Source organism: Engystomops pustulosus, chromosome 8, assembly GCF_040894005.1.
Source record: "Engystomops pustulosus chromosome 8, aEngPut4.maternal, whole genome shotgun sequence".
NCBI lineage: Eukaryota > Metazoa > Chordata > Amphibia > Anura > Leptodactylidae > Engystomops > Engystomops pustulosus.
In genome coordinates, this window is record NC_092418.1 from 11,217,943 (window position 1) to 11,290,031 (window position 72,089).

At 45.7% G+C, this 72,089-nt stretch overlaps 4 protein-coding genes across 4 annotated transcripts; all 4 read right to left on the reverse strand.

Annotated features, from left to right (window-relative positions):
- Window positions 1–1,197: 1,197 nt before the first annotated feature.
- Window positions 1,198–9,384, reverse strand: LOC140076104 (olfactory receptor 2K2-like). Its single transcript, XM_072122609.1, has 3 exons — window positions 9,306–9,384; window positions 7,328–7,383; window positions 1,198–2,190 (listed from the first exon to the last, which is right to left on the reverse strand). The coding sequence occupies exons 1-3, from the start codon at window positions 9,382–9,384 to the stop codon at window positions 1,198–1,200; spliced, it is 1,128 nt and encodes a 375-aa protein (XP_071978710.1).
- An 11,837-nt stretch (window positions 9,385–21,221) lies between these two features.
- LOC140074646 (uncharacterized) lies at window positions 21,222–29,930 on the reverse strand. Its single transcript, XM_072119708.1, has 2 exons — window positions 25,959–29,930; window positions 21,222–25,783 (listed from the first exon to the last, which is right to left on the reverse strand). The coding sequence occupies exon 2, from the start codon at window positions 25,381–25,383 to the stop codon at window positions 24,358–24,360; it is 1,026 nt and encodes a 341-aa protein (XP_071975809.1). The 5' UTR covers window positions 25,384–25,783; window positions 25,959–29,930; the 3' UTR covers window positions 21,222–24,357.
- Window positions 29,931–38,439: 8,509 nt separating this feature from the next.
- LOC140076105 (olfactory receptor 2K2-like) lies at window positions 38,440–39,444 on the reverse strand. The gene has a single exon (XM_072122610.1). The coding sequence runs from the start codon at window positions 39,442–39,444 to the stop codon at window positions 38,440–38,442; it is 1,005 nt and encodes a 334-aa protein (XP_071978711.1).
- Window positions 39,445–50,274: 10,830 nt separating this feature from the next.
- On the reverse strand, window positions 50,275–51,207 carry LOC140076106 (olfactory receptor 2K2-like). The gene has a single exon (XM_072122611.1). The coding sequence runs from the start codon at window positions 51,205–51,207 to the stop codon at window positions 50,275–50,277; it is 933 nt and encodes a 310-aa protein (XP_071978712.1).
- Between the last annotated feature and the right edge of the window lie 20,882 nt (window positions 51,208–72,089).

The window sequence follows — 72,089 nt, forward strand, 5'->3', positions numbered from 1 at the left end:
AGCTGCACAGACAAAGAAGCTAACTCATGGCTACCAATGAGGTCTATTGAGCATGGTCATTGTCCGGTGAACACACAATGGGGCACATTTATTTACCCGTCCCATTGATGCGTCCGATCCGGAATGCCCGACGAGGATTCGGAGCTGCCGTGATTCACTAAGATCCAATGGAAACAGGAGGGGTGATGGGTTGAGCATGGAACCTTTTTAGGATCCATAATCTGAGGGTAGAAAGCCTAACTTGCATTTTGGGTACTGAAAGTTACTCTGACTATATGCTAGTTATGCACTTTATTGTCAGTTTGTGGTCCTGGTTGGGAGCAGACATCGTGGCACTGCACGTTGACACTAAGTTCTTGGAAATGGAAAGGACTGGAGAGGAATCTCTAACTATCCCTGAATCAGTTAAACCAAACCTTTTAGAGGATGTTGGTGAATGTCCTCTTTACTTAGAAGTTTCCGAATGATTTCAGAGTATTCTATGATAGCTCCTCACCATAAACCATGTCCCATTTGTAATGGTGGTTCTTTCACACTTGACTAAAGAGTCTTTAAAGGGTGCGACTGCTACTTCTTCATGCCATGTGGCCACTGCCAAGTAAGAGCCCTGTTATTCATGAAAGCCACTTGAGAAATGTGATAACACAACCTGTTTACTGGAATGGTAATAACTATATATTTCACCAATTGCATTCTGCAAGTGAAGTGAGAAAAATGCGGGGTGGATTGAATGACGAGCTACCTCCACAGTTTAGTTTTTTGTAAAAAGAAATTTTTGTTGGTAATGATTGTGACAACGCGTTTCAACAGGTTATTGTGTCTTCATATGGTTAAAGGCTGTGGTCATAATAAAAAATGGAACATATAAACAAATTAATTGGTTAGTTGATTAGTATTAGTCAGTTTGGACAGCCTTTGACCTGATGAAGACACCAATGCGGTGTTGAAATGGGTAGTCACAACCATTACCAACAAAAATGTATTTTTCAAAAAACCTAAACCATGGAGGTAGCGCATCATTCAATCCACCCCGCATTTTTCTCACTTCCCTTGCATACTACTCTGGACCACCATCCAGCTATGGGGGCAGATGCTGCAACACCACTTTGACCCGACGAGATCCCCTTCTCCTTCTCCCACTTGTGCACAAATTCTTAGGCGCCTGGCTCGACAAAAATGATTCATGGAATCTGATCATCAGTCATCAGAAGACTCTGAGCATGAGGCATTGGGTTTAAATTTACTAGAGAATCCAAAATTCTGACCTTGTTCTTGTTTGACCAGTTTCATTATCGCCCTCTTTACATCTTTATTCCGTACAGTGTATATCAGAGGGTTTAACATGGGTGTGATGGTTGCATACAAAATGGAAAGAGTCTGTTCAAATACTCGAGGATCTTTTAATGGTGGAATTATGTAGACAATCATCCAGGTTCCGTAGAACATGGTGAGGACTATGAGGTGGGACGAGCAGGTGGAGAAGGCCTTTGTTCTTCGATCACTAGATTTAATATGTAAGATAACAATAATCACCTTAATATAAGATAATATACTGCAGACAAAAGGGCCAAAGCCAAATATAACCGCTTCCATGTAGGAAAATAGCTGAAAGCCAGCATTGGGGCAAGAAATTTTGGCAAAAGCTTTGAATTCACAGAAGAATTGAGGGACTATATTGGAATACAGAGGTATAGCAGATGAAGTTAAGGTAGCAAAAGCGGAATTTATGCATCCAGTAACCCAGACGGCCACCATGAACATGACACAGTTCTTCTTACTAAGGATACAATGGTAATGTAGAGGATTACAAATGGCTACATATCGATCATAAGCCATGATTAAGAGCAGGAGGTCCTCCGTTGTGGCCACGTGTAGGAAGAAGTACATCTGGGTGAAGCATTGAGTGAAGGATATTGTGTAGTCACCACTCAGGAACATATGAACCAGTTTAGGGACACTGGTGGTCGTGTAGCAAAGGTCGACAAGAGATAAATTGCAGAGGAATAGATACATGGGGGTGTGTAGGTGCTGATATCTGTATATTACAGTAATGGTGGTCAAGTTAGCAAGAACTCCGGTCAGGTAAATAAGAATAAAGAAAAGAGACAATAATGGCTTATTCTTCATCTGAGTAGTGAAGGTCAAGATGAAGAAATTGTAAGTAGAATTCTCCATGAGGATGACATAACACTGCAAAACACATCAAGCACTTGTCTTACTAGGGTAAACTAAAAGTCATCAACAAAACTAAAATTACAGCTGTTTCTGTTTGTCCTCAAAGGGAAGAAGGAAAATTTCCCAACAGCCACACCATGCAACACAAAAAAAGAACATACATGAAAGAACACAGTGGGGCAGATTTACTTACCCGGTCCATTCGCGATCCAGCGGCGCCTTCTCTGAGGTGGATTCGGGTCCGGCCGGGATTCACTAAGGTAGTTCCTCCGCCGTCCACCAGGTGGCGCTGCTGCGCTGAAAAGCATCGGAACGCACTGGAATTCACCGAGCCGGGCTGAGTGAAGGTAAGCGCGTCCCAAGCGACACTTTTTTTGTTTTAAATGCGGCGGTTTTTCCGTATCCGTCGGGTTTTTGCTCGGCCATGCCCCCCGATTTCTGTCGCGGCGCGGATGCACCAAAATCCGATCGCGTGCGCCAAAATCCCAGGGCAATACAGGGAAAATCGGCGCAAATCGGAAATATTCGGGTAACACGTCGGGAAAACGCGAATCGGCCCCTTAGTAAATGACCCCCATTGTTATACATACATGTCCACCACAAACAGTCTAAAATAAAATACAAATAGGATATAAAATTGCTCATTATGTAGTCCCAGGCAGCCAATAGCACGTCATGGTCTTACTCAGATTGCTGGAGGAGACCTTGAGTCCTGTCTGGGGAACTCTGTACTGGGTGACAACCTGAATGCTTACAGAGAGGACTCTGAGTTCCACCTCTGGAGCCACTGTCATGGGTCCTCCACCACTGACCTATAATACATCCGCATCACATTTCCTAAATACAATTCTGGGCAACAAAATAAGAAATAACAAAAGCAAAAGAGAAATTAACAAAGAAAAACCAACAACTTTATCTGAACTAAATAAGCTAGACTCAAATTGGCTACCCTACCTGACCCTCTCACACTCCAAAATCCTACAAATCCAAATTATCTCAGCAGTTCAGGCCATATAGCCCAATTTACCCTCTATTATCTTCTTACCACTGCTTAAGGGTGATCTTCACTTTGTCAAATTTTATTGGAAAGTGACTGACTATAGGTCCCCTCTGCTTGCTCCACATCACCGGTACACGCCAACTGTCACCATCAACTATATACCTGCGTAATGAGATTTTGAGGAATATAACTTTGATTATGAAAGAAAAGCCCTTTGTCAGATTCTCTGCATCACCAACCAATCTATCACACCACGTTCCAAATTATTATGCAAATGATATTTAATTCTGATTTTTCTAAATGGTCGATGCAAAGACTTGCTGTGGTGCGTTAACATACTATTCGGCCGCCCCTAACCAGTGCCCTGGATGGTCCAGATGGATGCCGTAGTGGATGGTTGGTGGATGGCCACCATGTCCCAACAAGACTTAAACATCATGCAAGGTGTTGGCAGAGTCATATTTTTGGCCGCAATCATGGAGAGCTGGTCAGCTGCTTTAGGGTTCCTGAAGGTGTGTAAATGACTTTGGCAAAGAGTTTCAGAGTGACCAATTTCTTTCGTGGTAAAAAAAAGAAGTATTCAGAGCAAAATCATCTTCATGCAGGACAATGCACAATCTCCTGCAGGATAACATATCGGGGGTCATTTACTAAGGGCCCGATTCGCGTTTTCCTGAGGTGTTACCCGAATATTTCCGATTTGCGCCGATTTTCCCTAAATTGCCCTGGGTTTTTGGCGCACGCGAACGGATTGTGGCGCATCGGCACTGGCATGCACACGGCGGAAATCGGGGGGCGTGGCCGAACGAAAACCTGACGGATTCGGAAAAACCGCTGCATTTAAAAACAAAAAAGTGTTGACGGGACTCGCGCTTACCTTCACTCGGTCCGGCTTGGTGAAGATCAGTGCGTTCCGATGCTCTTCAGCGCAGCAGCGCCACCTGGTGGATGTCGGAGGAACTGCCTTAGGGAATCCTGGCCGGACCCGAATCCACCGCAGAGAACGCGCCGCTGGATCGCGAATGGACCGGGTAAGTAAATCTGCCCCATCATCTCATGCAGGGCAATGTACCATCTCATGCAGGACAATGGACCACCTCATGCTGCACAGATACCTCTGTGCCATAGGCTGCTATGGGCTTGGTCATGGAATCTCATGGTTTGGCCACCATCTTCCCCAGACCTCAACCATATAGAGAACCTTTGTAGTATCATAAAGCAAAAGATCTATGAGGGTGGGAGGCCGTTCTCATCAAAACAACAGCTCTGGGAGGTGATTCTCACATCATGCAAAGAAATTCAAGCAGAAATTCTCCAAAAACTCCAATTCTCCAAAAACCCATAAGTTCAATGGATGTAAGAATTGTGCAGGTGATATCACAGAAGGTTCCTATGTTATATGCCACCTGGTCTGTTGGGATGTTTTGGATTGAAATCACTTCTGATTTCAGTGAATGTGACCTCCTACTGCTGCAAATTCAATAAATGACCATTTTCAGTTCTTTACAACCTACAAAATATTTGGAAACTCTGCTGTGCAGAAAAATTTGGATCTGTGCAGTTTGAGATTTGTTTTCATTTTGAATAAAATTCGATTTATAATGTAACAGGTGATGACTATAGATGAGCGAGCACTAAAATGCTCGGGTGCTCGTTATTCGAGACGAACTTTTCCAGATGCTCGAGTGCTCGTCTCGAATAACGAGCCCCATTGAAGTCAATGGGAGACCCGAGCATTTTTCAAAGGGACCATGGTTCAGGAATAAAATGTGTTATTTAATTGAAAAAGAATGTCTTCTGATAAGTTAGCAGATGTATGCAAACATCTGCAATCTATTCTTCACTGTTCCGCGCGTATATTATCTCCCGACAAGTTATCAGATGTGAAGAACAGTGAAGAATAGAATAAAAACAGTGAACACAGGATCATTTAAGTGAAAAACGCAGTGAAAAACACAGTGAAGAATAGATTACAGATGTTCGGCACATCTGCTTACTTGTCGGGGTGATACGCTGTCCCGGGATCCACTCCTCTTCTTCCGTGCTGCCCGATGTCTCCCCGTGCTGCCCGATGTCTCCCCGTGCTGCCCGATGTCTCCCCCGTGCTGCCCGATGTCTCCCCCGTGCTGCCCGATGTCTCCCCCGTGCTGCCCGATGTCTCCCCCGCGCTGCCCGATGCCTCCCCGCGCTGCCCGATGTCTCCCCGTGCTGCCCGATGTCTCCCCGTGCTGCCCGATGTCTCCCCCGTGCTGCCCGATGTCTCCCCGCGCTGCCCGATGTCTCCCCCGTGCTGCCCGATGTCTCCCCCGTGCTGCCCGATGTCTCCCCCGTGCTGCCCGATGTCTCCCCGTGCTGCTTGATGTCTCCCTGCTGCTTGATGTCTCCCTGCTGCCGTTCCGCGCGTATCTTCCGACAAGTAAGCAGATGTGCCGAACATCTGTAATCTATTCTTCACTGTGTTCTTCACTGTCTTTTTCACTTAAATGATCCTGTGTTCACTGTGTTCACTGTTTTTATTCTATTCTTCATTGTTCTTCACTGTGTTTTTTTAATTAAATGCTCGATCTCGAGCAGGGGAAATACTCGTCCGAGCAACGAGCCGTTTCGAGTACCTTAATACTCGAACGAGCATCAAGCTCGGACGAGTATACTCGCTCATCTCTAGTGATGACATTTATTATAGTGACTGTCATTTGCATTGACCATTTAGGAAAATCAGAGATAAATATCATTTGCATAATAATTTGGAATGTGGTATAATAGGACCATTGTTACTATTGTTCTTTAATCTTCAAGGTTCTCCTTAAATTCTCTCAAAAGGATGAAGCAAAATTTGTGCTGGACGAAACCAATCCTTATCTATAATGTATGTAGGGTGTAAATTACTATAGTCTTATTTTTTCTTTTCTCTCTCTTTGCATCATTTTAAGCAATTTGCACATTTTTTGTTTCTATTTGCGTGGTTGGAAAAGTTAGGAAAACAAGGTTTGCCCCATTTATCTTAGCAGGACAGATGTACTGTATTTGTGCCATTTTTGTGTCTGAAAATAGGCACAAAACGATGGGAACAAAATCTTGAAGTTAGCCGAAGTTCTTTCATGGAAGGATTCAAAAAAAGGCTAAAAAATGTGCAAATTTCAACTTATACTTTCGAAGATCAGAGATCAAACAGATTGAAAATATTTAACACAGCAAAAACCTTAATAATAACACAATTTGAATTCCGTGCTCACATTCTATAGAGATCACAGTGAGGTCTCTTTGTTTTTGTTTCTTTTTCTTGTCCAGCATTTTTTTAATGTTTATTTAGCATTATATTTTTTTTGCTCTATTTAATGGGGCTCATTTACTAATGGGCCGAATCGCCGGGTTTCCAGAATATTACCGATTTGTGCCATTTTTCCCAGAATTGCCCCGCGTCTTTGGCGCACGCGATCGGATTGTGTCACATCGGCGCCGGCTTACAAGCAACGGAAATCGGGGGGCGGTGGACGTCGGAAAACCTGACGGATTCAAAAAAAATGCAGTATTTAAAAAATAATTTGTGTCGCTTGACACGCACTTACATGCACCGGGACGAAGAAGGGGAACTCCGGTGGACCTCAGCGCAGCGGCGACACCTGGTGGACATCGGCGCACGGACTTAAGTGAATCCCGGCAGAACCCGAATCCTCGTCGGAGAACTCGCCGCTGGATCGCGACTGGACCGGGTAAGTAAATAAGCCCCAATGTGTACAATTCCTGGTTTAGTTTTTAATTTTTGATCAGACTCAAGTTTCACCTTTTTTTTATATAAAAGTACATTAAAAAATTTACAGTTTGTGCCTATTTGTGCATCTTTTTCCTCTTTCTATGAAAAAAGCTTATGCTGGCCTAATTTGAAGCCATTTTTGGGCAATTTAGCTGATTTGCACTAAAAAAATTTCAATCAAAAAAGCACATCTGCCCAGTTAAGTTAAACTGCGTAAACCCAAGACAGAAAACTACTTCTCCAATTTTGTACAACAGTTGCAATCAGTGCCAAAAAGGCAAAAATCACTTAAAAACCCCAGAAAGAGAGAATCTAAAGAATAACAACTATAGGTGACTTCTTTAGTAAGAACAATTCCTGGTGGAAATGGTGGAAACATCCATGGTCCTGGCACATCTTACCTCTGACTGAGATTGGCTGCGGCTTGGTGGTCGGTGTAATACACAGGCTTTATAATCTGTCGATGAAGAATTGAATGGTCTAACACCTGGTGCTACCTTTTCTCTCTGGAATAAGAATCTAATGGTCTCTACTCCCATTGCAAAAATATCATAAAAATAACCCAAGCCCTAGGGAGCTCTTCTTGTAAATGGTAAATTTTATATATTTTTGTTTTCATAAAGCTGAAACCCATTCAACACATTTCATATCTTTATATTTTATGAGTGACCTCCAATATTTAAATTAGGTTTGTGGAGCACGGAAACCCGTTGAAGGGCATTTACCAAGAGCGTGTGTTTGCCATGTCTCTTCATGAATCAAGATTATGTGATTCGTTGTTGCTGTTCATCGTAATCATCATGAATGACAGAAAAAATGAATGGCCAAACACATATTTATAGATTTGTCTTGGTAAAGTGGTATTCACTTTTAAGATTGCATACCCCAAGTCCTTTACTCCCCAGTAAAAATGAGCAGGTTGCTTGAAATTCGGGTTTGATGGTTTTGTCTGAATATTGCAAAACAATTCAGTTCGGGACCCGGAGTTCAGGTCGAACTTTGACCCGAACACAAGCCCCAATAAAATCAATAAGTACCTGGACTTTAACACCCAAAAATGATAGAAAAATTATGGTAGCAAGGACTAGAAGTCTGAGATATAGTAGGAAGTTGCCATGCCCACAAGGCCCAGGTTAAGTAGTAAAAATAATGACATCACATAAAAAATAAATAAACACAGAGAAAATAATTAAAAAAAATAAACAAAAAATCACTAGGTTTTTTTCACTTGGCATAAATTTGCTTTGGGTATTCAGACCCAGTTATTTACATTTAGGATTAAGAAGTGGAAATAGAAAAAAAAGACACCATTCCTCTCATTCTGTTTAAAATTCTCACTGTATCAAAATTTAAAGTTTAAGTTCCGGGAATACGGAAAGTCACAATTTCAAGTTCAAGTTCCGGGAATATAAATTGTCAAAAAACTTCAAGTAAGTGTAAAGTAAAAATTTCAAGTTCAATTTCCAGGGACAACTGCTGTCATTAGATCTTTAAATTTGTCCATCTTAACCAGCCTGAATGTGAGTATTTCAGATGCCAACTATTTAGAAATGCTTGTATCCAGTACAAGGGCTTTCTCTCCATTCGTTGTAGGATGGAGAGCTAAACACATAGGGGCAGATTTACTTACCCGGCCCATTCGCGATCCAGCGGCGCATTCTCTGCGCTGGATTCGGGTCCGGCCGGGATTCACTAAGGCAGTTCCTCCGCCGTCCACCAGGTGGCGCTGCTGCGCTGAAAAGCATCAGAACGCGCTGGAGTTCACCGGCTTGGGCTGAGTGAAAGTAAGTGCAAGCTCCGCGACAGATTTTCCGTTCTTAAATGCGGCGGTTTTTCCGAATACGTCGGGTTTTCGTTCGGCCACGCCCCCCGATTTCCGTTGCGCGCATGCCGGCGCCGATGCGCCACAATCCGATCGTGTGTGCCAAAATCCCGGGGCAATACAGGGAAAATCGGCGCAAATCGGAAATATTCGGGTAACACGTCGGGAAAACGCGAATCGGGCCCTTAGTAAATGACCCCCATAGTGTACACAGTTTTGGGGATGGTGGTGCTGCTGTTGGTTCATGGGCCACATCCTACCTTTGTGGTGGAAGCAGCAGGGCCAGCCTCAGGTGTTTCTGGGCTTTTTTGTTGTCTCACCCATTGCAGCTCATGTTTACTCTGCAGGCCCCTGGTCATACATGAGGTAGTCAAAGGATTTGGCCATGCTTTATAGACTGGTAGAACAGCTTTCAAATGATACATGGCCATTCCCCCTGCATTCTGTGAGAAAACAATGCGACATTACAGACAGTATGGCCAGTATTTGCTCTGAATCTCAGGGTGTAGACAGTAGCAAGAGATGGCATGGCTATGGGATGACCACTGCACCTTTACCCTCGTTCTGCCGGACCACAACCTTTGTCACTTCTTTGCATTTCACCATCATCATAGGTCGCTTCTGATGGTCCACCATCCACACTCCTTTTCCAATAAAAGTTATTGGGAATCTTTGAACTCTAATGCTGCTACTGGTGGATGGGCCACGGAATCCCAGCTAGGTGCCACATGAGTGACTGCTCCATGACTTGTGGCTTTGCTACTTTTAAGGGGGGTGAGGTGGAGAGCACTTCCAACAGGGAGGATGAGAGTGGTGCAGAAAATCCCTCGGTAGTTGAGACACTGGGGCAGATTTACTTACCCGGTCCGACGAGGATTTGGGTCTGGCGCTATTCATGAAGATCGTGCGCCCGTGTTCCTGCATGTGTTGCTTCTGTGCCACGGTCCACTGGAGTGCACCTGCTTCTTCCCGGTGCATGTGAGAGCTAGATCTTGCGACACAATCACGTTTTTAAATTCTGCGGTTTGTCCGAATCTGTCGGGTTGTCCGACAGCCACGTCACATGCAAGCCGGCGCCGATGCGCCACAATCCCATCGCGTGTGCCAAAATCCCGGGGCAGTTCGGCGTAAAGCGGAAATTGTCGGGAAACCCGACGAAAATGCAACTGATGAACCCTTAGTAAATGAGCCCCACTGTCTGCCATGTCATTGAGCAATGCCTAAACTTCATGTCACTTATTGGGGGCCTACCAGTAGATGATGCACAACCTGTTGCCTATTTGCACCAGTGGAGACATAGACAGAACATGTATTCTCCCTGTAGCATGGTACTGTTGTAAAGTACAACATGCCCCGCAAAAAACAAGTTCTCATTCAGGCCAAAAATTCAGACCAAAAATGAAGAGTTATACTACTTGGAAAATGGTGATGCAAAAATTATAGATTCTTTCCCCACATGAGGTTTTATAGTACAAATTTAGTAAAACATAAGCAAAAATATCGAAATTTGGTATCACTGTAATTCCACTGACCAGTAGAATAAATTTAACATATTAGTGTATATGGTGAACACACAAAAAAGGCAAAAAGCAATTACAGTGTTAATGTTTTTTCTACAACCTCCTGACAAAAAAGTTAAATTTTCAGCAATAGGGCATAGCCACCCCAAAATAGTACAACTGGAACCTCATTCCGCAAATAATAAGCCCTCACATGGCAACATTAACGGAAAAACAAATATTTTTTTTTTTTCGTTTTGCGCCGAATTGCCCCAGGATTTTGGCGCACACGATCGTATTGTGGTGCATCGGTGCCAGCTTGCATGCGACAGAAATCGGGGGGCATGGCCGTCGACAAACCAACAAATTCGGACAAATTGCAGAATTTAAAAACGGAATTGTGTCGCAAGACACGCACTCACATGCACCGGGAAGTAGAAGGTGAACTCCAGCGGACCTCGGAGCAGAAGCGACGGATGCAGGAACATGGGCGCACGATCTCAGTGAATCGCGGCAGCTCCGAATCCTCTTTTGACAACACACCTCGGTATTGCGTCAGGACTGGGTAAGTAAATCTGCCCCAATATGATTATTATTATTATTTATAGACCACATTAATTCCATGGTGCTATACAGTCAGTTAGGGGTTCACAAACATTTACATTAAGACAAGAACAAATGCAAGTACAAAATACAAAACTACAGTGATCAGGAGACAAGTGGAAAGAGGACCCTGCCCCTAAAGGCTCACAATCTATATAGTCGGGGGGTGGGAGGAATGGAGACATGAGGTAAGGGATCACAGCAGTTATTGTGTGTTGTAGATCCTGAACAGGTGGGTTTTCAGGTTACGGTTGAAGGTTTGGAAAGTGGGGGTCAATCTGACACATTTTGGTAGAGAGTTCCAGAGTATGGGAGAAGCACGTGAGAAGTCCTGGATACAGTTGTGAGAAGAGCTGATGGTAATAGAGTGAAGCTGAAGGTCCTGTGAGGAGCGGAGATTACATGTGGGGCGGTATTGGTTGATGGGTTCATAGATATATGGATAATATCTGTACATATCAATTTATATCAGAATCAATAGGAATTCAGTATATCAATACATTCTGCTACAGTCTGTTAGATAAGCGGCCTGGGGGATGCCCACCCATCCACTGCCGTGCACCAGGTACAGCATTGAATCTAATGCTGTACCAGACAACCAGAAGTAGTCCAATGGCAGCACCTGCCTCTGTATACAAACAGGAACAGGACAACAAGAGTGATGGAGGAGGTAACTTTTTTTTGTTTTTACATGCCCCCAGGAAGGTTAAATGGTTTTTGAAAAGCCCAGACAACCCATAAAAAACATGTGTTCCATAGGCAAATGAGGTAAGGGCTGTAGGAAAAAGGGTTGTTTTGGATATGGGGAATCAGTAATACCGGCATATGATAGGGTGAGAAAACTGGTGAATCAAACTGAAGTCCGCCATTGGAGTAAAGGCCCTCTAGCCCATGTGGGTATCAAGAGTTTTTACATTGACGTTTACCTTTGCCATTATGAAGGTTCCCACATGGTTGTTCTTGGAGCCTCCGTATAGAAAAGTGGTACACCAGCTGGAGAATCTTTTGGATGAATGGGACCCATAGGCCCTACACAGAAAATAAATACACCTTTACTTTGCCCTTACCAGTCTGTTAAGGGCATCTTTGACTTCCTTATTGCGAAGAGTATAAATAAGAGGGTTCAACATGGGGGTGACTGTCGTGTATAGGACTGAACAGCTTTGTTCTAATATATCAGAATATTTGGAGTTTGGGGCTAACAAGACGGATGAGGCTGTGGTATAGTAGAGGAGGAGGACAGTAAGATGAGAAGAACAGGTGGAGAAGACCTTTCTTCTACCCTCTTGTGATTTAATGTTCATAATAATGGTGATAATCTTCATATATGAGATGAAACTGAACAGAAATGGAAAGAAAACAAATACTAAAATTTCAAAATACACAAGATTGAAGAACTTTTTTAAGCCACCACAGGAGATCTTAAAGAGAGCCTTGAAATCACAGAACAGATGGTGGATCTTGTTGGAACTGCAGAAAGTCAACTTGGAGGCTTGGGTTGTAATTAATAGAGAGTTCATACAGGCCGAAGACCATATACCAGCAATGATCCCAAGACATGTCCTCCTACTGAGAACCTGATGGTAATGTAAGGACCTGCAAATCGCCAAATACCGGTCATATGCCATAGTAAACAGTAGGGTGTCTTCTGTGGTGCCAAATAAGACGTAAAAGAAGAATTGAGTGAAGCAATGTGTGAACGATACCTTATTATTACCAGTTATGAGCATGTGAAGTGCTTTAGGAACAATGACTGTCGAGAAGCAAACATCAATAATGGAGAGATTACACAAAAACAGATACATGGGGGTGTGGAGCCGAAGATCCTTACATATCACTGTAATAATGACAATGTTTATTAATAGGCCCAATAAATAGATGTTCAAAATTGTAAAGAAAATGTATGGGGTTTCTTTGGATTTAGAAAAAAATGGAACAATTTGGAAATCTTCGGCAGAACTCTGGTTTGTCATGATCTCTTCAGCCTTAAGGAATAATCAATAATTGAAAATTTAAATGAATAAGTATAAATAAAAGAAATAAAAATTGAAGCATATTTTAATTCTGTAATATTAATAAAGTTTCATGCACAAGACATATCATTACATTGTAACTGCATTTACATTGCAGAATTTTCCAGTCTTCTACTTACTACATAGGGTCTGCTCCAGGTTTCAGGAGGCCACTGGGCGGCAGAGCCTCAGTTGGCCCCTTTGCAGTGAACTCACGTGGTGGCATTAAAAATTCAGAAACTAAAACAATCTCCTGTTCCCTAAAATATCTCCTAGTTTATCATCCCAAATATCCCCCTCATGGTTATTTTATATAAGCCCACCTGCACCTTATGGATTCATTAGATACAGCTCCCCTCGCCCTTATGGATTCCTTGCGTACAGCCTTATGTGGGGCCCCCAGCAGCTCTGGGCCCCGGCACTTGCTTAGGTATGCCCAGTGCTGTCTCCGTCACTGCTTATTCCTAATTATGACCCTATGTCTGCTGATTTCTTTCATTTCTAAGTACAAATATTGACCTTGTTTTTATTTAGTTTGTTTGGCTACATAATTTTTGACAATCTCATAAAACGATCCCAAGGAGTACAGGCAGGCTTCGATTTACATACAAGATAGGTTTGTTCTTAAGTTTGATTTGTATGTAAGTCGGAATTATATATTTTATAATTGTAACTCCTGAGAATTTTTTTTTGCCCCAGTGGCGATTGAATTTTACAAATTTTGTACTGTTATAGGAATTAAGGATTATCAAACTTCAAAAACTTCATTACAGACACCTTACAGCTGATCATTGCAGCCTGGAACAATGGAAAACATCCAGATAGCTTCACCACACGTCACAGTGGGCAGAGAGGGCCATCTGGAAATAGGTTGTCTGTAAGTCAGGTGTCCTTAAGTCATGAGGAAGAAAATTTTGTGGATCCAGCACTCGTGGTTCGTTGATTAAAAAGGCATATACTTTATTGGTTTACAAGAGTATAAAAATCAAATATTTTGCTTGGCGGAAAAAATCATGGAATGCACAAAAAGTGCTATGTGCATATCATAGTGCCTGTTAAAAAGTGCATAGTAGCAGACCTACGCGTTTCGGGCGTAACCTAGTCTGTTGCCCTTATTCATGGTCTGTCTGCTTTGGGATGAAGCGTGCTTCTTATGCTAAAGTGTCAGGTGCAATTATGTTGGCGCTAATGAAGACATGCGCATAGGTAGTGAAGTGGGGAAGGCGTATGTTCGAAAGAGGAGGGTATGTTAGGTTAGAAAGAATAATCAGATATTATCAAATTCATGATTTAGTAGAAATACATGGTATCTGATCTATTGTTGAGACCTTGTGGGTATCGCGTATCTAGTTTAAGAATCCAGTGTATTTCTCTATTCCTTAATTTATGTGTTCTGTCTCCCCCCCGTAACGGGGCCGTGACCTTTTCTATTGCTGTAATGCGTAAGTATGAAATATCTCCTGCTTGTATATGAATGAAATGTTTGGATAGACACGATATGTTTCTAAGGCCAGCATCTTCTTTTGTGTTAGTAGCATCTCGTATATGTTCTGCTATTCTTGTTTTTAATGGACGTATGGTGCTGCCTACATATTGTACATTACATTGGGTGCATGTGGCTAGATATACAACATATTTAGAGTTACAATTAATGATGGTATGAATATTATAATCTCTTTGATTATGACATGATGAAAAATGTTTGTTGGGGGCCATATATTTACATAAGTTGCATCTATGTCCTCCACATGGGTATGAACCTTTTGTTGTTAACCATGTTGGTGATTGATGCGGTTTGTTGGTGTATACTGATGGTGATGTAATACCACCTATGGTGTTAGGTTTACGTGCCACGAAACGGCAGCCTTTGTCAAGTATAGCATATGATTTATCATCAGTTGTAAGGACCGGTAAGTATTTCTTAATTATTTTTACGATGTCCTGATAGTCATTACTGTATGGTGTAGAGAAGACTAGCTGATCAGAGTTGTCATTTTTCGTTTTTGTTTTTTGTTGATGTATTAATGTTTGCCGATCCATTTTGTTCACTTTGTTTGCTGCTGTGTCCAATATTTGTTTGTGATATCCTCTACTTGTGAGTCTGTCTCTTATATTTTTTTCCTCTTTTTTATATAAATATTCATTGCTACAGCTGCGTTTTGCCCTTATGAGTTCCCCGAGTGGCAAATTACATACAACATGATTTGGATGGCCACTTTCCGCATGTAACAAAGAATTGCCACTAGTGGGTTTTCTATATAGGGACTAGAGATGAGCGAGTATACTCGTCCGAGCTTGATGCTCGTTCGAGTATTAAGGTACTCGAGACGGCTCGTTGCTCGGACGAGTATTTCCCCTGCTTGAGATCGAGCATTTAATTAAAAAAACACAGTGAAGAACAATGAAGAATAGAATAAAAACAGTGAACACAGTGAACACAGGATCATTTAAGTGAAAAACACAGTAAAGAACACAGTGAAGAATAGATTACAGATGTTCGGCACATCTGCTTACTTGTCGGAAGATACGCGCGGAACGGTGCGAACAAAATAGCATGTGAAGAACAATATATATGTGTGAAGAACACATTGAAGAACACGGTGAGCAGCACAGAGACACCGGGGAGCAGCACAGAGACACCGGGGAGCAGCACAGAGACACCGGGGAGCAGCACAGAGACACCGGGGAGCAGCACAGAGACATCGGGCAGTGGCACGGAGACATCGGGCAGCGACACGGAGCGGCACGGAGACATAGGGGCACGGAGACATAGGGGCACGGAGACATAGGGGCACGGAGACATCGGGGCACGGAGACATCGGGGCACGGAGACATCGGGGCACGGAGACATCGGGGCACGGAGATATAGGGGCACGGAGATATAGGGGCACGGAGATATAGGGGCACGGAGACATCGGGGCACGGAGATATAGGGGCACGGAGACATAGGGGCACGGTGACATCGGGCAGCGGCACGGAGACATCGGGCAGCGGCATGGAGACATCGGGGCACGGTGACATCGGGCAGCGGCACGGAGACATCGGGCAGCGGCACGGAGACATCGGGGCACGGAGACATCGGGGCACGGAGACATCGGGGCACGGAGACATCGGGGCACGGAGATATAGGGGCACGGAGATATAGGGGCACGGAGATATAGGGGCACGGAGACATCGGGGCACGGAGATATAGGGGCACGGAGACATAGGGGCACGGTGACATCGGGCAGCGGCACGGTGACATCGGGCAGCGGCACGGAGACATCGGGGCACGGAGACATCGGGGCACGGAGACATCGGTGGAAGAAGAGCAGCGGATCCCGGGACAGCGTATCTCCCGACAAGTAAGCAGATGTGCTGAACATCTGCAATCTATTCTTCACTGTGTTTTTCACTTAAATGATCTTGTGTTCACTGTTTTTATTCTATTCTTCACTGTTCTTCACATCTGCTAACTTGTCGGGAGATAATAGACGCGCGGAACAGTGAAGAATAGATTGCAGATGTTTGCATACATCTGCTAACTTATCAGAAGACATTCTTTTTCAATTAATTAACACATTTTATTCCCGAACCATGGTCCCTTTGAAAAATGCTCGAGTCTCCCATTGACTGCAATGGGGCTCGTTATTCGAGACGAGCACTCGAGCATCAGGAAAAGTTCGTCTCGAATAACGAGCACCCGAGCATTTTAGTGCTCGCTCATCTCTAATAGGGACGTATTAATTGAGTTAGTGGCACTACATCCCTGTAGGAGGATATCCAAAAATGGTACCTGACTCTTTTCTGCATTGTGTGTGAATGTCAAATTAAAGTGATTGGTGTTAATGTACCGGATAAAGGACTCCATGCACTGCGCGGACCCCTGCCATATAATTAACATATCATCTATGTATCTTCCATACCATAGAATTTGAGTTTGGAAGGGGTTGTCCGCACAGTACATGTCCTTAAGTCATGGACAGCTCTTCTTTATCGCAGATCCTTTATACAGCAAAATCTGTACAATGTATAACAAGATCAACACGTTTCAACACAAAGCTATGCTATTGTAACGTACTTCTGTATCATATGCCTGATGGCTGTTAGATCACACTTAGAGCATACTGTTGTCAGCGGTCAAAGTATAAAAACATTAAACAATATACACTGTATAGGTAAAAAAAACAAAGACAAGATAAAAGTAAGGATATAAACAAAAAGCATTAAGAAAAGTCAATGGGGCAGATTTACTTACCCGGCCCATTCGCGATCCAGTGGCGCGTTCTCTGCGGTGGATTCGGGTCCGGCCAGGATTCACTAAGGCAGTTCCTCCGCCGTCCACCAGGTTGGTGAAGAGCATCGGAACGCGCTGGAGTTCACCGAGGCCGGGTTGAGTGAAGGTAAGTGCAAGCTCCGCGACACATTCTCCGTTTTTAAATGCGGCGGTTTTTCCGAATACGTCGGGTTTTTGTTCGGCAACGTCCCCCGATTTCCGTCGCGCGCATGCTGGCGCCGATGTGCCACAATCTGATCGCGTGCGCCAAAATCCGGCGCAAATCGGAAATATTCGGGTAACACGTCGGGAAAACGCAAATCGGGCCCTTAGTAAATGACCCCCACTGTTTGCTGCGGATTCCATTTTACTCATTAGCAATGAAGATCAACTTTTCTGAGTCTGTTCTTCTATCTCTAACGATGGTGACATTACGATGTACAGTAAAGACCAAAAGTCTGCACACCTTTTCTCATTTAAAGCATTTTCTGTTATTTCATGACAATAGAAAATGTAGATTCACGCTGAAGATTATCACATGTGTGATAACAAAAAACAAAAAACTGAAAATATGTCTGATATTCTAGGTTCTTCCTTTTGCTGTGATAACTGCTTTGCACACTCTTGACATTCTCTTGATAAGCTTCAAGAGGTAGTAACCTGAAATGGTCTTCCAACAGTATTGAAGGAGTTCCCAGAGATGTTCACTCTGTGGTGCAGCTGGATTGGGTTCATGTCTGGTGACTGATGATCGCCAGGTCATCTGGAGTAGCTCCACAATCACTCTACTTCTTGGACAAATACCCCTTACACAGCCTGAATGTGTGTTTGGGGTCATTGTACTGTTTAAAAATAAATGATGATCCACCAAAATGCAAACCGGATGGATTAGCAGCCACTGCAAGAGGCTGTGGTCACCATGCTGTTCAGGCTAAATCCTGAACAATGTCACCAGCAAAGTCCCCACACACCATCACACCTCCTCATCCAGGCTTCACGGTGGGAATCAGGCACGTAGAGTCCATTTATTCAACTTTTCTGTGTCGCACAAAGACATGGTGGTTGGAACCAAAGATCTCAAATTTGGACTCATCAGACCAAAGTCCGATTTCTAGCCATAATACAAATTCTACCAGTCCATTCAGTAGGACTATCATCTCTGTATCCACCTGACTCCTGCACAACACAACTGATGGCCCGAACCTCATTTATAAGGCAAGAAATCCCACTTATTACACCTGACAGGGCACTGGTGACTACCTCTTGTATCTCATCAAGAGAAGCTAAGAGTGTGCAAAGCACATGTGTTAGTTCATTGTTTTGATGCCTTCAGTGTGAATCTACAATTTTTAAAGTTAGGAAAATACAGAAAAATTTTTGAATGAGAAGGTGAGTCCAAACTTTTGATCTGTACTGTACATCTTGTTATTGCACAATCTAACTGCACCTTGATGTCAATTTGCTACAAAGGTCTAACATAGATCTTCTAGCTGGAATATTATCAGTCTCTAGTGATTTCAATGGCTTTTGCTGTGTGATATCTCTGTGTAAGTGAACGTGTACATTTTATTTTTATTTTAATTTTATTACTTAAAGCATTCATCTATCTTTGTGTCTCTTGTGTGACAGCTGTCAGTTTCCTCTCGGCAGCTAAAAAGCTCAGTAAACGGTTACAGAGAACGATGTAGTGAAAGTTTTCCTTTGCTTTCCATGGATTAAACTGTGCGATCAGATTCCCAGGTGGAAACTACAACTTAACTCTGATAACGTATAACATATAATAACACACGGTCAGCTCCTTACCATGACTTGACTGTTCCTCGCCACACGTTGATCACCTGACCCAATCCTATTGTTAACCTCACTTGCCGATGATGAAAGGACCAGTATTGAGTTTCCAGCTAGTCCTTTCACTCATGGTTTGGCAGCAGAACAGGAACAGGAGTTTTGTTTGCTGGTTATGCTTTGTGCAGGAGCACACCTGTATCCTCCAGAAGCTCGGTCAGTTGGGCTACGTATTGTGTCATGGAGGCCATCCACCGAGCAGTTCAGCCCCCTGCCCGGTTCTGGAGGTGGTGGTATTTATACAGCACATTACAGGCAGTACTTATACTGTCTGAACATCTATGACCTAACGAGAAAGTCACTTGTCTCTTGGGTCCTTGTTAGAAAAATTTAGTGCAACTAAGTCTATTTTTAAAGATAATGATAAAGTTAACTTATTATAGTGATGACATTAAAGAAATACTTTGATTTCTGACAACAATCTCTATTAGGTTTTCCTTTCTTCTACAGGGTAGGCACATAATATGGATATACCTAAATAAAATGAGAATGGTTAGTGATATCGACTTCCTGTTTGTGGCACATTAGTATTTGAAGTTGGCCATTATGGATACAAATTTTTTTTATACACATTCATCCAATGTAAAGAGGGTCATGTAACGCATCAAATTAATTTCAAAGTAAAACAATGGTCTGCTTGACAAGTTTCTCTTTGTTTACAGCCATTGACATGTTGCAGAGGTTGACACGTGAGGAGCAGATAGAAATTGTGTTGATGTCTGGGGAACGCTGTACCCATGTCATTGCAGCAGATTTCAATGCAAGACACCGTTCAAGACCACTTATGTCCCACGCTACAGTAAGCAGACTCCTTGGAAAATTTTGTGAAACAGGTTCATTGTTTGGTTTACCAAAATGTGGTCACAAGAAAACTGTCACAGGTGAAGACACATCAGTGGCTGTCATAGATCTATTCAGCAAGAGTCCACAGCATTGCACTCACGGCACATCACTGGAGAGTGGCATCAGTCAAACATCCCTTCGGCAGATATTAAATGCTCACAGATGGCACCTTACAAAATCCAGCTGCTGCAGCATCTCAAAAAGGATGACCCAGATCAACGCACTGAATTTGCAGTAAAGACAAAACATAAATTGGAACAGGGCCCTCAGTTTACTAGGAACATTGGGGCTCATTTACTTACCTGGTCCAGTCGCGATCCGGCGGCGCGTTCTCCGACGAGGATTCGGGTTCTGCCGGGATTCACTAAGTTCCGTGCGCCCGATGTCCACCAGGTGTCGCTGCTGCGCTGAGGTCCGCCGGAGTTCACCTTCATAAGCATGTAAGTGCTTATCTTGCGACACAATTTTTTTAAAAAAATACTGCAGTTTTTTCGAATCCGTCGGGTTTTCCGACAGCCACGCCCCCGATTTCCGTCACATGCAAGCCGGCGCCGATGCGACACAATCCGATCGCATGCGCCAAAAACCCGGGGCAATTCAGGGACAAATGCCACAAAACGGTGATATTCGGGAAACCCGGCGATTCGGCCCCTTAGTAAATGAGCCCCATTATGTTTCATGATGAGGAAAACTGTTGAGAGAATGGTGAAGTTAACAAACAAAACCCCAGCTATTGGTCTGACACTAACTTACAGAGTATAGATCCCTGCAAGAATGTTGGAGCACAAAAATTGATGGTATGTTGTGGTATATGGAGTACAAAGATAGTGGGACCATTCTTCATCCATGTAAACCTCAATGCCACTGGTTATCTGAAATTGCTAATCAACAAGAAAAAAGAAAAGATACAGCTCACCGTGGCTCTTTGGTTGCGCACGTGCTGGAGATCCACACCTGTGTTGGTGCTGCACATAAATCCAAGGAAAACACGAGACTCCGCAACAGTGCTTGGTTAAAAATATTCGTCTTCCACTGAAGAACTCTTTATTTTCGGCAAATCCAATAAAATATGGCAAGCATAATCCCCGCAAGTGCATATGAGGTCATAAAAGCCTACATGTTTCTGGTGCACAGTGCACCCTTAGTCATGGCTAACTTTCCATTGTATGTGTCGGAATAAGAGCCGCTCCCCCGCCCCACCTCCGTCACATGACTAGGTTGTTGCAGAAGAACGGACCGGACTCCGGCACTAAATACCAGTGTATTAAAGGTACAATATTGTCAGGGTCGTAATCGACAATTAACCGGTCCAGTCAGTCACCTCCAAATTAGATAGAGCAAGTGTGCACGATTTCAAGATAAAATCTGAGATAAGATTATTCAGGTTTTAATCTTAAGCAAGCTCTTCACTCTAGGTTTCATGACAGCAAGATTGATTTTATTTCCGTATTTGTAGCTTTTATACAAAAGAGAAAAAGGTGTGGTTATGTGTCATACAGCATCATAATGGGCAAGGGTTAAGCAAATGTGTCTAGCATCCGATGTGCCCTGGTTGGTCAGTTCCAGTATCTGGGCAGATAATGTCCTGGGCGTTGAGTTTCGATATGAGGGATGAAGCCTTTTTGGAATCAGGAATGTTGTTCTTTTCCTGGAAATAGGGTGTTGGCTGTGTGGATGCCGGCGCCATCTTAAGTAACATATCTGAGCATATTGCTGAGGAGGAAAAACTTTAGTATTTGCCAGCTATATAAAAGTATAAAAATATAAAACTATAGGCTCATATACAAATATTCCCCTTCACAATCCCCCCTAAATACTAAATTTTTCCTCTAACGTACCTTCGAGGTTGTCCATGAGTGGGGATAGTTCGGGGTGGGGATTCTTCACAAACTTCGGGCAAGGCCTGCCCTTTCAGCAAGACCTCACCTCCCGCTTGCACTACGCTAACTTACACTCATGGAGTCCTCCCATCTTTCCCTAAATTAGCTCCATGGATGGGGGATTGGGCGATCATGGTTTATTTTGGGGCATATTAACCCATAATGTGGTTAATCCTGAACCAATGTGGCACGAGCTAAAGAACATCATATATATAGAAAGGATATGTCTCCTCATGGTGAGGCCGGGTTTCTTCTGCAGTGGGAGGCGTGCGTCCAGGTGGCTTTCCCTTCAAGTTTAACTGCAGTGGGGGTGACAAGAATCACAGTGTATGGACCGTCAAAACTTGGGTCTAGACAGTTCTTCCGGATGTGTTTCTTTACATACACCTTGTCACCTGGTTGGAAGTCGTGGACCGTGTCACCTGTGGATTCAGGGATAGAAGCAGAGACTGCAGAATGTGTGTTAGACAGTTCTTTTAGACAGACGGACAACAAACTTAACAACTTTATCCATCCCCTCAGCTAACTGCTGCTCCCTAACTTCTGACAACTTAGGTGGTGTCCCAAACAGAATCTCACAGGGAGTAAGACCGTGTTTGGCTTGAGGGGTATGTCTCACATGGTACAGGGCAATGGGCAAAAGTTCTGGCCATTCCTTAGGGTTTTCTTGTGTCATCTTGAGCAGTTTGTTCTTCAAAGTCCCATTCATCCTTTCAACTTTTCCTGAGCTTTGAGGATGATACGGCGTGTGGAGTCCTATGTTAGCTCCTAGCATCTGCTATAGTTCTGTGTAGATTTGTCCGGTGAAGGCTGGTCCTTGGTCACTTTCTATTACCTGAGGTACTCCAAATCTGCAGGCAATTTCAGTAATCAGTTTCTTGGCTGTGAGCTTGGCAGTCATGTTGACAACTGGGTAGGCTTCTGGCCATCCTGAGAACATGTCCACAGCTACTAAGGCATATTCATATCTTCCTGACTTGGGAAGCTGAATGTGGTCAACTTGGATCCTTTGGAAAGGGTAGTCTGACTTGGCCAGGTGCTGGTAGGGCACTTTGGTCATGGGAGCTGGGTTGCAGGTAGCACAAATGGAACAGGCCTTGATGTAGGCATTCACAGCTGTAGATAATCCTGGAGCAAAATACATCTTCTTGGCATAGCCATAGCCTTCTTGGTTCTTTCCTCTGTGCGTTACCCCATGAGCCCAGGCAGCAATGGCGGGGTACAGCTTTCTAGGGAGACAGACAAGTCCTTGCATTGTCCAGAGTCCATTCTTATTACCAACACCCCATGTTTTCCATGCTTTATGCTCTTCTTCTGGGGCCATCTTTTGTTCCTCTTGTAGCTGAGCAAGGGTAGGAGAAATAATCTTCTCTTCTTCTTCTTTCTTCTTCTGGGCTCTAGTGGCCACCATACAAGGGTAGGTCATCTCTTGTTTTTCCTTCGGGATCCTTTCCAGCCACTCGGATGACACATTCCCCATGGCAGCTTCTTTGGCTGTGCAGTCAGCCAGGTAGTTTCCTCTGGCTGCTTTAGAGTTCACTTTTCCGTGAGCTTTTACCTTGATCACTGCCACTGCCACCTTGGTAGGCAGTTGTAGAGCTTCCATCAGGCTCTTGATGAGGTCTGCATGCTTCACTGGGGTACCTGCGGCTGTGATGAAGCCTCTGTTCTTCCAGATTATTCCAAAATCATGGGCAATGCCATGGGCATACCTTGAGTCAGTCCTGATGTTCAGTCTTCCCTTTGGCCAAAGTACAGGCTTCCTTGAGGGCTATCAGTTCGGCTTCTTGAGCTGACATGGAGGCTGGTATGGCTTCCGCTATCACCACCTGTGTTTCAGTGGTTACCGCATAATCTGTATGGTACCTTCCAGACTGGTCTGCAAACCTGGAGCCGTCTGTCCAAAGTTCAAGGTCAGGATGGGGTAATTCCTGGGTAGTTACCCCTGGAGGCGTTGAGGTATCATCAAGAAGAACTTGTAAACAGTCATGAGGATCTTCAACTTCTGGAGCAACTCCTGGGTCAGCTTCTTCCCCCCTGGAATGTGGAAGGAGAGTGGCTGGATTGATGACTGAACAACGTTTGAAGGTGATATGGGAAGGCAGAAGTAAAGAACACTGAAGTCTGAGGTGTCTCTGGTGGGTCAGATGTCTGGGTTGGGTCTGAGAAAGAACTGCCGCCAGATCATGTGAGGCTTGAATGATGAGGTCATGTCCCAGGACGATGTCAGCAGTCTTGTCTAGGAGTGCATGGGCGGCATGAACTGCTTTTAAAAAAAAAATTAGGAGATGTTCTGGCCACAGGGTCCAGACGGCAAGAGTAGTAACCAATAGGACGTTGTCTCCCAGCATGCTGTTGCGCCAGGACACCAGTTGCATGTCCTTCACTTTCAGAAACAAACAGGTTGAAGGGATGGGTATAGTCTGGAAGTTCCAGAGCAGGCACTCTGGAAATGGCCATCTTCAGTTGGTGGTGACAGTCTTGTAGATGTGGGAGGACCAGAGGTGAAGCACCTTGTGGTCCTCCTGACTTTAAACAGTCATACAAGGGTTGCATAAGCCTGGATGCATCCGGAATCCATTGTCTGCAGTAGGTGATGAGTCCCAAAAAAGACTGGAGTTGGTTAATGGTGGAAGGAAATGGTAACTTGGCAATGGCCGATTTCCTGTCTTCTATGAGGTGTCTGGCTCCTTGAGAGACACAATGTCCAAGGAAAATGACCTTTGCATGACACCATTGAACTTTATCCTTGGAAACTTTGCAGTTGGCTGTAGAGAGGTACAGTAGATCAAAACACCTTGCTTGACAAGGGCCTGAATTTGGGTGGAGAGGCCTTGTTCTTGAGCCATCTTCAGAGGATACTGAGGTATCCTCGGGGGCTGTGCCCCTTCTTTTAGATATACCATCACTGCAGGGACTGGTAGAAGTCCTATGTCATCAGGTCCAGTAGACCAGAGTGAGGAGGGGAGTTGGGCTGAGACCCGGTCCGGGACTCCATAGAAGAGATCAGGTTGATGAATTTGCTGAAGCATCAGAAGGAGAGCTCTAAGTACACATCTGTCCATAGTTCCCTCTTCTGTCTTGGGATTACGTAATTCAAGCTGAAGACCTTGGGGGGTAGAACTGATAGAAGCTCTGAGATGTTGGAGAAGGTCTGCCCACAAGAGGTTGACGGGGCAGGTATCTGACACCAGGAAGCGAGCCATGACATCAGGGAAAGGTCCAATGGGGACAGGAACAGTGAGGGGAGACTCGGCAGTGGTGCCAGTAATGCCAATACAATCCTGTGGTCTTGGTTCTTGATATCTTTGGTCCTGGTACCTGGGTTCATCATGTGATCCTCTATAGTCATCAGGTCTGGGTCTATTCTGGGACCCTCTATAGTCATCAGATCTAGGTCCACTTTGGCGCGGTCTGTAGTCATCTCGGGGGCGTTGACTGGGTCTGGACCTGCAGTCTCTTTTGACATGGCCTTGTCTTCCACAAATCCAGCAGGTAGGGAGAGGTCTCTGGTTGTTGAATCCAAAGGGTCCTTGCTGTTGTGGTGTCTGCCACGGATGAGATGCATGGGGTACTGGTGGCTGAGGGTAGTAGTTGACAGGCATAGGTGGTCCTGTAGGGGCTTGCTGTACCATAATAGGAGCAGGGACCGGTTCTTCATCTGAATCACTGTCCATTGAAGTGGTGGTCATCAGCATCACTTCCTTTTTTCTTCTTGTCTCTCTCCTTATATTGAGCTTTCTGGAATCCTTTGATTATGGTTACAGCATCCTTGAATCCTGCGGATAGGATTTCTGGACGAGTGGCAAGAACTTTGTCTTTAAGTTCATCTTGGAGGCCCTCCACTAGGGCCTTTACAAGCATGTGGGCTTGGATCTTATTATGGAGGGTGAATCCGATATCCTCAAATTGTTGAGACAGTCTGGAGGAGTACCTGTCCCCAGGTTCATCTTTTTCCTGCTGGACGTCCTAGATAGAACCTGCCTGTTTGGTGAGGGATTCCTGTGCCCAAGTCTTCATCTGGGAACAGAAGTCCAACCCTGACTGGTAACTGTCCTGGTCCGGTACTGCCGAGGCGTCCAGATACTTCAGGATGACCTGCAGATAAGTGTCAGGAGTTTTAACAGTAACCATATTGTAAAGATCCCTCCAGGTGGCACCATAGATCTGGCGGTTCGTCTCCAACTTACGCAGAAACTGCATAGGGTGTTTATCCGGGTCTGGGAGTTTACTGATGATAGTGTCTAGTTGCGTGGGTGTGAAAGCCACGTACCTAGTAGGTTCACTGGTGAGGGTCTTGCTCTTCAGGGGAGCTTCTGCTGTGACAGTAGTCATGTTTAGGTCAGGGAGTGTATGAACACTGGGTGTGACTGTGGTTTTCTTCATCTGGGACTGCAGGGTCTCCACTGTTCGGTAGTTTGCTGTCCACACTGTTCCTCTTTCCCCCTCTGGGGTGCCTGTGGGGTAAGCAGTTCGGCTACGGTGGCTTGGTGTGTGAAAGTCTGGTAGAGAGCCGGGCCCCGGACTTGGGAGGGTCAGTTTCCCAGTCATCTCCGCTGTCTGCTATAGCGGCACGTCTATCTTGCAAGCGACTGTAGAGTGGGGACCCTTGCAAAATTTCAGGGGTTATTTGGACTTGAGGGGCCGGCTGATCCTGATCACGCTTTTTGTGAGCACGGGTGTCATACTGGATTGGAAACAGGCCTAGCGCCTGTGAGGGGTGAGATGAACTTTCTTCCGAAACGCTTGGGCCTTGGTAGTAGGCCCCGGAAGAAGTGAGGATACAGTGGCTGCACCCGGGTCTCTGCAGGAGTACCAAGATGGCCACTGCCGGAAGAGGGGCATATTCTGGATTGCCAGCTTTCTTTCTGCCAGATATTTGCCTGTGGCTGAGAAGCAGTGGCCTAGGAAGACCACTTTCTCCTGGCAGTACTGGAGTTTGTCTTTGGAAACTTTGCAACCCTTCTGGAACAGAAAACACATAAGGTCAATAAATGCATCCTGGCAAACAAAAACAGTAGGTCCTCTGCATACTGAAAAGGAGAACATCCAGTAAGGGGCTAGTCTGCCAGTCTACTCCCTGTAGGGCCGTGGGGTACTGGCTGGGTGAGTTTTACCCCCCTTGTGGGAATCTACATCAGGTATACTGGAATATTGAAGTGGTAAAGGCAAATAGGTACTGGCAATCTTCATGTAGGGGCCCAGAGAGAACATTTGCCAAATCAATAACAGTGAATAATATGTCACTCTCAGGGACTGCTGCCAGTTTGGGCTAGGGACCACTGGGCTTCAGTACACTCATTGGCAGCTTGGAGGTCATGGACCATGCTACATGTATCCGGCTGTTCTTTCCGGGCCTTTTCCTTGACCGGGAATGGGTTAAAATCATCATCGGGCTAGCAGGGGAGAGTTTTACAATGAAAAGCACTAACTCTATTTGGAAGAGGGGGACTGTTCTCGCTGACATCCTTGCCCGTAATCACCCCCCTTGTCCTGCCCTGTTGGGGCCGTCTCCGCCACTCACTATAGTAATGTCTCCTCCCCACAGTCGAAACACGCCCACTTGGGTTGGTCGGTTGAGACTTCCGGAAACGTTGTCAATCTGACTTTGCCGTGGTCTGTGAAACTGGTCTCTGTTTCCCTCTGGCTTTCAGTCCCTGTATACATAAGTCTGGTAGAGATGTCTCCAGCCGTTAACACCTTTGGTAACAACCTATTACAAAACAGATGTACACTACACTGTCAGGTCATCAAATCTTCCCTTACCGTGTGCGTCTTGCTTTATCTCATCCAGACATATAGGATTCTCTTAACTATCTATAAACTTCTGGCCAGACTCCAACATCTCAACAAAATCCAGGTACACTTAAGTTGGTTTTTAATCAAAAAGGAACAACAGTCAGTCCTAGGCTCTGTAATACAGTCAGTCCTAGGCTCTGTAATACAGTCGGGGGGCTCATTCTTGCTCAATCTGTTATGCTGTAAGCGTCAAGGTCAGAACAGAACACACACTGATAACACAGCTCAGGCAGAACCGTAGATTTTTGAAGAACTTCAGCATCAAGGTCATTTACATGTCTTCAGAAAACAAAACGCAGCTACACAGCCCCCGAGATCTCCCTCTCGTTAACCTCTTAAACACCAGAAAGCAGGTACCAGACACATTGCAACACTTTTTTATAGTAATTTTTCTGCAGTTGTCGGGAACAAATAAATTTTTAACTATCAGAGATGACCATACCCAAACGAACAGCGTTGCACATCCAAGAATAATCTGAACAGAGAACTGAAATAAGATGAAATCATCTCAGCCGGCGTTCTGAGCCCTGTTCAGGCCCTTCAATGGTGCTTCACTGCTACCCACAACCAGCGTTTATGGCTGCCAATAGTAGGGTCATAGGTAATTAACTTTCAGGGACTTGAAGGGAATATAACTTAAAATGGCCGCCACTGAAAAATAAACTGTCTTAAAATGGCGTCCACCGGAAGAGGGGCATGCCCCACTTCCGGTGGATTTGGGGCTGTGTCTAAATGGGGCGTGGAGCACCACACTGACGACAAGTCTCCACCCCATCCGGGTTCTGAATTCCACATACGTCACATGTCCACCCCTCCGGACTTGAACCGGCGCCATTATAGGGCGGTGGCGCACCAGAAGGAACGGCGGCCATTTTAGATACATCTTTTACATTACAATTTTTAACACATTGTGATTCACATTTTACATATCCGTAAGTCATTTCTGCCCCTTCACTGCCACCTTCTCCTTTCTTGTGCTGACTCTAACAGCCCCTTGTCCTCTAGGGACCCTTTACTACCATCTAAGATGGTCTTCCACAGTGTGGGCTGTAATCTCCCTGACCTTGGCTGTTCTACAAACTTGTACAAATCTTTTGCATATTTCACATATTTCTTTCCTTCTCTCTGCTCCACTATCTGGGTTGCCGTCTGTGCTCCCGGGGGGAGGCTGTGTTCCTTTCTCATGAGACGTAACATTCGGTCTAACTAAATAGAGTACTATGTTGGCGTGGCCACTCGCTCAACACAGCGATCCCCGTTAAATCAAAATCCTTTCCACACGTGCGCCACGGTGTTACTCTGTCCTAACCAATATACAGGCTAACACGGTGGTCTGGTCCCCAACCAGAATAACGGTATCCACTACGGTACTCTATGCAGGTAACTCTCCTAGTGAGAAGTTCCTACTGGGTTATACTCCCCAGCTCGCCTTATTTTAGGCCTAGACACCCGTCATGGCGTATTTCTCTACTCTGACGGCCGATGTCACTAGACATTACTTAGTTACGTCTCTAAATATTCTTTTCCTGATCACAATACAACTTTAAATAACCAGACGGCAACACACAAATTTACTTCACTGTCCAGGCAGAAATTATCAGTGACTGATGGAGCGGGGGTGGTGTTTGAAAACTAAACTAAATCGTCTTCCTTGCTGTGTCACGGTTCTGAGCGTAGCGCTGAGACAAAGAGAGCCCACACCACTCAGACAGTCACCCCGCAGACCCGTAGAGTCCGGAGACTACTACCTCACGCCCTCGGATACACAGATAAGTACTATATATATATTATATACATAGACTTACCGTGTTCCTGTGAGATTGATCAGATCTCCTCCGGGAGCGTCAGGGGTCATCCACCGGGTGTTAGTGCGGGTCCCCGGGGGCTCAGAGGCTCAGGCCACGCCCCCACAGTTGAGCGCCAAATTGTCAGGGTCGTAATCGACAATTAACCGGTCCAGTCAGTCACCTCCAAATTAGATAGAGCAAGTGTGCACGATTTCAAGATAAAATCTGAGATAAGATTATTCAGGTTTTAATCTTAAGCAAGCTCTTCACTCTAGGTTTCATGACAGCAAGATTGATTTTATTTCCGTATTTGTAGCTTTTATACAAAAGAGAAAAAGGTGTGGTTATGTGTCATACAGCATCATAATGGGCAAGGGTTAAGCAAATGTGTCTAGCATCCGATGTGCCCTGGTTGGTCAGTTCCAGTATCTGGGCAGATAATGTCCTGGGCGTTGAGTTTCGATATGAGGGATGAAGCCTTTTTGGAATCAGGAATGTTGTTCTTTTCCTGGAAATAGGGTGTTGGCTGTGTGGATGCCGGCGCCATCTTAAGTAACATATCTGAGCATATTGCTGAGGAGGAAAAACTTTAGTATTTGCCAGCTATATAAAAGTATAAAAATATAAAACTATAGGCTCATATACAAATATTCCCCTTCACAATATATTACCGTAATTAAAAGATATAATGGAATTGTTAAAAACAGAAATGCACTTGCGGGGATTATGCTTGCCATATTTTATTGGATTTGCCGAAGATAAAGAGTTCTTCAGTGGAAGACGAATATTTTTAACCAAGCACTGTTACGGACAGTGGCGTAACTAGAGTCCTCTGGGCCCCAGGGCAAAATTCCCAACAGGGCCCCCCCCCAGTATGCATAAAAACATTGAACACCATCCACCAGTAGCAGTAATCAATGTCCCCCCCCCCACCACCAGTAGCAGTAATCAATGTCCCCCCCCCACCACCAGAAGCCATAATCAATGTCCCGCCTCACCAGAAGCCATAATTAATGTCCCCCCTCACCAGTAGCCATAATTAAAGTCCCCCCTCACCAGTAGCCATAATTAAAGTCCCCCCTCACCAGTAGCCATAATCAATGTCCCCCCCACCAGTAGCCATAATTAATGTCCCCCCTCACCAGTAGCCATAATTAAAGTCCCCCCTCACCAGTAGCCATAATCAATGTCCCCCCCACCAGTAGCCATAATTAATGTCCCCCCTCACCAGTAGCCATAATCAATGTCCCCCCCACCAGTAGCCATAATTAAAGTCCCCCCCAGCAGTAGCTATAATTAATGTCCCCCCTCCAGTAGCCATAATTAATGCCCCCCCTCCAGTAGCCATAATCAATGCCCCCCCTCCACCAGTAGCCATAATTAATGTTCCCCCCAGCAGTAGCCATAATTAATGTCCCCCCCTCCACCAGTAGCCATAATTAATGCCCACCCCAGCAGTAGCCATAATTAATGTCCCCCCTCACCAGTAGCCATAATTAATGTCCCCCCTCACCAGTGGCCATAATTAATGTCCCCCCCAGCAGTAGCCATAATTAATGTCCCCCCCTCCAGCAGTAACCATAATTAATGTCCCCCCCAGCAGTAGCCATAATTAATGTCCCCCCCTCCAGCAGTAACCATAATTAATGTACCCCCAGCAGTAGCCATAATTAATGTCCCCCCCTCCAGCAGTAACCATAATTAATGTCCCCCCCACCAGTAGCCATAATTAATGTCCCCCCCAGCAGTAGCTATAATTAATGTCCCCCCTCACCAGTGGCCATAATTAATGTCCCCCCCAGCAGTAGCTATAATTAATGTCCCCCCCTCCAGCAGTAACCATAATTAATGTCCCCCCCTCCAGCAGTAGCCATAATTAATATCCCCCCCTCCAGCAGTAGCCATAATTAATGTCCCCCCCACCAGTAGCCATAATTAATGTCCCCCCCAGCAGTAGCCATAATTAATGTCCCCCCCAGCAGTAGCCATAATTAATGTCCCCCCCTCCAGCAGTAACCTTAATTAATGTCCCCCCCAGCAGTAGCCATAATTAATGTCCCCCCCTCCAGCAGTAGCCATAATTAATGTCCCCCCCACCAGTAGCCATAATTAATGTCCCCCCCAGCAGTAGCTATAATTAATGTCCCCCCTCACCAGTGGCCATAATTAATGTCCCCCCCAGCAGTAGCTATAATTAATGTCCCCCCCTCCAGCAGTAACCATAATTAATGTCCCCCCCTCCAGCAGTAGCCATAATTAATGTCCCCCCCTCCAGCAGTAGCCATAATTAATGTCCCCCCCAGCAGTAGCCATAATTAATGTCCCCCCCTCCAGCAGTAGCCATAATTAATGTCCCCCCCACCAGTAGCCATAATTAATGTCCCCCCCACCAGTAGCCATAATTAATGTCCCCCCCAGCAGTAGCCATAATTAATGTCCCCCCCTCCAGTAGCCATAATTAATGTCCCCCCCAGCAGTAGCTATAATTAATGTCCCCCCTCCAGTAGCCATAATTAATGCCCCCCCCTCCAGTAGCCATAATTAATGTCCCCCCCAGCAGTAGCCATGATTAATGCCCCCCCCCCTCCAGTAGCCATAATTAATATCCCCCCAGCAGTAGCCGTGATTAATGTCCCCCATAGGTAATATCCCCCCAAATAGCCATTTCCTAACTTTCACCTATGCCCCCCCAAATAGAAACAGGGCCCCATATACTTAAGCAAGATAAAAAATAAAACTCTTACCTAGTTATCCCGCTCCTCTTCGCGCTCTCTCTTCTGCAGATCCGCGCAGGCGACGGCTAATGACGCGTCTGCCAGGTCAGGTGCCGGGTCATGGACCTCAGCAGACCCGGCGCAGGCAGACGTGTCGGCGTCTATGGATGCGATGGGTGGGAACGGCCGCTGAGGTGGGTGGGACGGTGGGCGGATCGGGGGCCCGTTCTTATTTTGAATTGGGACAGCTCCGGGCCCTCCCTGATCCAGCGCACGGACCAGATACAGAACAGTCCGTGCGCTGTAACGGGAAGGCCCGCGGCTGTCACAATTTAAAACATCTGCCCGCTGGGCTGCGCCGAGTTATCAGCGCAGCGCAGGGGTCAGGTGCGGGCCTCTGACTGACCATGGGCCCGGTCTCAGTCGCGACCCCTGCGACCGCGATCGGTACGCCACTGGTTGCGGAGTCTCGTGTTTTCCTTGGATTTATCTGAAATTGCTACATGATGATGTGTTGCCCTCTTTATGCGCTGAAGATAGCACGTTCCCTGAGTTTTTCCAGCAAAATGGTGCACCACCACATTATGGGTGTCAGGTCTGAGCATTGCTACATGAACAGTTTCCTGGAAAGGAGATTGGTCATCGGGGGCCAGTTCAATGGCCACCAAGGTCTCCCAAACTAACACCCATAAGTCTTTTATCTTTGGGGTCATCTGAGGGTTTCATTGAGAATCCAACATAATGGGCAGCATGTTGAACACATTGGGGGTCATTTACTAAAGGCCCGATTCGCGTTTTCCCGACGTGTTACCCGAATATTTCCGATTTGCGCCGATTTTCCCTGAATTGCCCCAGGATTTTGGCGCACCTGATCGGATTGTGGCGCATCGGCACCGGCATGCACGCGATGGAAATCGGGGGGGCGTGGCCGAACGAAAACCTGACGGATTCGGAAAAACCGACGCATTTAAAAAAAAAAAATGTGTCACGAAAATTGCACTTACCTTCACTCAGCCCGGCTCTGTGTATTCCAGTGTGTTCCGATGCTCTTCAGCGCAGCAGCGCCACCTGGTGGACGTCGGAGGAACTACCTTAATAAATCCCGGCCGGACCCGAATCCAGCGCAGAGAACGCGCCGCTGGATCGCGAATGGGCCGGGTAAGTAAATCTGCCCCATTTTATTAGTGAACATAAACTTTTCAACAACTCATAAAAGAATAAAGTAATGTTAAAACAAAAAATACCATTGTTTTTCTTGTGAAATTCTTAATAATTGTTATGTGTTACATAACCGCCTTCCCATTGGAAACAATAAAGTTGGATCCAAAATGGCCAACTTTAAAATGGCCACCATGGTCAACACTCATCTTGAAAAATTTTCAACTCCCCCTAAGTTGATATCACCAACCATTTCCAAGAGGCTGAGGACTCTTAAGGGTGATGGTATGACTTAAAGTTCACAAACATTGGGGTATTTTATTAATCAGTCCATAATGAAAAGTGTAAGTGTTCATTTCAAGTCCAACAAACTTTCTAAAATGTAACATATACCCCAGCTGCATTATTACTCAAATGAAGAAGGGTTAGTCTTGACTACTAAAGATACAAGCTGACATGAAGGCTCAAAGTGATTAGACATAGATATTCACTTGCAAATGTCTATATTTGTTCTCGGGGGTTCCAATACAGATTTTTGATTCATAGTGGACCCCCCCCCCCAGGTTCTGCTCATAGTATGGGGCATGTCACACCTAACTGGACAAAACAAAAGCCTGCAGGTGGCCATGGAAGTCTAAAAGTTTCTCAAAATGTTTTAATAAAAGATTATGCCACAGCACAAACATTTTAAAAGTCCGGTGGTAAGTACCAGTCTCTGTATGAGGGTTAAAGATCGGAAGTTAAGTAGATCATTTAGATAACATCCTTGAGTGTAAGAAGCTTAAAGGGGACCTACCACCACGATTCTACCTCTAAAGGTAGAACGGGTGGTAGGTGGATGAATGGGACGTTAGGATAGCCCTTTTTGGGCTAATCCTTACGTCCCGGCTATCCTTTTGTAAACTTTAATCAGTTGATATGTTAATTTAATTAAGCGGCTACTGGGGCGTGGAGTAGCCGGACATGAGGCTACTAGTCGCGGCTACTCCACGCCCCTGTAGCCTTGTTCCTCCGCCTACCATGTAATCTTCGGCGCGCAGCACCTTGTAGCTGCGCGCCCTCGTCCGAGCACCTGGCGTCTGCGCATGCGCAGTAGCGCCGGCCTCGGAGCTACGGCCGTACACCCGTAGGCCTGCGTCCTGCGCATGCGCAGAACGCAGGATATTCACACAAGGGCGCGCAGCTACGAGGAGCTGCGCGCCGAAGATTACCCGGTAGGCGGAGGAACAAGGCTACTGGGGTGTGGAGTAGCCGTGACTAGTAGCCTCATGTCCGGCTACTCCACGCCCCAGTAGCCGCTTAATTAAATTAACATATCAACTGATTAAAGTTTACAAAAGGATAGCCGGGACGTAAGGATTAGCCCAAAAAGGGCTATCCTTACGTCCCATTCATCCACCTACCACCCGTTCTACCTTTAGAGGTAGAATCGTGGTGGTAGGTCCCCTTTAACCTTTCTGTTATAGACAGTGAAAAAAACAAACTAGACTTGGTCATGGAACATGGAACATTTATCATATGATTTTTTCTTGGTGTAAAAAGTGGCAATGGGTTTTTTTTTTCCAACTTTTGTGCAAAAAAAAAAAAAAAATCACATGGGCCTTATCCCGCCACTCAGAAAAAGAGTGGAACCACTGCAGCCCCAACACTGTGTAAAGGCAGATTCATAACTTGCGGGTTTTTTAAAATAATCACTAAAACATCACATAGTAATTCCATTATTTCCGACCCCATCCCCCTATTCCTGAAGTTTGTGCTGCAGCAATTATCTTACTCATCTTACAATTATTTTCCAACTATACAAAAAATTATCTAGACATTGCCGAGAGATTTATTAAAGGGCCAACACCACTTTAATCAATTTGATGGGTTGCGAAATGACAAAGGCAGAGAAAGAACAGTCACAACGAGCCGTCTAATGAGAAATCACCCCCTAAGTGTCGAATGTTGAATGATACATTTGGTCTAACTTCACTCCTCTTGTTTACTTAGTTTTTAGAAAAATGTGCTAAAATTTTGGCATATAAGGATCATTCTCATTGCACCTGCTCGTTGAGTTGGGAAATCTGCCCTCATTTGGCTTTTTTTTCCTTCCCGGGAAGATTTGGTAAAATTAGAAGAGTCCAGAATCAGGGCTAATTATAACATATTTTAACAACAGATAAACAACAGAAACACCACGTTGAGTCCGAGACTGGACCTCCAGAGATAGACCGTGGATAACATTTTAGACAAGGAAATGGACACATTTTGCAGGAATGGTATGCAAAAAGTAGTAATTTTTGTCGCAAACTTTTCACCACTAGAGTGATCTGTATTTCGTTTTAAAGGATATTGGACAGGTCTCTGTATACAGGTGATCCCCGACTTACGAACACCTGACTTACAGCAGACCCCTAGTTACAGATGGACCCTTATGCCCCCTGTGACCTCTCTGGATACTTTTCTTTACTACCAGGCTGCAATGATCAGCTGTAAGGTGTCTGTAATGAAATTTTATTGATAATCCTTGTTCCCATTACAGCAAAAAAAATTGAAAATCCAATTGTCACTGGAGCAAAAAAATTTTTTGGTCTGGAGCTACAAACCCAGGGAACATTATGTAGTGTGACCGGAGCTCTACATAATCTTCTAGTCCCTCAGTTTTATTCCAAATTCATAAGTATTATATGTATATTGTTCCAATGGAGTCCCTTGACCTGTTGAACCATTAACGCCTCAGAAGAAAATTGGGCACCACCCAGACACGGAACCGCTTAGATGTTAGTCCTTAAAATTCTCCTAGTAGCATATCCTGCTATATAGAGAATAAATATACGGACATAGTGTAGACAGTTCCACCAATTTAGTAATTTATTTTCAAATCTACTCACATGAAATCAGATAAAATGCGCATAACAAATCCACGAGGACGCCAAGTCATCGCCCGACCCTGGGTTTTGCTCGCCAGCTTCTTCTGGGACATCCCGTAAACCCAGGGAACCTATCTTGTATGTAACCCGGGACTGCCTGTATTACTAAATTAACTTTTTGGTTTTGTGTTTTTGGTGGTAAAAACTGTATAGTACTTTGCTTGAGAAATACCCTCTATGTCTATCCTTAATTTCTCTTCAACAGATTTGTGTGGATTTTGCTTAGTAAAGGTTTTCTAAATACATGCTTATTAATAGTAATAATCACGATAATATTAAATGGGGCTCACTTTATTAGTAACTTAGTGATTAGTAACTTTATCAGTTACTTTTTTAGTTTTATATTGATTTGGTGGCATATTTATCGTTTTGGTTTGAGGTAAGTATGACTGTCCTATATCCTTTGTAATGGGAAGACTTGGTGGAAATTTATTAGACTTCAGATCTTTAGATTTCAGAATTCAAACATTTTGACAAATACAGTGGAACATTGTATAATCTACCGCTTTTGCCCATGGTCCTTTGTGTTCGGGAGACAAACTTAGACATTGGTCCACACCGAGTCTATGGTTAAATGAATACAGAGGGTCACTCACCTGCATGACCACTTTTATGTCCATTCTCTGTCTAGTAAGGTACCACCCATGCTCCCAAGTTTAAGGAGGGTGGCATGGGGTGTGGGTGGACAGACAGGACAGTGAGCTCTAAACTGAGCCCTCCAAGCTGTCACCTGCCTACGTACTGGCCCTACCCTAAGCAGTGGACAGTAACTGGCCACTGATCCCTCCCTAAGCCACACTGCTGACACAAAACAAGACTACGTCAAGTAGACAACTTGAAAAGATTTTGGGTTTCAACTCCATAAAAAAATAAAACTTTCTTTTATCGAAACATATTAAAATGCAGCAACATGACTATCGGTACTAAACAGCTAACACGTTTCAGGCAAAAGAAAAATCACAGGCCCTTAGTCTTAGTCACAGGCCCTTAGTCTTAGTCACAGGCCCTTAGTCTTAGACACATGCCCTTAGTCTTAGTCACAGGCCCTTAGTCTTAGACACATGCCCTTAGTCTTAGTCACATGCCCTTAGTCTTAGTCACATGCCCTTAGTCTTAGACACATGCCCTTAGTCTTAGTCACAGGCCCTTAGTCTTGGTCACAGGCCCTTAGTCTTAGTCACATGCCCTTAGTCTTAGTCACAGGCCCTTGGTCTTAGTCACATGCCCTTAGTCTTAGTCACAGGCCCTTAGTTATGACTAAGAGCCTGTGATTTTTCTTTTGCCCAGAAACGTGCTACTTGGGATAGTCATGTCATTGGATTTTAATATGTTTCAATAAAAGAAAGTTTTATTTTTGAAAGAGCTGAGACCCTAAATCTTTTCAAGTCATTTACTTAGATTTTGCTACGATCAAGGCAGTCTAGTCTTGAGCCTCGCTTGAGTCAAAGGGATTCAGCTGTATTAGACAAGTGACTGAGCTGTGAAGGAACTTCTACAAAACAAGACTGACAAACAAACAACTCAGAAAAAGAGTCACAACGAGATAGCAAGTACAGTACAGAATCGGAGTCTAAAATGAGTAGTCAATAGTACAAAGCTGAGATCAGAAAAGCAGAGTAAGCAATAGAATAAAATTGGCCAAGCACAGGCGAGAAATCAGCAAGGTCTGATGGAACTGATCAGACATATAAACCTTACGGATTCCTTTTACTTACCTTTAGTATTGTTTATTTTCTGTTTGCATTTACTAATTTACTATCCGACTTGCTTATACTTTACTCATGTAGTGTATGAATAGCCACTAGACTCTATTATCTGCACAAGTTTTTCACATTCACTAATATATTTAATTCTTGTACCTCACAAATTTGGGTCTGAAGAAGACACAAATATAATATTGAAACCTATAGGGGCACATTTACTAAGGGTCCTGCAGCCATGATTCCGTCAGGTTTACCGAATATTTTGTTTTGACGCATACGATCAGATTGTGGTGCATCGGTGCCGTGACAGAAATCAGGGGCGTGGCCGTCGGCCAACCCGACGGATTTGGACAAACCGCAGAATTTAAAAAAGAATAGTGTCGCAAGATCAGCCCTTACATGCATTGGGAAGAAGAAGGTGAACTCCGGCGGACCTCGGTGCAGCAGCGACACCTGCTGGATATCGAGCACATGACCTTAGTGAATCCCAGCAGACCCGAATCCTCATCGGACAACGCGCCGCGGGATCGCCACTAGACCAGGTAAGTTAATGTGCCCCAATGTCTTCAGATTTAAATAAAGACTGGAAAAAATATTCTCCTTCATCGCTCGTCCACTTCCCTGAAGAATTCCAATATTATCTAGTGTCCCGTGTTGATCTCGGTTGAGTGGACATTAACCTCACATTTCTTTGACCATCTGCGATATGTCCTTGTGTTGTATTGCACCATTGGTTTCTTTTTGCTTTCTTCTAGTAGAATGATGTCCTTCTCCTCCGATCTTGCATCCCAACAGTTTCCGTATTGCCCTCTTCACATCTTTATTCCTCACGCTGTATATCAGGGGATTTAACATAGGGGTAATGACAGCAAATAGAATGGAAAGGGTCAGGTCAAAAATGTGCGAGTCTTGTAATGGTGGCATAATATACACAGACATCCAGGTCCCATAATACATGGTGAGGACTATGAGGTGGGACGAGCAGGTGGAGAAGGCCTTTCTTCTCCCGTCGCTGGATTTTATATGTAAGATAACGATGATCACTCGTGTATAAGATATTAAACTGCAAATGAAAGGCCCTACACCAAAGAACACAACTATCATGTAGGATACCAGCTGGTAAAAAACATTGGGACAAGAAATTTTTACAAAGGCTTTGAATTCACAAAGAAACTGAGGGACTATATTAGAATACAAGTGTATATTACATGTGGTCAGTGTAGCAATGACTGAAATGATGCATCCTGCTAGCCAGACGACCACCATGAACATGACACAGCTCTTCTTACTCAATACACTATGGTAATGCAGAGGGTTACAAATGGCAACATATCGATCATAAGCCATGACAAAGAGCAGAAGGTCCTCCGTGCAAGCCACATGGAGGAAGAAGTACATCTGGACGAAGCATTCAGAGAAGGACAGAGTATAGTCACCGCTCAGTAACATGTGGACCAACTTAGGAACAGTAGACGTTGTGTAGCAAAGATCCACAATGGATAAATTGCACAGGAATAGATACATGGGGGTGTGTAGGCGGTGGTCTCTGCAGATCACTGTAATGGTGGTAGTATTGGCCACCACTCCGGTCAGGTATACCACGACAAAGAAAATGGACAACATTGGCTTCTTCTCCGAGGATGAAGCAAATGTCAAAATAAAGAAGTCAAAGGTAGAATTCTCCATGTGAATGACGTGTGAAGGCAATGACTTATCTGTTCATATCCAGACTGAGTTCTCTATAGGCTTCGTTTTGATTTTATGTTGTGTATCATTTACAATAAAAACTCATCCTGTAAGTAATTTATATATTATATCTATTCCATTCACAGATCCTTCACTGTACCTGCATCACTGTATGTCAGTTATATAGGTTTGTGGTTCCCATCTGTCACCCAATAAATGAAGATGCTTCTTTAAGCCCTATTGTTATAGGACTAGATAGTGTAGATATCACTTGGCTCAACTGTGGTCCTGGTACAGGAAGCACCTGCTGAAGGAAGTATGTGCCTTACATATATTCCACCATCAACCTGTGAGTGGTATTATTAAGAATCTGAAAGATGTAGGAATCTCAGGAGCTCCGTTGGCTGGCTTTTTACAGTGAAAAGGGTCACTGATGGTTAAATAACCTCATCTGGCATCAATATCATCTTGAAAACCGACCATTTCTGCCAGGAACCTTGTATCTTGGGTTTCCAAGACCAGGTAGCTTTAAATCTGCATGACATCAAGGTGGATCAATAAAATGCACAAGACCACTGCCAGGTGCCGGAGCAACTATGGAGTGATGGATGACTCTTCTCTCTACGATATTCTTATGGAAGAAGAGGGGTAATAGAATTGAGGCATGTTACATGGTCAGAAAAATCCTTACTTTACCATGCAAAGAAATATTTCACAAATATTATGCCTGCAAATCTATATGGGCAGTTTCGTGAAGACCGTCTACTGTACACATGGGAACAAAGCAAGATCCATCAAGGCGTGGTAGGCCGGATTCAAGTTTGATAGAGCTTATCTCAATGATCAATGATCTTTGACCTCAATCACTACAGTGGGGTGGGCTAAAATGTAGAGTCAGGTCTTCAAATGCTTTTTTGGATTAATGGTCCAGCATTTCAGGAGTCAATCTCCAAAATATTCTAGAAAGTCTACTCAAAAGTATGGAAGATCACTGAGCGACACATGGGAGCCACAGAGAGGTTCTTGTAGGCGGGATGTAATGTTCGGTGTTTCTTATTAAAAGTTGTTCTTAATCTATCTATCTATCTATCTATCTATCTCCTATCTATCTATCTATCTATCTATCTTCTATATATCTATCTATCTATAACAGATCATTTGTAATGCTAATATGCTAATATGTCGTTGGTGTTGTTCAAGAACCGTTGAGGGTAGGTGGTGATTGTATGTGGTGAGAATTATATATAGCACCGAATGGACATGTTATTGACTAGTATTTACTATATAATTGTCTGTGGGGAAATGTATTTCCAGTGTGGGGATAGAATACTCCCCGTCCATTAATTAAGATGTTGGACAAATATTGATGCTACCTTACAAGGAGCTGGGAATTCTTGCTCCCTGCGTACACTCCATCATAGACCCATTAAAGACCCAATTGATCTTAATTCCCTAATTCCTACTGATAATGGGCCAGAATTGAGAAGGAGACAATACATGATAAAAATATCCTTTATTATTCATTATCCGTTGTACATGTAAAATGTCTGTAAATCCTGTTTATTCGGGTCATAAAGGTATTGAAGTGGAGAAGATCTATTGTACTTAACAGAACATCTTATTTTGCATCCATAAGAAATATACACGATGCCTTCTTCAAAGTAGATCAGGTTGAAAAAAAGTCCTACTGGAAGGATGTTGATGGACAATCATTGTCTGGAGAGCTTTGGGTCTCTGTCAGCCTTGTCTAACCACCCACTGAAAAACTTGTGTAACGTAGATGATCTTTTCACTTCATGGTCCAGTTTTATATCTTTCTTTTCATGTTCTGACTTGTACCTCTAACTGACCTCTAAGCATAATGAAATAAATTGTGTATAACATTGAGCATACTTACCAATAGGGATGAGCGGACTCAGTTTTGGGTTTGCCAAGTGCTGGCACCAATCGCCGGCAAAGTCACTGCCAGCATTTAACGGAAATCAACCATTAAAAAAAAAATTAAATAACTAAAAATACTCACCTACACTCTTCTTCATCTTGATCCCGGCACTTGTCTTCACTAAGCTTGACACCCCGGGATCACCTAGAAAAAAAAATATTTATTTGCAGGCCGGAATGCCGGGTCGCATTGCTAATTATACACAGGTAGGTGTAGAAGAAGAAAGGTGACATCACGTGAGAGGTGTAATAGATGCTCCCCTCTCTCATGTTGGAGAGGGGGTGTTGTCACGAAGGGGGCATTCATAATTAGCAGCCCAGAGCACCGGACATCCTTTCCCTGTGCTCCGGCTTGCTAATTATAAGTTTCTTTCTCAGCTCAGTGAAGACAAGTGCCGGGATCAAGATGAAAAGGAGTGTAGGTGAGTGTCTTTAGATGTTTTTTTGAAATAGTTGATTTCCTTTAAATGCCAGCAAAGCCTCTGTTTGCACTCAGATTTACTTACCCGGCAGATTTACTTACCCGGCCCATTCGCGATCCAGCGGCGCGTTCTCTGCTCTGGATTCGGGTCCGGACGGGATTTATGAAGGCAGTTCCACCAGGTGGCGCTGCTGCGCTGGAATGCATCTCAACGCGCCAGAATGCACCGAGCTGGACCAGGTGAAGGTAAGCGCTTCCCAAGCGACACTTTTTCTGTTTTTAAATGTGGCATTTTTTCCGAATACGTCGGGTTTTCGTTCGGCCACGCCCCCCGATTTCCGTTGCGCGCATGCCGGCGTCGATGCGCCACAATCCGATCGCGTGCGGCACAATCCCGGGGCAATTCAGGTACAATCGGCGCAAATCGGAAATATTCGGGTAACACATCGGGAAAACGCGAAACGGGCCCTTAGTAAATGACCCCCACTATTAACAATGGAGATGGGCGAATTATTGAAATTCGGTTTGACTTGATTCGCCAAATCAATGGCACAATGACAGTATGGAGGTGGCAGCGACATGGTAGGCCACAGAGTGGCACAATGACAGAGTGTGGAGTTGGTGGCAGCAGCATGAGGTCAGAGAGTGGCACAATGACTAATTCTTTAGGTGGCAGCAACATGGTAGGCCACAGTGTGGCACAATGACAGAGTTTGAAATTAATTTGAAGTTTGAAATTAATTTATAGTTGAAATTGTCAATTTAAATTTTAATTTGAAGATTACAGACGCCACATGCATCCTTCATTACAATTTTCCTGAAAATATCATGTCTTTGCCAAAAAAGAACTGCAAAGGTGGCAACAGCAGCAGCATAAGGTCAGAGAGTGGCATGATAATAAATTCTTTAGCTGGGAGCAATATGGGAGGCTACTTTGTGACACAATGACGAAGTGTGGAGGTGGCAGCAACCTGGTAGGCAACAGAGTGGCACAATGACAGAGTGTGGAGGTGGCAGCAGCATGAGGTCAGAGAGTGGCACGATGACAAATTCTTTAGGTGGCAGCAACATGGTAGGCCACAGAGTGGCACAATGACAGAATGTGGAGTTGGCAGCAGCAGCATGAGGTCACAGGGTGGCACAATGACAAATTCTGGAGGTGGCAACAACATGGTAGGCCACAGAGTGGCACAATGACAGAATGTGGAGTTGGCAGCAACATGGAAAGCTCCAGAGAGGCACAATGATAGAGTGGAGAGGTGTCGTCAGCAGCAGCAGGAGCCCACAGAGTGTCACAATGATAGAGTGTGGAGGCAGGGGTGTACCAAGCCTGTCTGCTGCCTGAGGCGAGCCATAGAGAGACGCCCCCCCCCTGCCCATATATGTAATATTTCAGGGAGTGTCAGGACCAGATCCATCATATTGGTTTGGTGTGAAAATAAAGCAATGCAAACGCATACAGAGTACCGCCATGTAGTATAAAATGCATACATCATATCACCCTGTAGTATTTAATGCATACAGCATGCCGCCATGTAGTATAAAATGCATACAGCATACCACCATGTAGTATAAAATGCATACGGTGTGCCGCCATGTAGTATTAAATGCATACAGCATGCAGCCATGTAGTATAAAATGCATACAGCATACTGCCATGTAGTAATAAATGCATACAGCATCCCCCCATGTAGTATTAAATGCATACAGCGTCCCCCCATGTAGTATAAAATGCATACAGCATACCCCATGTAGTATTAAATGCATACAGCATACCACCATGTAGTATAAAATGCATACAGTGTAGTGTACCACCATGTAGTATAAAATGCATAGAGCGTACCACCATGTAGTATAAAATACATACAGCATCCCCCCATGTAGTATAAAATACATACAGCGTACCACCATGTAGTATAAAATGTATACAACGTATCGCCATGTGGTATAAAATGCATACAGAATATTGCCATGTGGTATAAAATGCATACAGCGTCCCCCATATAGTATAAAATGCATACAGCACCCCCCCCCCATGTAGTATAAAATACATACATCATATTGCTATGTAGTATAAAATGCATACAGCATATCTCTATGTAGTATAAAATGCATACAGCGTATCGCCATGTAGTAAACAATACATACAGAATATTGCCATGTAGTGTAAAATACATACAGCGTACCACCATGTAGTATAAAATGTATACAGCATATCGCCATGTGGTATAAAATGCATACAGCATATCGCCATGTAGTATAAAATGCATACAGAGTGCCCCCATGTAGTATAAAATGCATACAGAGTGCCCCCATGTAGTATAAAATGCATATAGAGTGCCCCCATGTAGTATAAAATGCATACAGCATCCCCCCATGTAGTATAAAATGCATACAGCATCCCCCCATGTAGTATATAATGCATACAGAATATCGCCATGTAGTATAAAATGCATACAGCATATCACCATGTAGTATAAAATGCATACAGCGTCCCCCCATGTAGTATAAAATGCATACAGAATATCGGCATGTAGTATATAGTGCATACAGCATATCGCCATGTAGTATAAAATACATACAGCATATCGCCACGTAGTATAAAATGCATGTAGTGTATCGCCATGTAGAATAAACCGCATACAACGTGCCACCATGTAGTATAAAATGCATACGGAATACATATATACACATATATACACATACACATCACTTACATATACGCATCAAATACATATACACATACACATCACATACATATACACATTACATACAAACATGACATACATATACACATATACACACATATATAGACACATCACATACATATACACGTATATATATATACATTACATACACACATCACATACATATACACATACATATATACACATATATATATATATATATATATACATACATACATTACATACACACATCACATCACATACATATAAACAGATAAACTTACTTTATTTTCTTTTATTTTCCAGGAAGGTTCTCCAGGAGGAGGGGGGAGCGGAGGAGGCCGGGAGCGGAGCAGAGTGGAGGAGAGGGGGAGGACGGAGTGGAGGAGGGGGGGACGGAGCGGAGGGGGGGGGCGGAGCGGAGGAGGGGGGAGCGGAGCATAGCGGAGGAAGCGGAGATGAAAGGGACAGAGGGAGCGGAGCGGAGTGAAGGAGAGGGGGGAGCCGAGGGGAGGAGGGGGAGAGCGGAGATGAACGGAGGAGAGCGGAGATGAAAGGGACAGAGGGAGCGGAGCAGACAGGTGCTCAGGAAGATGTGGCGGCCAGCGGGTAAAAGGATGTGCCGGCTGGCGGGAAAGAGGATGTGCCAGCCGGCATGCAGGGGGGTGTGTCAGCCTGGGAGGGCGGTCAGGTGGACGACAGGACAGGCCGGCGGGCGGCAGCAAGGTCCGGTTGGCGGCAGCACGGGTGGGGGTTCCAGCGGCAGTATAGGCAGACTGGCGGGTGGCAGCATGGACGGCCAGGCGCACAATGCCGCCCCCTCGTCCAGCAGGTGGCGCGCCGCCTGAGGCAAGATTCTCAACTCGCCTCATGGCAGGTGCGCCCCTGTGTGGAGGTGTCAGCAACATGGAAAGCCCCAGAGTGGCACAATGACAGAGTGTGGAGGTGGCGTCAGCAGCAGCAGGAGCCCACAGAGTGTCACAATGATAACAGAGTGTCACAATGATAGAGTATTGAGGTGACAGCAACATGGAAAGCCACAAAGTGGCATCATGACAGAGTGTGGAATTGATGGCAACATGGTAAGCCACAGAGTGGCACAATGATATTGTGCATGTGGCATCAGCAGCAGGAGCCCATAGAGTGTCACAATGATAGAGTGTGGAGGTGGCAGCAACCTGGTAGGCTACAGAGTGGCACAATGATATAGTGTGGTAGTGGCAACATAGCAGGCCACAGATTGCCACCTGACAGATTGTGGAGGGGGCAAAAAATTCCAGTCCCTGGTAAAGATGGTGGGAGGCAGATGGAGCAACTGGCAGCAGATGTGTGGCATCAGGCGGGTGGCAGCATCAGAATAGTGGCTGAGGCAGGTAGTTAGAATCCAGACTCATTTTTCAACATTTGGGGGAGGCATCATGGCTGATCTAATCTGATGCATAAGGCATTAGTGTGTTGAGATCCTGGCTGATCCAAGCCTGATTCATCTCTCCACATTGTGGGTGGACATGTCCTGCTGCTGCTGGTGGCGGCTACCCTCCTCACTAGGTGGGTGAAGGAAGTTGCTCATTAAGAACTCCAGACTTAAGCTGCTGCTGATGGAGATGCTACTGCTCCTAACCCCCCCCCCCCCATCTCCCCACAGCAGCCGTGGCAGTAGTACATGAGCAATGGCTGCCAGGAATCCCCTGGTCAGACTTGACAAAGGATGGACAATGGTGCACAAAGGCAGCGGCCAACTGTCTTTTCAGTATTTCTCTATAGTACGACAATTGTTCCTCCCTCTTGGCAGATAGAAAAAAATCACCCATTTTTGACAGGTAGCATGGGTCCAAGAAAGTGGAGAGCTAAAAGTCATCCCTATGCCAGATGTTTTCTATTCGGCTGTCACTAGTTAGGCAAAGCAGCATGCTGCTGCCATCTGCACAAGTGACTCTGAGGGACTCATGGCCTCCATCTCCACTGTATACTGCCACAGTGCTTTCGGGTCATCTGAATCATCTTCTACCTCGTCCAGGAACTCCTTCTCCTCTTCTCTTGTCACCTGAGTGGTAAAATGCCTGATTTCCCCAGACTCTGCTTGTGCTCCAATCTACTCCTCCTCCAGTTCAGCCCCCACCGGACTCATGTGGCCATGAGATGTAGTCGCCACTTCTCCAGTGCCCTGACCAGACAGATTTTCCAGCATGAGTTCCAGGACATGAAGCAGTGGAATGACGTTATTCATACCACAGTCCTGGCAACTGACAAATAACGTGGCCTCTTCAAAAGGCCTGAGCAAATGGCAGGTGTCACGCATCAGCTGCTAGTGGCTGACATCAAAGTTACACAGGGAAGTAATCATTAATGGCTTTTCTCTGTTCATACAGGTGGTATAACATATGGAGGCTGGAATTTCCAATGGGGGAAAACATCGCATATCAGACTATGTTGGGGTAGGCCATTCTGCTGCTTCAACTCGAGAAGGGTGTGCTTGGCTTTTTAGAATGTCTTGCAGATGCGTGGAAGACTTGACCATATTGAACACGTGAGCCATGCAGGGCACATGGGCCATCCCTCCTCAGACACCATGTTCCTCCCATTGTCTGTCACCATGGTTCCAATTTTCAGTTGTCGCGGAGAAAGCCACAGAGTGATTTCTTCTTGCATGACGCGGAGTAGTTCCTCTGCTGAGTGACTTTGTTCCCCCAGGCAAACCAGGTGTAGAACTGCTTAACACCACTGTGCCCTGCACATGTGGTATGATGGAGCAGCAATTAGACTTGGGGAGGCTGAGATGGTGGTGGAGAAGGAGGGGGGAGGCAGACACTGGCGCATGAGCAGCAGTTTGACAACGTGGAGGAGAAATAGGCGTATCCTGTTCAAGTTATTGGTGTGGCTGGGTGGAAAACGCATTCACCCAGTGGGCAGTAAAGGACATGTACTGGCCTTGACTGTAGTTACAGCTCCACACATCCGCGCACCTTGGAAGAAACTGACTGGCCTACCTTCTGTTCTACATATTTGTGAAGGGCTGGCAGTGCCTTTTTGGAAAAAAAATATTGGCTTGGAACTCTCCACCTCGGTTCCACACAAGCCATTCGTTCTCTGAAGGGTGCAGAGTCCACAACTTGGAAAGTGAGGGACTGCAGTACCAACAACTTGGGCAGGAACACGTTCAACTTCTGTACCTTAGGATGGCTGGACGCCTACAGTTGTCTCTTTGTAATCGTCTCTTTGTAATCGTCCCGTGCAACGACTGCTGGCACCATGCGTAGCAAGGAGGAGGAGCATCTCGACCGGGAGATGATGTCAAAGACAAACAGCTCTCTTCGGCAGAGGTGCTGGAGCCTTAACTGGCTGAAATGGCATGTTTGCCACTAGGTGCTGCTGCTGTTGCGGCAGGAGGACCTCCACATCTGTTCCATGTTTCTCCCAGGCCATTGGATGGTGATGCTGCATATGTTGACGCAAAGCCCTGGTGCCAACGTTAGCTCCCTGGCCACACTTCACTTTCTGCCCACAGATTCTACAAATACACACGCTCGGTTCCTCTGGTGTCTTAACAAAAAACTTCCACACCACCGTGGTGGTGATTTTACTGCCAACATTCTGCACTGAGTGACTACTAACGCCGCTGCCTCGCTGAGCCCCTGTACCACTGCTTACTTGGACTTGCGAAGCAGGGTTTGTACCCCACTGCCATTTGGCTCCTGTCCTTGCACTGCTGCCACCCTGCTGACTCATGGCCACAGTAGCGACTTGCTGCCTGCTTCGCTGCCTGACATGCAAGCTGACACTCTCTTCGCCCAACAATGATGATGAATCCCTGGCTTCACCCGGCTCCCAAGTGTGTTCGGCTGCATCATCATCGATTTGTGTTTCCCTGTCACTGATATTCTCCTCAACAGTCTCAGTATGCACTATGTTGATTTACATGGACGGACTTTATCTACCAGAAAAACTTGAAATTTGGGGTATACAGAAGCACAAGAACTAACACCCTGGGATACGAGCAGAAATCACTACAGAAACTATGTGGATTTTACATTGATTTCTTCCTATTCACTTCAGCAACAAAAAGAACTGCTATTTGGGGTATACAGATCCCCCAGAATGGACACTCTGGGATTGGAGCAGAAATCAGTACAGAAAGTATATGTATTTTACACTGATTTCTTCCTATTCACTTCAGCAACAAAATAGAACTGCTATTTGAGGTATACAGATCCCCCAAAACGGACACCCTTGGAGCAAAAATAACTACAGCATAATACAGTACAAGCAGCTGGACTCTACAGGCAGCACATGCAGTGTGAAGAGGCGAGATTGAAAATAGCTGTCTCTTTTTTATAGGGCTGCGTGACATCACATAAGCCTGCCTGTCGCTGATTGGCGTACAGGTCTGCCCATGTGATCAAGGGTGTTCCTTTCTCCTTCCCAGAGTTCTCTGTTCCATGTAACACCTTGTGCTCGTGCCCATTTTGGTAATAAAGGAGAAAATAAAAATCTTTGTTCCCATGAATCACCGTAAACTTCAGATTTTACGGTGACGAATCAAAGTTTTCCTGAAATTCTAACCAAATTCCGATTAGCCTGTGTCTCCTTGTGCATTCTTCCTCTCCTCCACACCATTCTCACCCCTCCCCTACCTGCTTAATAACCATGACAGGAAGAGGTGAGGGGAAGGGAGCTGCATGAGTGTAGAGTTTGGAAGAAACTGACACAAGCATACCCAGGCTGCAGCTGCCCCTCCCTGTGACTCACCACTCGCTGCTGGCAGGGAGCCAGATAATGTGGATTAAATTGTGCCCAGTTCCTTTACACTTTGTTGATTTTACCTGTATCCTTATACATTTTAACATTTTCTGCTATTGTGTGCATCCGACTCTGCTATGTTTACTCAACCTCTGTCTAGTAATTTGATTTTGTTCTTTTATAGCTCTTTTGAATTTGGCCCGTTTTTGTCCAACTCTGCTTTTTTGTCCCTCAATGTCCTTGTGTGAACACTGGTATGTTACTTGTCTGTGTTAGCAGATTACTTATGGGTGGGTTCACCTTTATTAGGGCATTATATCTGCTTTAGGCAGGGCCGTAGCCTGTAGGGTCATTGCAGGATGAGTTCACCACCACTTACCCACTCTGACATCTTGCACCAAGTCTGGTTGTGGCTGTGCTGTTTGCTAGTCAGGTACCTGATGCCACCTTATTCTTTTAAACTACATTTGAGATAACAATATGTTGTACACATATAAGTCTGTACACACAAATATATATATATATATATATTGAGCTATATAAGGGAACCAGCAACAATTAGTGAGAAAAAATATTATTTATTAGAAGGGAGGAGCAGTTAACTTCTGTTTGCTGCAGTGCTCCAAGTGCCCAAAGGTCACGTGTTACTTACTCTTGATTCCCCTAATGTGGCTTCTGGCTACGAGCGGCTGCGCGCCGAAGATGGTGAGTAGGAGGAGAAAATAGGCTACTGGGGCGTGGAGTAGCCGCCTCGTGTAACCTCAGTAGCCGCATAATAAAATTAGCATAAAAGTTTGATAAAAGTTCCCAAAAAAGTGCGGGGACGTGAGGATTAGCCCTTAAAAGGGATATCCTCACGTCCCATTGATCCACCTACCACCCGATCTACCTTTATACCTATAAAGGTATACCTATAAAGGTAAAGGTATATTGTGGTGGTAGGTTCCCTTTAAGTAAATATTGTCTTCAAATAGAAACTTCCAAACATTGATGGACTGAATGTCTCGAGTCTCCAAAATGAGAGCTTGTCCCATCTAGGTAAAACTAGTCCTCTTCATTGACTTTATACCCAAAGAGTCTCAGTATCGCCCTTTTCACATCTTTATTCCTCACACTGTATATTAGAGGGTTCACCATGGGGGTAATGATAGCAAAAAGGATGGAAAGGGCAAGATTGAAGACTTGTGAGAGGTTTGGATCTCTCAGTGGTGGCGTCAGATACATGGCCAACCAGGTGCCATAATACATGGTGAGGATGATAATGTGGGACGAGCAGGTGGAGAAGGCCTTTTTTCTTCCATCACTAGATTTAATTTGTAAGATAACAACAATTACTCGGGTATAAGATATTATACAGAAAAGAAAAGGCCCAAAGCCAAATATTACAATACCTATTGAGGTAAAAAGCAGAAAACCAACAACGGGGCAAGACATTTTGGTGAAAGCTTTAAAGTCACAGAGGAATTGAGGGACTTTATTAGAAAACAGAGGTATATTAGATGCCATCAGCGTTGATGTGATTGAAGTTATGCATCCTGCTAGCCAAGCAACCACTAAGAATAGGATACAGTTCTTCTTACTCAATACACTGTGATACTTTAAGGGGTTACAAATGGCGACGTATCGATCATAAGCCATAATGAAGAGCAGGAGGTCCTCTGTAGTAGCCATTTGACCAAAGAAGTACATCTGGGTGAAGCATTGGCTGAATGATATAGTATAGTTATCACTCAGTAACATGTGGACCAACTTAGGGACTGTGGATGTCATGTAGCAAAGGTCAACAAATGACAAATTGCAGAGGAATAAGTACATGGGGGTGTGTAGGTGCGGATCTCTGTAGATCACTGTAATGGTGGTGGAATTCGCTATCACTCCGATTAGGTAAAGTAAGACATAAAACGTAGATGAAGTCAATGGATTCTTAGAGTATGTTGAAAATGTCAAAATGAAGAAGTTATAGGTGAAGTTCTCCATAACATTATGGATGTTCTCACATCATTTCTGTGTAACTTTGAATAAAATCACTTCATGAAATTTAATGACATAAGGAGGCAAACAATTGAGCAATTCCTATAGAGATAAATCCATAACAACAGATGGGATGTGGTCAACGAAACAGTAGACCTCTACCGAACTATAAAAGGAGCAACTTCCGCCGGCCAGGTGAATATGACCACTCTAACCCCTCCGATATCTTTCAAATAAGCCAATTCTTTTCAGAATAACTGAAAATATCCAATTGCTCCTTAAATCTGCATCTAATATATATGTTTACTAAAATGAATGGATTTTTAAAAAATATTGGGGGACATTAATCATAGTTTGTTAGACTGCTTTTGACGTCTCTTTAATTTGGTGCATTTATGCACCATTTTCCGGCGCACGGCAAAGTCCGGCACTTAGCGGTTTTGAGTCCCTGCTCCTTATCAGACTCACTGAGTGGCTGCTAAAAATGCAAAAAAGGTGCAAAAATGCCCCTACTCTGAGCAGCTGCACTTCAAAAAAACTTCCCTTTTCATTACTAAAAACAAAGGTTTTCGTTTGCCAAATGAAGAATTCCCTCTATGCAACATGGAAAATACTTCGGAGCAGTTTAAAAATGTAAAATTTCTCCAGTAACGACTTCATCATTGTCTATGGGATCATCTCTGGGAGTGATTATTGTCTTATTGTACAGATCTGAGAATATTATCAGTCTCCATTTCCTGTACATTATAATAAAAAAGGCAAAGACTCATTTCAGCAAGAATTAAAAAAAAAAAATATCTGTAACTTTTAGTCCCTTCAGTTACATCACAATGAGGTCCGGACATTGTACAAGCTGAGACTTTATGTGCAGAGAAGAAGCCCTAAACGTTCTGTCCCATTTTTTGTATCTCGTTTAGAGATGAGCGAACATGCTCGTCCGAGCTTGATGCTCGGTCGAGCATTAGGGTACTCGAAACTGCTCGTTGCTCGGACGAATACTTTGCCCGCTCGAGAAAATGGCAGCTCCCGCCGTTTTGCTTTTTGGCGGCCAGAAACAGAGCCAATCACAAGCCAGGAGACTCTGCACTCCACCCAGCATGACGTGGTACCCTTACACGTCGATAGCAGTGGTTGGCTGGCCAGATCAGGTGACCCTGGGATAGACTAGCCGCTGGCCGCGCTGCTCGGATCATTCTGTCTCTGGATGCCGCTAGGGAGAGAGCTGCTGCTGGTCAGGGAAAGCGTTAGGGTGTTCTATTAGCTTACTGTTAGGCAGGAGTGATTCTCAAAGAACCCAACAGCCCTTCTTAGGGCTACAATAACGTTCTACTTTTTTTATTTTAATTTGCATCTTTTACCATTTTGTGAGGAATTAGCAGGGGGACTTGCTACCGTTGTGTTTAGCTCTTAGTGGCACACATATCCATAGCAAAGACCGAAGTGGGAAAATTCAGTAGGGGTTGGATTTCTATTAGGCAATAACTCAGTGTCATCTCATCTGGCATAGTAGTGTGCTTCCTTTGATACTTGGCTAGAAAATAGCCATAGGAGAATACAAACAGCTTCTTGAAGCCTACAGTAGCGTTCTATATATTTGATTTCTGGTTGATCTGCTGGTGGCTTTAGTTTCTGCAGTGCATGTACTTGCCAATTCTGAGCAATTTGTAGTGAGACTTGCGACCGCTGTGTTCTGCGCTTAGTGGCGCACATATCCATAGCAAAGGCTGAAGTGGCAAAATTCAGTAGGGGTTGGATTTCTATTAGGCACTAACTCAGTGTCATCTCATCTGGCATAGTAGTGTGCTTCCTTTGATACTTGGCTAGAAAATAGCCATAGGAGAATACAAATAGCTTCTTGAAGCCTACAGTAGCGTTCTATATATTTGATTTCTGGTTGATCTGCTGGTGGCTGTAGTTTCTGCAGTGCATGTACTTGCCAATTCTGAGCAATTTGTAGTGAGACTTGCGACCGCTGTGTTCTGCGCTTAGTGGCGCACATATCCATAGCAAAGGCTGAAGTGGCAAAATTCAGTAGGGGTTGGATTTCTATTAGGCAATAACTCAGTGTCATCTCATCTGGCATAGTAGTGTGCTTCCTTTGATACTTGGCTAGAAAATAGCCATAGGAGAATACAAACAGCTTCTTGAAGCCTACAGTAGCGTTCTATATATTTGATTTCTGGTTGATCTGCTGGTGGCTTTAGTTTCTGCAGTGCATGTACTTGCCAATTCTGAGCAATTTGTAGTGAGACTTGCGACCGCTGTGTTCTGCGCTTAGTGGCGCACATATCCATAGCAAAGGCTGAAGTGGCAAAATTCAGTAGGGGTTGGATTTCTATTAGGCACTAACTCAGTGTCATCTCATCTGGCATAGTAGTGTGCTTCCTTTGATACTTGGCTAGAAAATAGCCATAGGAGAATACAAATAGCTTCTTGAAGCCTACAGTAGCGTTCTATATATTTGATTTCTGGTTGATCTGCTGGTGGCTGTAGTTTCTGCAGTGCATGTACTTGCCAATTCTGAGCAATTTGTAGTGAGACTTGCGACCGCTGTGTTCTGCGCTTAGTGGCGCACATATCCATAGCAAAGGCTGAAGTGGCAAAATTCAGTAGGGGTTGGATTTCTATTAGGCAATAACTCAGTGTCATCTCATCTGGCATAGTAGTGTGCTTCCTTTGATACTTGGCTAGAAAATAGCCATAGGAGAATACAAATAGCTTCTTGAAGCCTACAGTAGCGTTCTATATATTTGATTTCTGGTTGATCTGCTGGTGGCTGTAGTTTCTGCAGTGCATGTACTTGCCAATTCTGAGCAATTTGTAGTGAGACTTGCGACCGCTGTGTTCTGCGCTTAGTGGCGCACATATCCATAGCAAAGGCTGAAGTGGCAAAATTCAGTAGGGGTTGGATTTCTATTAGGCAATAACTCAGTGTCATCTCATCTGGCATAGTAGTGTGCTTCCTTTGATACTTGGCTAGAAAATAGCCATAGCAATAGGATAGGATTGTTTGGTTCTAAAAACTCAAAAAAAAACAAAAAACACAAAAAAAAACAAAAAACACAAAAAAACACAAAAAAAAAAAAAAAAAAGTAAAAAAAAAAAAAAAGTTATAACTCTCATTTTAAAAATGTTTAACCCCAGGGCTAGGGGTAGAGGACGAGGGCGGGGACGTGGGCGTCCAACTACTGCAGGGGTCAGAGGCCGTGGTCCTGGGCGGGGTGAGACACCACCTGCTGATGAGGGAGCAGGGGAACGCCGCAGAGCTACACTCCCTAGGTTCATGTCTGAAGTTACTGGGACTCGTGGTAGAGCACTGTTGAGGCCAGAACAGTGCGAACAGGTGATGTCGTGGATTGCTGACAATGCTTCGAGCAATTTGTCCACCACCAGTCAGTCTTCCACGCAGTCCACCCATGTCACCGAAATCCCCACTCCTCCAGCTCCTGCACCTCAGCCTCCTCCCCCCCAGTCTGCCCCCTCCCAGGAAAATTTGCCATTTGAACCGGCATACTCTGAGGAACTGTTTTCTGGACCCTTCCCACAGTCACAAACCACTTGTCCGGTTGCTGCTGAGCAATTTTCCGATGCCCAGGTTTTCCACCAGTCACAGTCTGTGGGTGATGATGACCTTCTTGACGTAGTGGAAGTGTGTAAAGAGGTGTCCGACGATGAGGAGACACGGTTGTCAGACAGTGGGGAAGTTGTTGTCAGGGCAGGAAGTCCGAGGGGGGAGCAGACTGAGGGATCGGAGGATGATGAGGTGACAGACCCAAGCTGGGTTGAGAGGCCGGGTGAACACAGTGCTTCTGAGACGGAGGAGAGTCCTCGACCTGAACAGGTTGGAAGAGGCAGTGGTGGGGCCAGACGGAGAGGCAGGGCCAGAGCTGGTGCATCAGCGCCACTGTCAACTAGTGAAGCTCCCGTGGTGAGGGCTCTTGCGGCGAGGGCTAGATCTTCAGAAGTGTGGAGGTTCTTTAAGGAAACACCGGATGACCGACGGACTGTGGTGTGCAACATTTGCCAAACCAGGCTCGGCAGGGGTTCCACCACTACTAGCTTAACTACCACCAGTATGCGCAGGCATATGAATGCTAAGCACCCCACTCAGTGGCAACAAGCCCGTTCACCTCCGGCCGTGCACACCACTGCTCCTTCCCCTGTGTCAGCTGCTAGTCAGCCCCCTGCCCAGGACCCTGCCACAAAAACCCCATCGTCGCCTCCACGATCCTCCACAGCATCCACCAGCGTTCAGCTCTCCATACCCCAGACGCTGGAGCGGAAACGCAAATATAGTGCAACCCACCCGCACGCCCAAGCCCTTAATGTGCACATCTCCAGATTGCTTAGCCTGGAGATGCTGCCCTATAGGCTAGTAGAGACCGAGGCCTTTCGCAACCTCATGGCGGCGGCCGCCCCTCGGTATTCGGTCCCCAGCCGCCACTACTTTTCCCGATGTGCCGTCCCAGCCCTGCACCAGCACGTGTCAGACAACATCATCCGTGCCCTGACCAACGCCGTTTCTGACAAGGTCCACCTGACCACGGACACGTGGACGAGTGCTGCCGGGCAGGGCCACTATATATCGCTGACGGCACATTGGGTTAACTTGGTGGAGGCTGGGACCGAGACTGACCCTGGGGCTGCTCATATACTGCCGACGCCGAGGATTGCGGGGCCTACCTCGGTCCAGGTGTTTCAGGCCTACTATGCCTCCTCCTCCTCCCACCCCTCCTCCACCTCCTCCTCCGAACTACCATCCGTGGGCACGGCGCCATCAGTCGGTAGCTCTAGGCACAGCAGCAGTGCCGTCGCTAAGCGACAGCAGGCGGTGCTCAAACTGCTGAGCCTAGGCGACAAAAGGCACACCGCCCAAGAGCTATTACAGGGCATCACGGCGCAGACTGATCTGTGGCTGGCACCGCTGAACCTCAAGCCGGGAATGGTTGTGTGTGACAACGGCCGTAACCTGGTGGCGGCTCTGCAACTCGGCAGACTGACACATGTGCCATGCCTGGCCCATGTGTTAAATCTGATAGTGCAGCGTTTCCTCAAGACATACCCCAATCTGTCTGATTTGCTCACGAAGGTGCGCCGCATCTGTGCGCATTTCAGGAAGTCCAGCCCAGATGCTGCCACTCTCAGGGCAGCGCAGCGCCGCCTCCAACTGCCCGCTCACCGACTGTTGTGCGACGTGCCCACGAGGTGGAATTCAACACTGACCATGTTATCCAGAGTTTACCAGCAGCGCAGAGCGATTGTAGACTGCCAGATGTCAACTTCCACCAGAACTGGTAGTCAGGTCAGTCAGCTTCCTCAAGTCTACAATGAGGAGTGGACGTGGATGTCTGATATTTGTCAGGTGCTGAGTAACTTTGAGGAGTCAACACAGATGGTCAGTGGCGATGCCGCCATCATCAGCCTCACCATCCCGCTGCTTGGCCTGTTGAAAAACTCTCTGGTCAGCATGAAGTCGGAAGCTTTGCGCTCGTCACAAGAGACGGGGGAAGAATATTCCCTTGTTGATAGCCAAAGCACCCTGAGGTCTGTTTCTCAGCGCATATCGGAGGAGGTGGAGGTGGAGGAGGATGAGGAGGAAGAGGAGGAAGAGGAGGAGAATGTTGGCGAGACACAAGAGGGGACCATTGTTGAGTCCTTCACTGTTCAGCGTGTATGGGCAGAAGAAGAGGAGTTGGAGGAGTTGGAGGAGGAGGAAATGGACAGTCAGGCCAGTGAGGGGAGTGAATTCTTACGCGTTGGTACTCTGGCGCATATGGCAGATTTCATGCTAGGCTGCCTATCCCGTGACCCTCGCGTTCAAAGAATTTATTCCAGCACCGATTACTGGGTGTTCACTCTCCTGGACCCACGGTACAAGCAAAATCTTGCCACTCTCATCCCTGCAGAGGAAAGGAGTGTGAGAATGCATGAATACCAGCAGGCCCTGGTGCACAAGCTGAAACAGTATTTCCCTTCTGACAGCGCTAGCGGCAGAGTGCGTAGTTCTGCGGGACAAGTAGCGAGGGAGAGTAGGCGAGCAGGCAGCTTGTCCAGCACTGGCAAGGGTACGCTTTACAAGGCTTTTGCCAGCTTTATGTCACCCCAGCAAGACACTGTCACCTGTCCCCAGTCTCGGCAGAGTAGGGCTGATCTTTACAGAAAGATGGTGAGGGAGTACGTAGCTGACCATACCATCGTCCTAAATGATCACACAGCTCCCTACAACTACTGGGTTTCAAAGCTGGACATGTGGCACGAACTGGCGCTGTACGCCTTGGAGGTTCTTGCCTGCCCTGCCGCTAGCGTCTTGTCCGAGCGGGTTTTCAGTGCAGCTGGTGGCATCATCACCGATAAGCGTACACGCCTGTCGACTGACAGCGCTGACAGGCTGACGCTTATTAAAATGAATAAAGGCTGGATTTCTCAGAATTTCCAATCTCCACCAGGTGAAGGAAGCTCAACCTGAATAATTGATCCACTCCTCCTCCTCCTCCTCATTTTCCTCCTTCTCCTCCTCTTTGTACAGTAAAGCAGAGGAAAATGGCTATTTTTTGACAGGGCCCACTGGCTCTTGCTATACTTCATGCATTTAATTTTTCTGGAGGGCCACCTACTCGGTCCTCTGTTTGAAACAATTTTTGTGAGTGCCACATACAGGCACTCAATCTATTCCATTTTTCTGGAGGGCCACCTACCCGGTCCTCTGGTTTGAACAATTTTTGGGACTGCCACATACAGGCACTCAATCTATTCCATTTTACTGGAGGGCCACCTACCTGCTCCTCTGGTTTGAACAATTTTTGGGACTGCCACATACAGGCACTCAATCTATTCCATTTTACTGGAGGGCCACCTACCTGCTCCTCTGGTTTGAACAATTTTTGGGACTGCCACATACAGGCACTCAATCTATTCCATTTTACTGGAGGGCCACCTACCTGCTCCTCTGGTTTGAACAATTTTTGGGACTGCCACATACAGGCACTCAATCTATTCCATTTTACTGGAGGGCCACCTACCTGCTCCTCTGGTTTGAAGAATTTTTGGGACTGCCACATACAGGCACTCAATCTATTCCATTTTACTGGAGGGCCACCTACCTGCTCCTCTGGTTTGAACAATTTTTGGGACTGCCACATACAGGCACTCAATCTATTCCATTTTACTGGAGGGCCACCTACCTGCTCCTCTGGTTTGAAGAATTTTTGGGACTGCCACATACAGGCACTCAATCTATTCCATTTTACTGGAGGGCCACCTACCTGCTCCTCTGGTTTGAAGAATTTTTGGGACTGCCACATACAGGCACTCAATCTATTCCATTTTACTGGAGGGCCACCTACCTGCTCCTCTGGTTTGAAGAATTTTTGGGACTGCCACATACAGGCACTCAATCTATTCCATTTTACTGGAGGGCCACCTACCTGCTCCTCTGGTTTGAAAAATGTTTGGGACTGCCACATACAGGCACTATCCAAATTAAATTGTCTCCATAGCAGCCTCCACACGTTGTCTCCATTGCTACCTCCAAAAGTCGTCCATATAGCTGCCTCCATACATCGTCCCTTTATCAAACGAGGTGTGTCAGGCAGATATTTGGGTTGTTTTCATGGATTCCACATCAAAGTTGTTAACTTTGTCGCCACCCTGCTGTGTTATCCACAAAATATACTGGCAAACTTTTACCATTTAGGGATATTATTTCAGCGCTTCTTGCGCATCTGTTTACATTCCCCTCACCCGGCATATCCTAAACTTATAAGAACGCTACTACACTTGATCTTATACAAAAGGTTCTTAGAAGTGCTGTTTGGGGAGTAGCCTAGAGACAGGGGCTTGGATTGGCGAAAGCTCGCCTGGCAGCGGAACGCCAGCTCCATGCGCATCATGCGCTTCTTGCGCATCTGTTTACATTCCCCTAACCCGCCATATCCCAAACTTATAAGAACGCTACTACACTTAACTTGGTGCAGGCTGGGACCGAGTCTGACCCTGGGGCTGGTCATATACTGCCGACGCAGAGAATTGCGGGGCCTACCTCGGTCCAGGTCTCAAAGGCCTACTATACCTCCTCCCACCCCTCCTCCACCTCCTCCTCCTCCGAATTACCATCCGTGGGCATGGCGCCATCAGTCGGTAGCTCTAGGCACAGCAGCAGTGCCGTCGCTAAGCGACAGCAGGCGGTGCTGAAACTGCTGAGCCTAGGCGATAAAAGGCACACCGCCCAAGAGCTATTACAGGGCATTCCACATCAAAGTTGTTAACTTTGTCGCCACCCTGCTGTGTAATCCACAAAATATACTTGCAAACTTTTACCATTTAGGGATATTATTTCAGCGCTTCTTGCGCATCTGTTTACATTCCCCTCACCCGCCATATCCTAAACTTATAAGAACGCTACTACACTTGATCTTATACAAAAGTGCTGTTTGGGGAGTAGCCTAGAGACAGGGGCTTGGATTTGCGAAAGCTCGCCTGGCAGCGGAGCGCCAGCTCCATGCGCATCATGCGCTTCTTGCGCATCTGTTTACATTCCCCTCACCCGGCATATCCTAAACTTATAAGAACGCTACTACACTTGATCTTATACAAAAGTGCTGTTTGGGGAGTAGCCTAGAGACAGGGGCTTGGATTGGCGAAAGCTCGTCTGGCAGCGGAGCGCCAGCTCCATGCCAAGATCCAACTAACATAGTTTTAACTGCAGCACCTTTAATCTACTACTAGTTCACTGCCTCCATACATGGTCCCCTTATCAAACGAGCTGTGTCAGGCAGAATTTTGGGTTGTTTTCATGGCTTCCATGTTAACTTTGTCGCCACCCTGCTGTGTAATCCACAAAATATACTGGCAAACTTTTATCATGTACCGATATTATTTGAGCACTTCTTGCTCACCTCCTTTGGTTCCTCTCTGCCACCCATTGGTTTGAAGCCTGAGTCCATTTAGGGTATGTCGCCATGACACTCTCTAGCCTGCTGCCGCTGCCTCTGCATGCCGTCCCCTATAGTGTCAGGGTCAATTATTGCATGTTTTAGATACTATCTAGCTTCATTCTGTCACTCTGTCATGGCCATGCTGTTGCCCATAATTTTGGCATAATGGTGCGATTAAGCAGCCTCAGAGGCATCCATGCATGCTGCCCCTGCTGTTTCCTGTCCATTTCCGTGGTGTTTCCATCCTTTTCTGAGGTTCCCAGGTGTTTGGCCAAGCTTCCCTGTGCAGAGCCTTGGTCCCCTTGAAAAATGCTCGAGTCTCCCATTGACTTCAATGGGGTTCGTTATTCGAGACGAGCACTCGAGCATCGGGAAAAGTTCGTCTCGAATAACGAGTACCCGAGCATTTTAGTGTTCGCTCATCTCTAATCTCGTTCCATTATTAGTCTCAAATGAGTTTTACTTTGTAGTTTAAAAATTAGAGACAAATTTGGCGCAAAATTAGGCGCTAACGAAACGGACATGCGACAAAAGCGAATTTACTAAGGCAGAACTAGATCCATCATAAATCACAAGCCAAAAAAAAAGAACAAACCAGGCGCAAAAATAGGCGAACCTGAGACCCCACTATGATTAATGTCCCCCACAAAAATTTTTCTTTTTAACTTTTAAAAATATGTTTTCACGGTTTGTCGTAATCTTCACTAATATAAAACATATTTCTGGCAATCTTACCTTCATGTGATATCTCAGGAGGCTTTGTTGAAGAATGGCGATGTGTAGGCGACGAAATGAGAATTTTATACAGTCTGGAAAGGACGTGTAGTAAGACAACAATTACGGTTAAATTCCCTGCAGGGAAATCTACTTCCAGTTTGGGAATCCACTACTCCCTATTTATCAATCTGAACGCTGGAGAATTTGATTTTACATTGATGGATCCCTTGAATGTTCAAATCATTCATGAAGCTCCAATGCTTTTGGTAAACCCTTAGTCCTTCGAAGTGACTTTTTAATTTTTGTTCCTTGAAAAATGTTTTTAAAGATAATGCATGTATGTACTATATTTGATACATATCACTTCTTAAAGGGGTTGTACACTTTTAGCACATTATAGCAAATAATTAAAATTATTTACCAATAAACTTTCTGTATCTATTCTTCACGGTTTTCAGCTTGCAGTCTGTGTGCTGTCTTCCTGCTTTCATGCAACAGGAAGCTTCATTGTTTGCTTCCTTCAGATAAACACCGGTCCATGGTCATGTGACGTCACGTAGGTGCACGCCTATTAGCATCCCACAGGGATATAACGAGCCGCGCACCAGTGTGACCATGGTCAGATTTCTATCCACAGAGAGTAAACATAGAAGCTTCCTATAGTATAATAGCAAGCACAGATGCAGAAAGTATGAAGAGTGTTACAGAAAGAGTACTGGAAAACTGTATAACTTTTCCTTACACAAACCATTAACTATTTCCTGAAAGTAGATGACCCCTTTAATTGTTATTCAAATTTTGGGAGAATGCAAAACAAAGTTCAGATTTTTTTCTTTGATTGTGTCTATATATGTATTGTTTACGATTAGAGATGAGCGAACATGCTCGTCCGAGCTTGATGCTCGGTCGAGCATTAGGGTACTCGAAACTGCTCGTTACTCGGACGAATACTTCGCCCGCTCGAGAAAATGGCAGCTCCCGCCGTTTTGCTTTTTGGCGGCCAGAAACAGAGCCAATCACAAGCCAGGAGACTCTGCACTCCACCCAGCATGACGTGGTACCCTTACACGTCGATAGCAGTGGTTGGCTGGCCAGATCAGGTGACCCTGGGATAGACTAGCCGCTGGCCGCGCTGCTCGGATCATTCTGTCTCTGGATGCCGCTAGGGAGAGAGCTGCTGCTGGTCAGGGAAAGCGTTAGGGTGTTCTATTAGCTTACTGTTAGGCAGGAGTGATTCTCAAAGAACCCAACAGCCCTTCTTAGGGCTACAATAACGTTCTACTTTTTTTATTTTAATTTGCATCTATTACCATTTTGTGAGGAATTAGCAGGGGGACTTGCTACCGTTGTGTTTAGCTCTTAGTGGCACACATATCCACCTCAAACACCAAAGTGGGAAAATTCAGTAGGGGTTGGATTTCTATTAGGCACTAACTCAGTGTCATCTCATCTGGCATAGTAGTGTGCTTCCTTTGATACTTGGCTAGAAAATAGCCATAGGAGAATACAAATAGCTTCTTGAAGCCTACAGTAGCGTTCTATATATTTGATTTCTGGTTGATCTGCTGGTGGCTGTAGTTTCTGCAGTGCATGTACTTGCCAATTCTGAGCAATTTGTAGTGAGACTTGCGACCGCTGTGTTCTGCGCTTAGTGACGCACATATCCATAGCAAAGACCGAAGTGGGAAAATTCAGTAGGGGTTGGATTTCTATTAGGCACTAACTCAGTGTCATCTCATCTGGCATAGTAGTGTGCTTCCTTTGATACTTGGCTAGAAAATAGCCATAGGAGAATACAAACAGCTTCTTGAAGCCTACAGTAGCGTTCTATATATTTGATTTCTGGTTGATCTGCTGGTGGCTGTAGTTTCTGCAGTGCATGTACTTGCCAATTCTGAGCAATTTGTAGTGAGACTTGCGACCGCTGTGTTCTGCGCTTAGTGGCGCACATATCCATAGCAAAGGCCGAAGTGGGAAAATTCAGTAGGGGTTGGATTTCTATTAGGCAATAACTCAGTGTCATCTCATCTGGCATAGTAGTGTGCTTCCTTTGATACTTGGCTAGAAAATAGCCATAGGAGAATACAAACAGCTTCTTGAAGCCTACAGTAGCGTTCTATATATTTGATTTCTGGTTGATCTGCTGGTGGCTGTAGTTTCTGCAGTGCATGTACTTGCCAATTCTGAGCAATTTGTAGTGAGACTTGCGACCGCTGTGTTCTGCGCTTAGTGGCGCACATATCCATAGCAAAGGCCGAAGTGGGAAAATTCAGTAGGGGTTGGATTTCTATTAGGCAATGACTCAGTGTCATCTCATCTGGCATAGTAGTGTGCTTCCTTTGATACTTGGCTAGAAAATAGCCATAGGAGAATACAAACAGCTTCTTGAAGCCTACAGTAGCGTTCTATATATTTGATTTCTGGTTGATCTGCTGGTGGCTGTAGTTTCTGCAGTGCATGTACTTGCCAATTCTGAGCAATTTGTAGTGAGACTTGCGACCGCTGTGTTCTGCGCTTAGTGGCGCACATATCCATAGCAAAGGCCGAAGTGGGAAAATTCAGTAGGGGTTGGATTTCTATTAGGCAATAACTCAGTGTCATCTCATCTGGCATAGTAGTGTGCTTCCTTTGATACTTGGCTAGAAAATAGCCATAGGAGAATACAAACAGCTTCTTGAAGCCTACAGTAGCGTTCTATATATTTGATTTCTGGTTGATCTGCTGGTGGCTGTAGTTTCTGCAGTGCATGTACTTGCCAATTCTGAGCAATTTGTAGTGAGACTTGCGACCGCTGTGTTCTGCGCTTAGTGGCGCACATATCCATAGCAAAGGCCGAAGTGGGAAAATTCAGTAGGGGTTGGATTTCTATTAGGCAATAACTCAGTGTCATCTCATCTGGCATAGTAGTGTGCTTCCTTTGATACTTGGCTAGAAAATAGCCATAGGAGAATACAAACAGCTTCTTGAAGCCTACAGTAGCGTTCTATATATTTGATTTCTGGTTGATCTGCTGGTGGCTGTAGTTTCTGCAGTGCATGTACTTGCCAATTCTGAGCAATTTGTAGTGAGACTTGCGACCGCTGTGTTCTGCGCTTAGTGGCGCACATATCCATAGCAAAGGCCGAAGTGGGAAAATTCAGTAGGGGTTGGATTTCTATTAGGCACTAACTCAGTGTCATCTCATCTGGCATAGTAGTGTGCTTCCTTTGATACTTGGCTAGAAAATAGCCATAGCAATAGGATAGGATTGTTTGGTTTTAAAAACTCAAAAAAAAACAAAAAACACCCAAAAAAAAAAAAAACACAAAAAAACACAAAAAAAAACAAAAAGAAGTAAAAAAAAAAAAAAAGTTATAACTCATTTTAAAAATGTTTAACCCGAGGGCTAGGGGTAGAGGACGAGGGCGGGGACGTGGGCGTCCAACTACTGCAGGGGTCAGAGGCCGTGGTCCTGGGCGGGGTGAGACACCACCTGCTGATGAGGGAGCAGGGGAACGCCGCAGAGCTACACTCCCTAGGTTCATGTCTGAAGTTACTGGGACTCGTGGTAGAGCACTGTTGAGGCCAGAACAGTGCGAACAGGTGATGTCGTGGATTGCTGACAATGCTTCAAGCAATTTGTCCACCACCAGTCAGTCTTCCACGCAGTCCACCCATGTCACCGAAATCCCCACTCCTCCAGCTCCTGCACCTCAGCCTCCTCCCCCCCAGTCTGCCCCCTCCCAGGAAAATTTGCCATTTGAACCGGCATACTCTGAGGAACTGTTTTCTGGACCCTTCCCACAGTCACAAACCACTTGTCCGGTTGCTGCTGAGCAATTTTCCGATGCCCAGGTTTTCCACCAGTCACAGTCTGTGGGTGATGATGACCTTCTTGACGTAGTGGAAGTGTGTAAAGAGGTGTCCGACGATGAGGAGACACGGTTGTCAGACAGTGGGGAAGTTGTTGTCAGGGCAGGAAGTCCGAGGGGGGAGCAGACTGAGGGATCGGAGGATGATGAGGTGACAGACCCAAGCTGGGTTGAGAGGCCGGGTGAACACAGTGCTTCTGAGACGGAGGAGAGTCCTCGACCTGAACAGGTTGGAAGAGGCAGTGGTGGGGCCAGACGGAGAGGCAGGGCCAGAGCTGGTGCATCAGCGCCACTGTCAACTAGTGAAGCTCCCGTGGTGAGGGCTCTTGCGGCGAGGGCTAGATCTTCAGAAGTGTGGAGGTTCTTTAAGGAAACACCGGATGACCGACGGACTGTGGTGTGCAACATTTGCCAAACCAGGCTCAGCAGGGGTTCCACCACTACTAGCTTAACTACCACCAGTATGCGCAGGCATATGAATGCTAAGCACCCCACTCAGTGGCAACAAGCCCGTTCACCTCCGGCCGTGCACACCACTGCTCCTTCCCCTGTGTCAGCTGCTAGTCAGCCCCCTGCCCAGGACCCTGCCACAAAAACCCCATCGTCGCCTCCACGATCCTCCACAGCATCCACCAGCGTTCAGCTCTCCATACCCCAGACGCTGGAGCGGAAACGCAAATATAGTGCAACCCACCCGCACGCCCAAGCCCTTAATGTGCACATCTCCAGATTGCTTAGCCTGGAGATGCTGCCCTATAGGCTAGTAGAGACCGAGGCCTTTCGCAACCCCCCTTTCCGGCGGCCGCCCCTCGGTATTCGGTCCCCAGCCGCCACTACTTTTCCCGATGTGCCGTCCCAGCCCTGCACCAGCACGTGTCAGACAACATCATCCGTGCCCTGACCAACGCCGTTTCTGACAAGGTCCACCTGACCACGGACACGTGGACGAGTGCTGCCGGGCAGGGCCACTATATATCGCTGACGGCACATTGGGTTAACTTGGTGGAGGCTGGGACCGAGTCTGACCCTGGGGCTGCTCATATACTGCCGACGCCGAGGATTGCGGGGCCTACCTCGGTCCAGGTGTTTCAGGCCTACTATGCCTCCTCCTCCTCCCACCCCTCCTCCACCTCCTCCTCCGAACTACCATCCGTGGGCACGGCGCCATCAGTCGGTAGCTCTAGGCACAGCAGCAGTGCCGTCGCTAAGCGACAGCAGGCGGTGCTCAAACTGCTGAGCCTAGGCGACAAAAGGCACACCGCCTAAGAGCTATTACAGGGCATCACGGCGCAGACTGATCTGTGGCTGGCACCGCTGAACCTCAAGCCGGGAATGGTTGTGTGTGACAACGGCCGTAACCTGGTGGCGGCTCTGCAACTCGGCAGACTGACACATGTGCCATGCCTGGCCCATGTGTTAAATCTGATAGTGCAGCGTTTCCTCAAGACATACCCCAATCTGTCTGATTTGCTCACGAAGGTGCGCCGCATCTGTGCGCATTTCAGGAAGTCCAGCCCAGATGCTGCCACTCTCAGGGCAGCGCAGCGCCGCCTCCAACTGCCCGCTCACCGACTGTTGTGCGACGTGCCCACGAGGTGGAATTCAACACTGACCATGTTATCCAGAGTTTACCAGCAGCGCAGAGCGATTGTAGACTGCCAGATGTCAACTTCCACCAGAACTGGTAGTCAGGTCAGTCAGCTTCCTCAAGTCTACAATGAGGAGTGGACGTGGATGTCTGATATCTGTCAGGTGCTGAGTAACTTTGAGGAGTCAACACAGATGGTCAGTGGCGATGCCGCCATCATCAGCCTCACCATCCCGCTGCTTGGCCTGTTGAAAAACTCTCTGGTCAGCATGAAGTCGGAAGCTTTGCGCTCGTCACAAGAGACGGGGGAAGAATATTCCCTTGTTGATAGCCAAAGCACCCTGAGGTCTGTTTCTCAGCGCATATCGGAGGAGGTGGAGGTGGAGGAGGATGAGGAGGAAGAGGAGGAGAATGTTGGCGAGACACAAGAGGGGACCATTGTTGAGTCCTTCACTGTTCAGCGTGTATGGGCAGAAGAAGAGGAGTTGGAGGAGTTGGAGGAGGAGGAAATGGACAGTCAGGCCAGTGAGGGGAGTGAATTCTTACGCGTTGGTACTCTGGCGCATATGGCAGATTTCATGCTAGGCTGCCTATCCCGTGACCCTCGCGTTCAAAGAATTTATTCCAGCACCGATTACTGGGTGTTCACTCTCCTGGACCCACGGTACAAGCAAAATCTTTCCACTCTCATCCCTGCAGAGGAAAGGAGTGTGAGAATGCATGAATACCAGCAGGCCCTGGTGCACAAGCTGAAACAGTATTTCCCTTCTGACAGCTCTAGCGGCAGAGTGCGTAGTTCTGCGGGACAAGTAGCGAGGGAGAGTAGGCGAGCAGGCAGCTTGTCCAGCACTGGCAAGGGTACGCTTTACAAGGCTTTTGCCAGCTTTATGTCACCCCAGCAAGACACTGTCACCTGTCCCCAGTCTCGGCAGAGTAGGGCTGATCTTTACAGAAAGATGGTGAGGGAGTACGTAGCTGACCATACCATCGTCCTAAATGATCACACAGCTCCCTACAACTACTGGGTTTCAAAGCTGGACATGTGGCACGAACTGGCGCTGTACGCCTTGGAGGTTCTTGCCTGCCCTGCCGCTAGCGTCTTGTCCGAGCGGGTTTTCAGTGCAGCTGGTGGCATCATCACCGATAAGCGTACACGCCTGTCGACTGACAGCGCTGACAGGCTGACGCTTATTAAAATGAATAAAGGCTGGATTTCTCAGAATTTCCAATCTCCACCAGGTGAAGGAAGCTCAACCTGAATAATTGATCCACTCCTCCTCCTCCTCCTCATTTTCCTCCTTCTCCTCCTCTTTGTACAGTAAAGCAGAGGAAAATGGCTATTTTTTGACAGGGCCCACTGGCTCTTGCTATAGTACTTCATGCATTTAATTTTTCTGGAGGGCCACCTACCCGGTCCTCTGTTTGAAACAATTTTTGTGAGTGCCACATACAGGCACTCAATCTATTCCATTTTTCTGGAGGGCCACCTACCCGGTCCTCTGTTTTAAAAAATTTTTGGGACTGCCACATACAGGCACTCAATCTATTCCATTTTACTGGAGGGCCACCTACCTGCTCCTCTGGTTTGAAACATTTTTGGGACTGCCACATACAGGCACTCAATCTATTCCATTTTACTGCAGGGCCACCTACCTGCTCCTCTGGTTTGAACAATTTTTGGGACTGCCACATACAGGCACTCAATCTATTCCATTTTACTGGAGGGCCACCTACCTGCTCCTCTGGTTTGAAACATTTTTGGGACTGCCACATACAGGCACTCAATCTATTCCATTTTACTGCAGGGCCACCTACCTGCTCCTCTGGTTTGAACAATTTTTGGGACTGCCACATACAGGCACTCAATCTATTCCATTTTACTGGAGGGCCACCTACCTGCTCCTCTGGTTTGAAACATTTTTGGGACTGCCACATACAGGCACTCAATCTATTCCATTTTACTGCAGGGCCACCTACCTGCTCCTCTGGTTTGAAGAATTTTTGGGACTGCCACATACAGGCACTCAATCTATTCCATTTTACTGGAGGGCCACCTACCTGCTCCTCTGGTTTGAAGAATTTTTGGGACTGCCACATACAGGCACTCAATCTATTCCATTTTACTGGAGGGCCACCTACCTGCTCCTCTGGTTTGAAACATTTTTGGGACTGCCACATACAGGCACTCAATCTATTCCATTTTACTGGAGGGCCACCTACCTGCTCCTCTGGTTTGAAAAATGTTTGGGACTGTCACATACAGGCACTATCCAAATTAAATTGTCTCCATAGCAGCCTCCAGACGTTGTCTCCATTGCTACCTCCAAAAGTCGTCCATATAGCTGCCTCCATACATCGTCCCTTTATCAAACGAGGTGTGTCAGGCAGAAATTTGGGTTGTTTTCATGGATTCCACATCAAAGTTGTTAACTTTGTCGCCACCCTGTTGTGTTATCCACAAAATATACTGGCAAACTTTTACCATTTAGGGATATTATTTCAGCGCTTCTTGCGCATCTGTTTACATTCCCCTCACCCGGCATATCCTAAACTTATAAGAACGCTACTACACTTGATCTTATACAAAAGGTTCTTAGAAGTGCTGTTTGGGGAGTAGCCTAGAGACAGGGGCTTGGATTGGCGAAAGCTCGCCTGGCAGCGGAGCGCCAGCTCCATGCGCATCATGCGCTTCTTGCGCATCTGTTTACATTCCCCTCACCCGCCATATCCCAAACTTATAAGAACGCTACTACACTTAACTTGGTGCAGGCTGGGACCGAGTCTGACCCTGGGGCTGCTCATATACTGGCGACGCAGAGAATTGCGGGGCCTACCTCGGTCCAGGTCTCAAAGGCCTACTATACCTCCTCCCACCCCTCCTCCACCTCCTCCTCCTCTGAATTACCATCCGTGGGCATGGCGCCATCAGTCGGTAGCTCTAGGCACAGCAGCAGTGCCGTCGCTAAGCGACAGCAGGCGGTGCTGAAACTGCTGAGCCTAGGCGATAAAAGGCTATTACAGGGCATTCCACATCAAAGTTGTTAACTTTGTCGCCACCCTGCTGTGTAATCCACAAAATATACTGGCAAACTTTTACCATTTAGGGATATTATTTCAGCGCTTCTTGCGCATCTGTTTACATTCCCCTCACCCGGCATATCCTAAACTTATAAGAACGCTACTACACTTGATCTTATACAAAAGGTTCTTAGAAGTGCTGTTTGGGGAGTAGCCTAGAAACAGGGGCTTGGATTGGCGAAAGCTCGCCTGGCTGCAGAGCGCCAGCTCCATCACAAGATCCAACTAACATAGTTGCAGCACCTTTAATCTACTACTAGTTCACTGCCTCCATAATAATAATAATCTTTATTTATATAGCGTCATCATATTCTGCAGCGCTTTACAAATCATAGGAAACAAATACAAATGTAATGTAACAGAGCACAACATTTGTATGGAACAACAGGAGTGAGGTCCCTGCTCGCCAGAGCTTACGGTTTATGAAGATGATGGGGTAACACGAGGTAAAAGAATATTTAATGGTCAAGCCATTCTTCTTAGGGAATAGAAAAAAATATAATAAATGGAATTGCTGTTGCTTGAAACACTCAGCCGTCATCTTATATACCAGGTCCAGGGTGAATGGGACTGCAGAGAAGTCTGGTGCCTGTTGGTTGCTGGATAACAGATGGGAGGACGACACAGGACGGGTTAGTAGAAGAGTTAAAACTTCATGCAGTTAATGAGTGTTATAGGCTTGCCTAAAGAAATGGGTTTTAAGAGCACGTTTGAAACTTTGGAGGTTAGGTATTAGTCTGATAGTCCGGGGCAGAGCATTCCATAGAATTGGTGCAGCTCTAGAGAAGTCTTGGAGACGCGAGTGGGAGGTCCGCACTAGGGTAGAGGTTAATCTAAGATCACTGGCGGATCTAAGAGCACGGGTTGGGCGATAGACTGAGATAAGAGAGGAGAGGTAGGGGGGTGCAGCATTATACAGAGCTTTATGGATGAGGGTTATTATTATTTTAAACTATTCGAAAGGAGACTGGCAGCAAGTGCAGCGACTGGCATGAACTGTAAGCATACATGGTCCCCTTATCAAACGAGCTGTGTCAGGCAGAATTTGGGGTTGTTTTCATGGCTTCCATGTTAACTTTGTCGCCACCCTGCTGTGTAATCCACAAAATATACTGGCAAACTTTTATCATGTAGCGATATTATTTGAGCGCTTCTTGCTCACCTCCTTTGGTTCCTCTCTGCCACCCATTGGTTTGAAGCCTGAGTCCATTTAGGGTATGTCGCCATGCCACTCTCTAGCCTGCCGCTGCTGCCGCTGCCTCTGCATGCCGTCCCCTATAGTGTCAGGGTCAATTATTGGATGTTTTAGATGCTATCTAGCTTCATTCTGTCACTCTGTCATGGCCATGCTGTTGCCCATAATTTTGGCATAATGGTGCGATTAGGCAGCCTCAGAGGCATCCATGCATGCTGCCCCTGCTGTTTCCTGTCCATTTCCGTGGTGTTTCCATCCTTTTCTGAGGTTCCCAGGTGTTTGGCCAAGCTTCCCTGTGCAGAGCCTTGGTCCCCTTGAAAAATGCTCGAGTCTCCCATTGACTTCAATGGGGTTCGTTATTCGAGACGAGCACTCGAGCATCGGGAAAAGTTCGTCTCGAATAACGAGTACCCGAGCATTTTAGTGTTCGCTCATCTCTATTTACGATATATTCCTCCACAGCGCCTATCTTGGACCAAGAGAACCAAACAGTGGCCATTTTGGATCAAGTGTCCATTTTAGTATTAGCCGGGGGTCATGCCGTGGGTCATTCAAACTTTATTTTTATGTAACCTGTTTGCTCACCTGCCAGCTTCTCCTTGACATTTAATGAGAGGCAAGTTTGTCCTTCACTCTTGTCCTATATTTTTGCTCTATCGCCTCCTTATCTTATGTTTTGGCTTGCCTGAGTCTTCTGTATTTGATATATTCGGCTGAGCGGACTTTACTAAGAGACTGACGTGTCTTGGTTTGTGGTCTCGTCCCGCTACCGGGCAGCCATGAAAGAGTTAATTTGAAAGTCACCTTTCAATGGGGGGGGGGGGGGAGGGAGGGGGGGAGCCAGATAAAAATCTCTATCATTTTGGTGTCCCTGGGTGGCCATACTAAAATGGACATTTGACCATCGAGGTGACCTCTACAGGAGTCCAGGCGGCCAGTGACCAGAACTGAAAAAGTGCGTGTAACGTCTGTGTCGAAATGTCGCACTATCCACAGTTGGCGGAATAGATGGCGTTTATTTGTGTGTGAACTGTGGCTTACTGCTTGTGTTTGGATTAACTGAGCCACACCCTGCTCCTTGCATTTCAGCCCTGCCCAGCAAGGGTTATTAGCCTGATGGACAGTTCCCCCATCAGCCTTAAATACCTGCCTACTCCCATCATACCTGGCGGGTCCTACAAGTGTATCTAGTGCTCTTGCTATCTTGTTTGGTGTTCTGTGTTTTGTATCCGATTCTCTACCTTTGCAGTCATCTTGGTTTTTACCTGGTTTGTTTGTCTCCGCTTGTCTGCTTGTATCTGGACCTGACCTGTATATACCCGCTTGATCTTGACCTGACCTGTATATAACCCGTTGGATCTTGACCTGACCTGTGCATAATCTGCCTGAAGACCTGTATATATCTGTTATTTGTCCCTCAGTATTGTTTACCTCCTAGTTATCCCGCTTTCCCTGTCTCAGTCCTGTATTAGTATTCTGTGCACCAGTGTGAACATTGGTCTATTCCTGTATTCCGGTTACCTGTT

What these genes read in the sequence shown, in the direction of transcription:
- LOC140074646 (XM_072119708.1), bottom strand. Translation starts at nt 25,383, where the DNA reads ATGCTGATGACCACCACTTCAATGGACAGTGATTCAGATGAAGAACCG.
- LOC140076105 (XM_072122610.1), bottom strand. Translation starts at nt 39,444, where the DNA reads ATGGAGAATTCTACCTTTGACTTCTTTATTTTGACATTTGCTTCATCC.
- LOC140076106 (XM_072122611.1), bottom strand. Translation starts at nt 51,207, where the DNA reads ATGGAGAACTTCACCTATAACTTCTTCATTTTGACATTTTCAACATAC.
- LOC140076104 (XM_072122609.1), bottom strand. Translation starts at nt 9,384, where the DNA reads ATGGTGGACCATCAGAAGCGACCTATGATGATGGTGAAATGCAAAGAA. An exon ending in TGTGGTCCGGCAGAACGAGG is followed by an intron (nt 7,384 to 9,305) that starts GTAAAGGTGCAG and finishes CTTCATCGACAG; the next exon opens with ATTATAAAGCCTGTGTATTA. An exon ending in GCAGCCAATCTCAGTCAGAG is followed by an intron (nt 2,191 to 7,327) that starts GTAAGATGTGCC and finishes TGTGTTTTGCAG; the next exon opens with TGTTATGTCATCCTCATGGA.